Here is a 72,089-nt window from a genome sequence, read left to right as displayed (position 1 = left end):
CAGCCCAGGAGAATTGCAAATGAAAATAGAAACAAAGACATCGTCTCACACATTTGAGTTTTTCCCCCTATTTCATTGGGGGAGTAGGAGTTTTTGAGGTTCACAGGAGTGCTAAAATGCCTCAGGTGAGGGACTGATGATAATCTGCAATTATCCAAAGCGAAGTCCAAGGTAGTTCCTAAAGATGGAAACAATAAGCCTGTCAGAAGTGAAAATCAGCTACTATGGGGGAGGGGATGCTAGTTCCAAACGTAATGTCAGCTTGTCTTCACCTCAGAGAGTTTCCAGCCGCTTGTGATCTTCTGCTGGGCTTTGTCAGAGATGAAATGCAAAAAAAAAAAAAAAAAGCCCTTCTTTCCAGCCAGCTGGAGGAAAGGCTTGGAGGCAGATTCTCTTTCAAGAAATGCTGAGAACTCATGAAGTCTGCGGAGAAATGGTGGAAGGTGTCCTTTTTCTTGTCAGTTCCAATTAAGGTCTTTCCCTGGCAAACCCCAGAGAGCATCGTAGTTTCCCAAGTGAGCTAGTAAAGAGCAGGTCAGGCATCTGTGGGTTGAAGGGGCTTTGTTCTAATGCTGTGGGCTTTAAACTTGTCACTTTAAGGTCAGTGGTTCAAATCCATGCCTCACTAGAGGTTAAGGTAATAAAGGAACACACGCTTATGGACAGCCCAGGGAGCGTGTATTGAGACTTGGTTGTGGGAAGGGAGTGGACCAAAGGAAATGAGCTCATGTTCACATGAGTATGTGCAAACACACACACACACACACACACACACACACACACACACACACACACACACACGTGCGCACACATGACCTGCACTGAAGCATCACAAGGCAATCAGTGTTAATAGCAGTTATTTCACCAGCTCACGATCAGATTGAGAGAGGAGCCTAAGGCTTTGGGAACTCTAGATCCTGCTCAGATTAATGAATCACTGCATTCATGGATGTCAAGTTGAATCTGAGGAGGCATTTCCAGTCACAGTGTTCTGCCTGAGTTTCCTGTAAGCAGCCTAGCACCTTCCTTCCCTCTCCCTGTGGCTGCACCCCTGCCGTTCTTACTCCACCAGCAACACCTTCCCCTTCCCCACAAGTGTTCTTTTCAAGTGTAAGAGACATTAAATGTTAGTCTTTGCCGTGGAACACTGTAAAATTTTTGTAACAAAGCATTCAAATCTTTTTATCTCCCCCACCTTGAAGACTTTTGTGAAACGTTTAATCCCCCACCCAGTAAAACTTTTGTTGACATAAAATGACTCCCTTCGTTTCCTTTGCACTGATTCTTTTCAAATGAACCAATAGAGAAAGACGTCAAGGTCGGATCCCAGCCAGTAGAGGAAGACAGTCTCCGCTGCCTTAGACCAAAAGCCAAGGGAACTTGCTGCCCAGCTCTGCCTGCTAGCCTGGAACATGTTCTGGTGTACTCTTCCTGCCCAGCTCTGCCTGCTAGCCTGGAACATGTTCTGGTGTACTCTTTTTGCAGAGAGAATTGCCCTGTTGAACGACTTTTGCTTTGTGTGTTCCTTTCTGCGACACTGAAACCAGTTTGTGCTTCTAACAATTGCATGTTAAAAAAAAAAAAAAATTCCATGTTGTCCAACCCAGTCTTTTGAAAATAATTTTCTTTTTATGAAAAATGTATGAGGGAATGAACAGTCAGCTGAACACTGGCTTCTATTCCCATGGACCAGAGTTCAGTTCCAAGAACCCCCATGGAGGCTCACAACCGGCTGTTAACTCCAGTTCCAAAGGTTTTAACCCCCTCTTCTGGCCTCTGCAGGCACTACACACCACAAGTTGCACAGACATACATGCAAGCAAAACACCCATCTGTGTAAAATAAAAACAAAAATCTCAAAAAGAGTATTTTAATTTATGAGTAGGAATGTGTGTGTCAGGTGCAAATGGGGGTAAAAAATGTTTGTGGAAATCAGAAGAGATCTGAATTTGAATCCAAATTCTCTTCCTTTAAAGTTTTTTTTTCCCCCAGCAAGTTGTATCACTTCTTTTGTACCTTAGTTTTCTCCGTACAGAATTTTCTGTGCTGGGGACTGAACCTAGGGGCTCACACACTAGGCTAGCACTAGACCACTGAGTTATACAGTGTCTGCCCTTCCGGTGTGTAGCTGTTTCTTCCGAAATGAAAACCTTCCATTTTAGAGGCAACTTCTTAAGACATAGGATGTAAAGGGAAGTGAAACAGAGTATTTTAGGACACAATGTTTACAAGAAGGTATGACAAACCGGGCAGTGGTAGCGTTTGCCTTTAATCCCAGCACTCAGGAGGCAGAGGCAGGGGGATCTCTGTGAGTTCGAGGCCAGCCTGGGCTACAGGGCAAGTTCCAGGACAGCCAGGGCTATACAGAGAAACCCTGACTCAAAGGAAAAAAAGGAGGGGCTACAACCAAGGGATGTCCTAAGGGGAGGTGAAACATCCCATCCTACAGAGAAGCTCATTGAGACAGGAAATAACAACTCCAAACAGTTTCAGGAAGTCCCTGAAACTGGCCAGATTCACTAGGCCCCTCCCTAAGAGTATATAAGTAGTAAAGACTGCTGAGAGAGACTCTCAGATAGACCAAGCTCCAGATAGACTGTCAGCCAAGCCCAGCCACCTAGAAGAAGCAGAGACCTGCAGAATTGCCTCAAAGAAACAAAGACCAGCCATGCTGTCTAGAAGAGGCTGGCACCAACTGAGCCTCCTGGAAAGGACACACTCCAACCTGTGGAACCGCCTGCAGGCTGTGCGTTGCAGGCCATGTTTCCAGTTTTGTGAACTGTCACCCGTGCTGGAGGGGACGGTTGGTAATACAGCCACCTTGAGTCACTTCTGTTTCTGTAAGTAACCCCAATGAAACTCCTTGGGTCTCGAAGCTGGGCTTTGGTGGTATCCTCACTTTCGTGTGTCATCCACTCTTGATCTGAGGTAGGTAGACATTTGTTCATGTCTCCTCAGGAATAGTGTCACACAATACCTCCATGTGGGACTTTTTTTTTTTAAAGACATCCTGTGATAAACCATGTAAAGCGCCTCGCTCAGTGATTGGGATATGTCAGCTGTCAGCAGGTAATGTTAGCTCTGTCCACTGCTTTATGAAACCCAGCTTAGTGCTTGGTTAGTGTTAGTCCCCCCCACCTGTCCATTCTTCATGCCTGTTATTATCTCCTCTCCGTTCCAAAGCTCTATCTGCTTTAATGACCTCATCTTGCATGCCATATTGCCTGTGTCTCCTCCCCCCTTAGAACTGTAACTGTGTGTGCCTCTGCTTATAGAGGATAGAAATTAACACCATTGGTCTTCCCATATCACCCCCACCTTAATTGAGACAGGATCTGTCACTGAGCCTGACGCCCACCAATTTGGGTGGACTGACTTGACTAGTCAGCAAGTCCCAAAGATCCCCCTGTCTCTGTCTCCCTAGTGCCATCATGACTGGCATTTTAATGTGCATGCTAGGGACAGAACTGAGTTATCCCCAGACCCTCCCAGGACTTCTCAGGGGCTGGCTGGCTGGTCCTGGAACTCATCCCCTTATGTAAGCTGAACATGTCTCAAGGGATGACCTTGAACAACAGCAAAGGAATTGTTTTAGGAACAGCATCTCCTGAATGATTGTCTAATTGAAATAACACTTAATCCTGCTTTCCAGGAGACAAATGAACATGTCTATCTTCTCCCAACAAGTGCTGAATGGTACAAGCAGCAAGGAAGAAATTTCCCTACAATTAAGTGGTTCACAGTTGATTGCTGTCCATCCAGCCCAAATACTCAGAGCCTCTATTTCCAGATGTCTTTGTTTCTTCCACTTCCAGCCTAGCCAGACCAGAGAACATTCCCATAATTCCCATGAGAACATTCTTATTCCCGAAAGGGTAACCTGATATATCTTTTTCTGCTGATCTGATTACAGAATGAAATACATTCCTTGGAAAAAATGCACAAGAGTGAAGTTTTTTCTCTCTCTCTTTTTCCCTGCCTCCCCAGTATAGAAGGCTCTTGAAAGTGAGAAAAACTGAAGCCAGAAGAAAAAAAAAAATCTGTTGTACTGCAAGCAATGAAGAACACATGTAGGCAACGTAACAGATGCCCTGGGTTAAAACCTCGGAGCCTCAGCCGTAAAGGACTCTATCTATACCCTTGAATCGATCTTAGGAAAAGAAACGGAACCAAGAAACAGATAAGGGACTGGGGAGATGGCTCAGTGGATAACTTTGCTGTATGAAGACCTGAGTTCAAATTCCCAGAATCCACATAAAAGCAGGACGAAGTTGCATGCACATCTGTAATCCCAACACCCCTACAGCAAGATTAAAGAGAGGAGAATCCTCCAAAGATGGGACAGCTAGTCTGCCACACGCAGCAGCAAGTAACAGAGAGACCCTGCCTCAAACGAAGTAGGAGAGGATTGACACCAGAGATTGTCCTCTGACTTACACATATGCTGTGACACACACACACACACACACACACACACACACACACACACACACATGTTTAAAAAGAAAATAATATAAACATAAATAAATAAATAAATCCCAGAAGTCCTTTGTAACAGTGAAGAACCGGAGGTAATCAACAACCTCAATCCAATTCAACCAGCATTTTGTGAAATTCTAAATTCAGGGCACTGGAGTTAAAGAGATACCGGTGAAGCCAGACTTTTAATCTTAGTGTATTGTTCTGTGCACTAAATCATTTTCCTCATTGGGAAAATCATAGTGTTCAACTATGGGATAGAACAACTATGAGCTAAGATGTATGGGGCTTACTTTAAGAATTCAGACTTCGGGGCTGGAGAGATGGTTTAGCAGATAAAAGCATGTTGTGCTCTTATAGAGGGCCCAAGGTTGGTCCCCAGCACCCACGCTGGATGGCTCACAACCATCTTAACTCTAGCTCTAGGGGATCTCCAAGGGCACCTGCACTCACATGAACAAACCCATATATAGATAAACACATTTATTTAAAAATAAATAAAAATCTCATCAACAACAAAGAATTCAGATGTCTCCAGTTGTAGACTGAGGAAACCCTGCTCCAAAGGTAGAGAGAAGCAGGCATCAGTGGAGTTCCCAGCCAGTCCGACCAGCAGAATTCGAGCACCCAGATTCCACAGAAGGGGTTCCAAGAGACAAACTGGTGGAGATGGCTATAGAAATCTGTAGATTGACAGCTAAATGTCCAACAGCTGGCTGGAAGCCACTGATGATTAGGAGAATCCCCCCAATAGTCCTGCTGTTTTTATTTGTTGAGACTAGGTCTCGATAATGTAGGCCAGGCTAGCCTCGGACTCAGGTTTCTCCTGTCCCAGCCTCCTGAGAGCTGGAAGTACAGGGGTGGGGCACCCCTAAGCCGAGCAAGGGCTAGGTTCTAACCCAGGTTCTGCTCCCAGCTGTATGACCACATGGAAGTTGCCTCTTCTGGGCCTTGGTGAGTCAGGGGGAGCACTTCTTTCACAGGCCCGTGCCTCTCTAGTGTAGCATTTCTCATGTCTTTCACAGATCTGAAACTTGTGGTTTCCTTCCCATTCACCAACCTGAGATGCCCTGAGAGGAACGGCTTTCGTAGAGTCTGACCTGAAAACTTAGGTAGGGAACGTGCCAACAAAGCGAAAATCATTTAATTGGAGGGGAAAACGGAAATGCAAACAAGACAGAGCTGGAGCTTGAGTGTTTGAAGCAGCAGGACTGAGAGCAGCTAGTGAATTACCAGCAGAAGCGAGCGCCAGAGCCAGGATGGTTCGAACGGGCTCAAATAGCGCACTGTGAGTGCTTCTTCATGACAGAAGCTAAGGATGAGCCCAGGGTGTTCTGACTAAAGCAGATCCAGAGTAATGTGTGAGCAGAGAAGGCGTGAAGAACATCTCGGGCCTTGCAGAGGGCAGAGCACGCAGCATAAGGAAGTGTACGGCCTGGGTCCGAGAGACTGCAGAAGGGTCCCAGGCAGAGAGGGGTTCTACTGCAGATAGAGACCAGCAATGCTGAGGGTAAAGAAGGGAGCAGACAGAGTCTAGGGGGCTGCAGGCAGGTTGGTGAAGTGGAAAGCGCTTGACAAGATGGGGAAGTAAGCAAGGGAAAAGACCTGAGGTCAGAATGTAAAAGCCTCCAGCTCCAAGCTAAGAGCTTAGATTCACCCAGCAGAACAGAGGCTGTAAATCACCTTCATGGTTTCTCCTATGCACTCTGTTTGCCCCCAAATACAGGTTTGAAATGCTTTGTTCTGCTGCTCTTTCAAATCCAGGTCTGGCCAGCCTAGGCTGTCCTTCTGGTTGTCCGGAGGGTTGTTTGTCCTAAGTGCTAGGCGCAAGTGTTTCATAACTCTGCAAGCTCGCCACACCCTTTTGTCACATGCTTGTGTTCTTGGTTTTTGTTAAGAAGAAAAAATATTTCCTAGTATCAGTGTCTTGATAAAAAATTGGGACACATAGTCAAACCACCACAGCAGGCATTTCGGGAAACGGGGAAGAGCAGGCCTCTGGTCCTCGGGGAGACAGCACCTTCGTCCTCAGCCTGTTCCCTCCAATTGGTCATCTGCAGGGTCTGCTGTGTAGAGTGACGACTTCACAGGCCCACCTCACTTCCATGAATTCTCGCAGTGCTCACAGACCATCAGGAAGAAATGTGCAGGGTGGGCTGGTCTTAAAGGTGTAGGAGACATGTCTGGCCAGGGCCTGTGGAAGAGAGGCCAGCACTGACTCTTGGAGCCTCAAGTAAGGAATGAATCAAGTACAAAGAAATTGAAAGCACACAGAGAAAGGACTTGCCCAGGCCCCAAAGGCTGCCAACGGCCGAAGTTCTCTGCGGCCAGTAATACCTCAGGGGAGATGTCAGCGCAGATCCGTCCACACCCCTATCCAGGGCCAAAAGACTGAGACGCACTTTACATGCAGGGACTTGAGAACTAGTTGGCCTAGCTATACAGCAAGAAGGTCGCTAGATCCGGCCACTCACCTGCTAGCCGTCTCTCCTCACACCCTAGCACGGCCCTTCACTTCTAAGTATCTGCACCCTGCAGCTCTCCTAGAGTCTGGGACGTGCTTTTACACTCTGAACAGCTGGTCGGAGGAGGCTGCCTTAGTCTCCGTGGGGACCTCCCGTCTTCAGCGATGATTCTCTGCAGCTCAGCTCTGGCAGTCTGGCCTCCTCTCCCTGTGTAACTGATCCCAGTGCTCTGGTTCTGTCAGCACCTCTTCTGTGTACACTATGACATGTGTGAGCCCCCAGCTGGGCGTCAACCCTCAATGAAGTGTGAGTTTCCGCCCAGCTCACACAGGCTGCCTTTCTGCAGTAAGCCAGACGCCTGGGACCCATTGGTCTTAGAAACAGTGCTTTCACTGGGGGATCAGGGAAAAGAGATTCCCCTAAGCCTTCAGATTGACATCCCTGCTCTCCATCTTCCTCTACAGCCATTCTGCTTATGCCTGCAGAAACGACGTACATTACAGCACAATGCTATGTATCACGTTTCACAATCCTTCAGTGGCTTCCCCTTTTCTACCACATTCAAAGCAAGTTATCTGCGTTGGCATGTGGTACCTTCCCCAAAAGACCCCAAAATACTTTTTACTGGCTTCCCTCCTTCTCACTATCAACAACAAATGCTCCAGCTAGAATGGTTCCTTGCTATGGTTTTCAGGCAAGGATCGCGGTCCCCCCACCTCTTTTCCCGCCTCTCCCTTGCCAGGTATAGCCCATGCGAGCCTGTAATCCCAGGATTAGAGAGGCAGAGACAGGTGGATTTCCGGGGCTAGCTGGTGAGCCAGTCTAGCTGAATCCATGAGCTCCAGGTTAGGTTCAGTAAGAGATTCTGCTGCAACAAATACTGTGGAGATTGAGAGAGATAACCATACACATATATGAGCATGAATGCACACACACACACACACACACACACACACACACACACACACACCTGGGTATCATTTATATATTTATTTATTTATTTGGTTGGTTGGTTGGTTTTTCAAGACAGGGTTTCTCTGTGTAGCCCTGGCTGTCCTAGAACTCTGTCTGTAGACCAGGCTGGACTCGAACTCAGACATCTGGCTGCCTTTGCCTCCCAAGTGCTGGGATTACAGGTGTGCTCCACCACCACCCGACTTCATCTATTTATTTTAATTATTTGGCCATGTGCTTTAGAGCCTAGACCACAGAGGTCAGACATTATTTGTCTAGAACATCAGAGCCTGGTAAATGCAAGGTATTCAGAAATATTTCTTTTTTTTTTTTTTTTTTTTTTTTTTTTTTTTTTTTTTTTTGGTTTTTCGAGACAGGGTTTCTCTGTGTAGCTTTGCGCCTTTCCTGGAACTCGCTTTGGAGACCAGGCTGGCCTCGAACTCACAGAGATCCGCCTGGCTCTGCCTCCCGAGTGCTGGGATTAAAGGCGTGCGCCACCACCGCCCGGCCAGAAATATTTCTATGAATGGATTGTGCCCTCCATCCTGCTGTGGGAGACTTAGAAAAGGCTACCTGATATCTCTCATGCCATCTTAAGTCTCCTCAGCGTAGGGATGGCATTTAAGCATCGTTTCGTCCATTCTTGTGTTTGAGGACAAGAATCTCTTTAGAACATCCCCACTGAGGACACGGTGCCGAGGCATTGCCCACTAGACAGATAGAAAAGTAGCTAGGCCCACGCAGGTGGAACCAAATGCCTGTACCAAGAGAGGGATTGCCTGCGCCCAGACACCACAGTTACTTTTTATGGAGTAGATTTTTCCTTTTTGCCAGGTGTTCTGAAGCCCAAATGGCAAAGGCCCAGCTTGCTGGTAATGAGGGACCAAAGCCAAGCCAGCCGGTGGTGTCACTTGTTGCCATAGCTACACTGTATTCTGTAGCTGTACCTTTTCATTTGCAAAGGGGAGGAATGTCCTAGTTTAAGTGCCGCACATCCAAGATGCAGGAATCTGAAGGTTTTCCTCAGAAATTGGGAGACAACGAAATGTAAACAAAAGATCACGGTCTTTGAAGCCAGCCAAGTGGGTGGGGCTCAGTTTTCACTGTCCAGCTGATAAGGTGTGGCTAAGGAATGGTTCACAATAGTGGTCTGCGATTTCCTGTCTTTGTTACTTTGGATAAATCATCCAACTTCTCTGAGACTTCATTTTATAGTATGTAAAAGAGGCAATGCCACTGGGAGGTGGTGGCACATGCCTTTAATACCAGCACTCGGGAGGCAGATGCAGGTAGAGCTCTGTGAGTTCGAGGCCAGCCTGGTCTACAGAGCGAGTTCCGAGGACAGCCAGGACTACACAGAGAAACCTTGCCCTGGGGAAAAAAATAAAAAGAGGGAATACCACTGTTCTCACTGGTTTATGACAAGTAAGAAAATGTGTGTGCATCAGATAGGATGTCTTCAGCTTCTAGGCATAAACAAGGACCCAAAAGGGCTATAACCATGAAGGAAATTTTATAATCTCACATAACAAGAAGTAGGGGAGTTTCAGGACTAGTGGGTTCACCAAGGACCCAGGTTATTTGCATGTTATGCTCGCTAACCTCAGCATGAAGCTTGCTTAGGACAGTCAGGACTACGTAGAGAAACCCTGTCTCAAAAAAAATCATTTTTAAAAAGGTGAGAAAATCTTCCCTAGATGCCCCTCCCTGACTCTTGCCCCCATGTCTTTGGCTAGAGCTGACCAACATCTCACGCTTTAACCAACCACTGACAAGGGAAATCAGGACTGCCACAATAGCTTGGCTAGTCAGACCGGAGACTAAGTCCATCGCCCAAGAGAGGGATGTCTGAACAACCGGGATTCGGTTAGCAAAGAAGGGCTAGAACAGATGTTAGAATAGACCCCAACAGTGTCTGTTACATGTGTAGCTTTGTGATAAATACATTACTATTTGTTAGCTATATATTATGAACTCTTACTATTCGAACTTATTGATGATAAATCTTCCAAGGCCTGATTTCTTCACCTGAAAGATGGAGACTGAGTTCAAGGCCAGTCTGGACTACATGAGATCCTGTCTCAAAATACAAAAGGAAAAACAAAAACAAGGACCAAAGAGATGGCTCAGCAGTTAAGAGTGTGCACTCCTCTTGCAGAGGACTGAAGTTTGGTTCCCAGCACCCATGCTGAATGGCTCAGAACTGCCTATAAATCCTGTGGATTGGAGGCCAGAGGAGGGCCTCCTCCATGCATGTACATAGACATACACATACACATAAATATATTAAAAAATTTTTTTTTGTTTTTTGAGACAGGGTTTCTCTGTGTAGCCTTAGCTGTCTTGGAACTCACTCTGTAGTCCAGGCTGGCCTCAAGCTCACAGAGATCCACCTACCTCTGCCTCCAGAGAACTGGGATTAAAAGTGTGTGCCATCACCACCTGACCTAAAAAAAAAAAAAAAAAAAAAAAAAAAGACTGGTTTTGGGGGAGGTTACAAGACTAAATTAGATAACATTTAAAATTGTTGGTACTTAATAAGTAGCTACTTAACATAGTTGTATCTAATTGTTGCCTGAGTACTTGAGCTGCAGGCTCCTACAAACGTTTCCTAGGGTTGGCCACTGCCTGTGGATCTCAAAAGAATGATCACGAGAAACAGTTCATACTTAACCTTCTCTAATTGCAATTCTGCTGTTCTTTTGCCAGCCTGTAATCCTGCAGTTGTGTATACCCCATAGTTTTTCCACTGTAGAGGAGGCTCAGTGAGAAGGTGACCTCTATAAGGTGGTCCACTGTCATGATGCCCTTGCCACTAGAGGGCATAAGGGGCAATCCTGCTTTCCCTATGGAAGCCTGTGATAGCCCAAGACTAGTAACTCCAACCATCTTAGCAGGAGTTCTCATTCCTTGGTAGGTGGGCAGGAAGCATCTTTTGTTTCCTCTGCTCCTTTGCAGCAGCCACCACTATGTCCGGGTCAAGATCCTGGGCTGTCCCATCTCCACCACTATGAGCAGCATGACACCAGGCAAAGCACTTTGCCTGTCTCTGAATAGCTTTTGCCACAGCTGCAAGCCTTATCTTTGCTCACTTTCCCGTCATACTTCAGCTTTCGGTGACTTGGAATGACCTGAGGAGTTCTCCCCTTTGCCATTCTCCTTCTGCAGCATCAGTGGCAACCCCACTGCCATCCTCTCCTGGATGACCCTCTAGCCCTTCAGGATTTGTGCCCTCCCCACAGCACAAGGACCCTAAAATACCATTCACCTGGTTCTAACTTTGCAATGAACTCCGGGGATTGTAACTCCCTTTAACACTTTTGCCTTCACTTCTAGATAGAGAGACCTCGAAGTAAGAACAAGGTCACCCTCCAACATATGGTCACTGCTTCGCTCTCAGAGGACTCAGGAGTCACCAAGTGCTATCACAGCACTGAGCTCTTACCAGTGAAGGGAGGCTCAGCAGTCGCTAGTGAAGTTGCTGTGTGTCTTGTGTGGGGCCCCCAGAGTCACCCCTGGAATCCCAACCATAGCAAAATAGCGTGATGGCTTACTTCCTGGAGAGACTATCCCAGCCAGTGGAGCGTTTCAATAAACAAATAATAAAAGCGTGGAATGAATGAGGGGGTGGAAATGTGGGGTCCCAGGAGGAGCACTGGAATCAGACTTGGCAAGAAGCTGAGAAGACATTCAAAGCCAGAGATTTATGACTGGGAATTGTGTGTTTCCACATGGACCCGCCTGCTCCAGAATAGTTAGCAGACAGGACAGGACACAGTGCCAGAATGATTTGGAGGAGGTAGGACACCTAGATTCATTTCACTTGGAAAGAATTCTGAGTTTGTACATTCCAAGAGTCTTTCGGGATTGCAGTTACTAGAATGTACACATGTCCCCTGCCTCCCACTTATGTATGCCCGCTGCCCCCCACCTGTGCCCCACCCCAATACGCAGAGATTCATCTTCTGATGATCTCTGGAAAGGGGGCTTGTTTGCAAGTGTGAGACTTGAGTTACATCCCTAGAACCCAGGGTAAAGCCCAGCATAGTGGTGTGTGCCTGTATCCTAGCAATGGTGAGGTGGGAGCTGGAGACAGGGGAGACCGCGACTCTGGCTTCCATGGCGAAGTTCCAGGTCAGAGAGAATGCTTCAAACAAAAGGTTTCAGTAGGTACCCGAGGACCAATACCTGAGATTGTCCTCTGATTGCACACATCCTCTACACACATGCATACCCTTATGAATGCCTGCATCATACTTCATGCTTCCCTCAAAGGTATTTATGGTCATTTTTTTTTTCAGGATTTAGGCTTTCGAGATTCTTGTGTTTTGCTTAGTTGTACTAAATGCCTTCATTTCATAATTTTAGGTCCCATTCTTTCTCACTCCCTGTCCTTTCACATGAGGCACATGAGGCATCTGTGGCTCTGCTAGCCTTAATAATGCTGTGCCAGCAGGATCAAAGTTAGGATCTGAGTTTCAATTGTATTAATCCTAAAGACGTCATATGTTTTTAAAAATACATTAGTTGGGGCTAGGTTTGTGGCTCTGTGGTAGAGAGCTCATCTGCTATGTGCAAGGCCCTGGACTCAACCACAGCACCACAAAAGAGCAAAGAAATGAGTTCTCAGAACTGCTAACAAAGCTCCAGCTCTCTGAATACACCTAAAAGTGGGATTTTAGAACTCTAAGCTTGTAGTTTTATTTTGGTGAGACTTTCAACAGTCAAAGTCAATCCACCTTAAAACCCTATCTTTGAAGTCCCTTCCAGGTGGGAGGTGGTGGCCTTTAATCCCAGCACTTGGGAGGCAGAGGCAGGGGGATCTTTGAGTTTGAGGCCAGCCTGGTCTACAGAGTGAGTTCCAAGACAGCTAAGGTTACACAAATTAATTAATTAATTAAATTAAATAAAGTCACTTCCAGCCATCACTCGGTCTCCCAAAAATTTGTCTTCAACAGGCATCTTGTCCCAGGTATTCATAAGCAGTAGTTTAAGCAAGTCTTTCCCCTTGCATGCCAAAGACCATTAGCTGTTGAGATTTGCCATCCGACAGAGCTCCAAGTTTGCTGTATGTCCTTGGCAGGTGTGCCAAACGGGTAAGACTTAACTATACTCTATGGCTGAGTCATTGCTATAATTAGTCACAAAGGAATTAGGTAGGTGAAAGGGACTATAGTATGACTTCCATGCCAACAGTTCATTCCCCTAGAGGAAGGAAACAGGATGATTGATGGCTTGTCATTAAAGCGTCTAAGCTCATGGCCTGAGGTTCCTCTGCCCAGCACTCCCACACTACATGGAAAACTGCCATCGAAGCCATTGCATTGGCCTCTAGGACTTGCAGGCATTGAGACTGCTCTACCAGGCAGTGGTCCTGCTGACCACTGTGCTGCAGAGAAAATATTCTCTATCTGCTGAGTTGGGTCAAGCTTCTGGTGTGCTGGGGCTCCCTGATATCTTCATGAGGTGGAGGCTCCTCCCCAACACAGCATCCCATCTTACATTGGCAGTGAAGTCATCACTGAAGGCAAACCCAGTCAGATACTCTCTCAGAGTCCTGTCTTTGTGGGTCGGATCATCATACCTGCTTAACCTACCCAGTGTCTGTCTCAACAAATCATTGTAGGACTGTGTTGTCTCAGCCATTGTGGCTGTTCACATTTAAATTACTAAAGGAAACTGAAATGTCAGTTCCTTGCACTAACCACTTAATCCAAGAGCTCACTGTCCACATCTGGCTGGGATGCACTGTACCGGTCAGTAGTTAGGCCGTTTCTGTCACCACAGAGCATCCTACTGGATAGTGCTGCTGTAGATTAATTAATTCAGGAGCCTGTTTTCAAAGATGCTGGGTGTGTGGGAGGAGCCCAAAAAAGACTTAGCTGGGCTAGAAAAGAGTGACATGGGGTGGATGATGCCACCGTGCATCCACCCACTCATCCATCTACCTATCCAGCCAGCCAGCCTCCAGTTAAACTGGTTCATTGGGCCCCATTGCTAAGAACACGCTACTTTAGGAGGAACTGGGGCTCTACTGGTGCTGCTATTTCCAGAGGTACCACCAAAAAGCAAGACAAAACAAGAACCTCTTCTGTCCATGTGTTTCTTAGTCTCCTGTCAACACTGCCATCTAACAAGGAAATATGGGGGAAAAATTCTAATTTGCAAGTTCTCTACATTGCCTGTAATACGGAGGAGAACAAAGAAAATGGGAATGAAATTTTTCTTTTAAGTATGTTTACTTATTCTTTGATAGCTTCATGCATGTATGTAATGTATTTTGATCATATTCTCTCCATTACTCTTTCTGATTCCTCTCCCACTTCCAGTGAACCCTTTCTTCCCAACCTCTCTCCCTCTCTCTCTGGCCCCTGAGTTTACTTAGGGTTACTTGCATGAACATAAACTACTTACCAGTAGTTATACCACTAAAGAAAATGACTCCCACCCCCAGAAATCAATAAACTGCCAATAGCTCTTCTGGGAGGCGTGGGGCCTCATGAGCTGTCAGGGATGGATCTTACAATAAATAGACAAGTAGCCTACAGAGGAGGGGTGTTATCAGTGACACTGTTAGGACAGGCAACCTAGAGCTTACATCCTTTTCCTCAGCGCTAGAAACTGCTCTGGGCCAATTATGTTCTTACCTTTTCACTGTGTCCTACCACCCGAGGATCTTGCATTCCTGGTCCCTCTCTCATCATGTGACTAGCTGGTTTCATGTTTTAGATACCATGTTCAGCATTTCCTCTGCAGAAAGACATTCCATGACATGACCTTGCCAACATGCCTAAAGGAGCCCTGTCCCCACTCGCCGCTCAGCCATTCCCCATCACACCACTGCTAATCTTACTGGTTTTGTTTCTGTTGAAAACCATCCTCTGTGTTTATTTTCCCTCTCCCTTTACTAGAATGCGAGCTCCAGGAAGGCAGGCCGCTTGCTGTCTTGTGTCAAGTGCTGTGTTCTCAGTGGTAGAGTGGCACTCCATAACTGCATTGCCCGAATAAATTGTTTCCATCTACTCTTCAATTATGCACTCTTTCCTGTCTCCCCGGGTGAGGTGTTGCTGCTATGCGTCCCCAGAGGACCCACACGTTCTCTCATTATAGCACTTAATTATAACTACAGTTGGCCCTTTGACAGAACAACACAATGACCGAAGCGGTTGGGCAATTTATCATCTCCAGTCATACGCAAGGCTGGCACTGGGAATTCAGCTATGAGCAAGACAGACATGGTCTCTGTTTTTTCTCACGTTATAGGTTTATGAGTTCCACCCCTACAGGTTCAGCCAATCAAGGACTGAAAACAGACAGAGAACAAAGCTACATCCGCACTGAAAATGTACAGACATTGTTTTCTTGTCATTGGTTCCTAAGCAACACAGTCTAACTGTTTACACAGTCCTTCCATTGTGGTAGGCATTGTAAGCACTCTAGATAGGATTTGAAGTACGTGGGAGGATGTGTGTGTGTGAATTATATGTAAATATTATTCCATATTAAGTAAATGATCTTAGCATCTGTGGGCTTAAGTGTCTGCTGAGGTCTGGGGTCGGGTTCTAGTACCAATCCCTCATGGCTACCAAGGGATGCTATACTTTTTACTTTACCCCTCGCTGTGCCATAAACTCAGTGAAAGTAGGGACCATGTGTGCCTTGCTCCCAGGCAAATCCCCAGAGCCAGCACAGCATAGTACTTGCAATATAACTGAACATAATAAATTACCTGACAGATTCAGTCAGCACATTGTTCTGTCAAAGGGTCTAGGGAAAGATTAAGTGATGGGCACATAGAAACTACACAAAAGAAAACAAGATATTATTACCTCCAGGAAAAACTAAAATCTGAATGAGAATGGAACTGAAGTCACAGAGCCCTACACAGCTCAACTAAGAAGTACATTTATATAGACACGAGCAATGCTCACAGGACTGCTAGTCACATCAGACCGTATTAGTTAAACAGTTCAAATAGCTCTCCAGTCAGTCAGTAGTGGCTCCCAAAGCTCTCTCAGTATCCCTGATGCTATCTTAGAATTTCCAGGAGTCAGCAACTAAAGAACCTGACACACATTTTTAATCCCAGCACTCAGGATGCGCAGGCAGATGGATCTCTGTGAGTCTGAGGCCAGCCTGGTCTATATAGCAAGTTTCCTGCCAGCCAGGGCTACATAACGACACTCTGTCTCAAAACAACTGACTCCCCGACCCCCACAGCATCATGTCACATGCTTCTGTGCCTCTTTCCTTTCTGTAGTACGAATCCCCTACTGTTCCCCCCCCCCCCCCCCCGACACCTTGGAGCTCAGCTCTGTGGAACTGAGAACATTTGTACTTTCTCCAAGACTTGGTTCAACCACTCTCCCTCCATGAACTCCTTCCACTTCTCCCAAGGAGGGTTAGTCACTCTTACAGTGTGTGGTGCCTGGAGGGACTCTTGGTATCCAAATGCTCACTAAGGGGCAATCATCCCCTAACCCCAGCTATGTGCTGTAGTCTATGTGGTTCTCTTTCTCTTCGTCCTCCATCACACCTTTGTACCAGCAATCACCTGGTTATATCAATTAATCTCCATGATGGTTCTTGATGGGATTTAGAATCACCATGGAAATAAGTCTCTGAGCATGCCCGGGAGGGATTATTTCAATTAGGTTAATTGACACAGGAAGATCCACCTTCAATGTAGGCAGTACCGGTTCATGCACTGGATTCTGGTCCTAAATAAAAAGGAGAAAATGAGCGGAGCGCAGGCACTCGCTGCCTCCCACTTCCTGACTGCGGCTGAGACGAGACTAGCTGCCTACTGTCAAGCCTCCCCTCAGCCATTCTGTGGAACTATAAGCTGACATAAATCACGCCATTCTTTCCTCCATTTTGTCAGGGTATTTAGTCACAGCCATGAGAAAAGTAACTGATACAATCTCTTAAATATTTTCAGGTCTGAATATTTCAGGCTCATTAGCATTGCCATAGGCCATCATTGCTCACCAGGGTTCCTGCACCAGTCTCTTAAAACAAAATAATAATAGTGAAGGAGAGTAATATGCATGTGTTCCAAAGGTCAAAATTCTAAGACTTGCTGGGTGGTGGTGGCACATGCCTTTAGTCTCAACACTGAGGAGGCAGAGGCAGGTGGATCTCTGTGAGTTCAAGTCCAGCTTGGTATACAGAGCGAGATCCAGGACAGGCTCCAAAGCTACATAGAGAAACCCTGTCTTGAAAAACAACAACAACAACAACAAAATAATAATAATAATAAAATATAAAAAATGCTAAGACTTATAAAAGAACAATAATAATAAATATAAATAATAAATAAGAGCAACAATACTAACGAAAATAAATAAGAACAATACTAACAAAAATAATAAATAAATAAATAACAATAATAAAAATAATAAAAAGAACAAATAAATTCCTGTCCAATTCCTCCCCATGCTAAGCTTTGCTCCTCAGACACAACGAACTACTAACTTTTTTAGCTCTGTCTTTTGGAATGTATTTTTATTTTTCAAATGAGATATATACACTATTTCTTGATTTTTTTTTTTAAAGATTTATTTATTTATTATGAATACAGTGTTCTGCCTGCATGTATGCCTGCAGGCCAGAAGAGGGAACCAGATCTCATTGTAGATGGTTGTGAGCCACCATGTGGTTGCTGGGAATTGAACTCATGACCTCTGGAAGAGGAGCCAGTATTCTTAACCTCTGAGCCATCTCTCCAGCCCTATTTCTTTTTTTTTTTTTTTTTTTGGTTTTTCGAGACAGGGTTTCTCTGTGTAGCTTTGCGCCTTTTCCTGGAACTCACTTGGTAGCCCGGGCTGGCCTCGAACTCACAGAGATCCACCTGGCTCTGCCTCCCGAGTGCTGGGATTAAAGGCGTGCGCCACCACCGCCCGGCCAGCCCTATTTCTTGATTTTTAAGTTCAAACATTATCTACTGACTTTGAACAATGAAAGATTTCTCTGATACCACCTTCTCCTCCATCTTCCAATATACTTGGATCGATATTATATCATGTTTCGGTTAAATCATTACATAGTATTTATATGTTCTAATAAGGATAGCCACTGAAATGGTTCGCCCTCTGAGACACCAGGATCCTTTCTAGAGCTATCTCCTGATGAGGTCTCGTAATTGAGCCTGCTGTGGGCAGCAGGAGCAGTCAAGGAGAGCTTGATACTTGAGAAGGGAGATGGCTGGCTACCGGCTAGTGGGCCTAGAAGAGCCCTGGCTGGTTTCCACACAGGCTTCCCAACAGGGGGCCCAGCAAGCAAAGCTAACACAAAGCCTTCTGCAGGAGCCAAAGGCAAGAGTCCCAAAGAGACTAGAGGCTGAGGACCACAGAGGCTGACGTCTAAGCAGATGCCGGCCTCATGGGCAGAGTTCTGGAGTCCCTGGCAATGACCGGGCTTAAGATACTCCTTTTTAAAAGGAATATTTAAAATATTTAAACATTTTAAATTCTGTGTATAGTGTTGGCGGGTGGCACGTCCATGTGAGTGCCCGTGGAGTCTGGAAGAGAACATCAGATCTAGAACTAGTTACAGGAAGTTGTGAGCTGCCCAGCAGGGGTGCTGGGAACCAAAAAAAATGATGTCCTGTACAAGAACAGTAAACACTCTTAACTGCTGGACCAGGTTACCAGCCACACAAGGGCATTTATTACTTGTATCATTATTAGAAACACTAAAAAACTGAGAAACAACAAAATCTCCATCAAAGAACACTCCAGTGATAGACCCAATGTTAAGCCAGGCGGGACTTAGGCAGACTCATCAGATCTGCTGAACCTAGCGGTGAGAAGAAAGTCAAAGCCAGGCAAGAGGAAAAACTGGGAGGTCTCTCACTCATTCCCACCCAGGGGAGGACTCTCACTCAGACCCACTAAGGGGAGGACTCTCACTCAGTCCCACCAAGGAGAGTTCCCACTTACTGAACATTTCCATTTCAAGCTTTTGGTTTGTTTTCTTTCAGTTCAAACTCATTTTCCTTTTATTAAAGTCCAAGTTGCTATTACATGGTTGATTCTTAAAGGCAACTTTGTTGAAATAAAACATTTCCAAGTGATTGCTTCCATCTGGTAGCAACAGCAGTGAATGTTTAGGAAGCCCACCAAGGGGCGTTTCACGGTGTGGAGGCCCGTTCCACACAGTGGTAGATTTCCTTGTGAGTTCCTGTTTGTCCATAACAAACCCCAGGATGCAAACAGCACTATCAAAATCATTATATTGTCAGAATGCCTGCGGAGTATCATCAATGATCATTATTTTGGACTTGGGAACCAGATCATAGCTAACAAGTACATTCAGTCCTTATTCAATCCCCAGGCTTATCTAGGTGTCACCCAGCTGGCATCAAATTCATCTGTTTTATGTGACCCATGAGAATAGCAGCAAGCTGACTGGAGAGCAGAGGCAGAGCTTGAGGTAGAGGTGGCATTCAGGAACCTCAGAAGCCTGCGGCTGTGATGCAGTAAGGGAGGCCAGCAGCCAGCATGACCACAATGGGCTCCAGGCACGGCACTGGATGAGACTGGAGAGAAGACAGTGAGTTTGCCAGTTGCTCAAGGAGCACCTGGGCAGAGGGGGAGACGTTTTTTTTAAATTATGTGTATGTGTGAATGTGAGTGCAGTGCCGATGGAGGCCAAGAGAGGGCGTTGGATTCTCTGGAGATGGACTTAGAGACCACAGTGAGCTGCCAGATGTGGGAACTGGGTTGAGGAACTGAAATGGGGTCCTCTCTGAGAGTAGTAATTGCTCTGAACCACTGAGCCACCGCTCCTGCCCCAGCACTTCCCTTCTAATGTCACAATTGTCCCAGTAATGCCACGATGGTGATACTAATGCCATTCTCATGTTACAAAAAGGGGCCAGAGGCTCAAAGAGATGGCATGATCTGCCTAGAAACAGCTGGCTTCAGAGAGGAGCTGAGATGCCCCCTGGAGCTAGTGTGGAGGCAGAGCAGTGTTTTGCCTCTGTGACATGATGCTGTTATCACCGTGTCAGTGAGCTTCCCATGACTGTTACCAAAATACCTCAGAGAACAGTGTCAAGACAGAAATCAGCTGTTTTCAGTCTGTGGTCAACTGGCTCCCTTAGGAACTGAGGTGAGGCTAAACATCATGACCATGGGAACATATGAGGGAGGAAACTGTTCACTTCCCGATGGACAGGAAGCGGAGATAAGAGATCATGGTCAAGATCCCCCAAGGACCCTTGCATATTGACCTTTTTCTTTTATCTAGGTCACCTTCCTAAAGTTTCCAGCGCCTGTCAAAATAGGACTACCAGCTAGACCAGCTAGACCCATCATTCAATTAATTAGCTTTTTAGGGGGGGTGTATGACCACATCACATCCAAACCACAACATGCATCTATGGTAAGTCTCCTTAATTTAAAAGTTTAATTTTGTTCATTCTTGGAGAATTTCACACATGTAATATGTTTTTATAACTACCCCCAGATGCTTCCAGGCCACTCCTCCATATCCCTCTTCTAGGTTCATATCCTCTTGTTTCATTTTATGTTTTGAGACAGGGCCCCACTATGTATCCCAGGCTGGCCTCAATCTAGCCACGCTCCTGCTTCAGTCTCTCAAACGGTAGGATTATAAAAATGTACCACCGTACCCGGTCCTGACATTTTAGTTCAGTCTCAGGAGAATGATCCTGTGTGGACAGCAGTGGGTAGGAAAGCAGGAAAAGCCACGTTTATGCGGCCCTGAGCAGTAAGAATAGGATGTATGGTTGTATCAGTGCCACAACCGAAAAGCAAAGGCTGTTCCCGCCAGTGGAGGGGAGGGAACGAGGACACGACGTGCAAACAGCTGTTCTTTCCTCTTTCTCTTAGTGTTTGAGTTTCTTTTCCTATCACTGTGCTATTTGTACAATTAGATCAATTCACGAGGAAGGGTGGAAAGACAGGGAAGACAGGAGTCCCTAGTGCTTCGTGGCATGTCTGAAGTGCAGCTCTAGCCCTGGGTCTTCCAGAGCCGCCCTGGCAGCAGCACTTCTAAAGAAGCTAGCTCTTTCCAGACAAAAGAGAGGAGACAACTTACCACGTGGCCCAGGCTGAGGTCTTGGCTGTCTGCTGCCATGCTCTAATGTTGGAGTGGCTGCCCCAGCCCGTGTGAAGTTCTTCCCCGGGCCGGGAGGTATGGCAGTGACCTGGCGCCTCCTCGACCTAGGAGCTTTTGATTCTGATGGTGATTGCTGTTCCCTGGTCATTTGTCGTTGGCTCTTCCTGGCTAGAGTACCAGGCTGGCCCTGCTGGAGGAAGGGCCTGTGTAAGCTTCAGACTGAAGGATACAGGCCAAGGTGACCTCAGCCAGGAGACACTGAAATGGCACCAACCACTGAAGTTAAGCTGGTGTCGTGAGTATCTTGATTTTTATTCTCTCCTTTTAGTTATGAACACTTTCCAGAATCTGCCCATCTGCACACTTTTTCCTCTGCCTGGGATGTGGTTCCTGACGCAGCTAACCTCTGCCTGTACTATAATGCCACATCCTTTGACTTATTTATTTATTTATTTATTAGACAAAGGGTCTCATGCTAGCCAGTTATTTATTTGTTTGTTTGTTTGTTTGTTTTTGACAAAGGGTCTTATGCTACCCGGCCTTGAACTCCCAATTTCCTGCTTCTGTTCAAGAGTACTTGGGCTACAGGTGTACACCACCATAACCAGCTTATGCAGCACTTTGGGTAGAAACCAGGGTTCCATGAGTGCTAGGTGAGCATTACCATTAGGGCTCCACCCTTAGCCTCTGTGCCACACAGTCCACACTTCTTTCTCCAGCCTCCTTTTGGGGAATGAATCACCCCCTCTTCTGTCTCTGAAAGCCCTTGATTTGTATTTTTCCTATGGTAATTGTATTTTTTCTGCCATACATTATAATGATTTATGTCCATGTCTGGTTCCTCCACTAAATGGTGAGCTTCTCAAGGTGGCCATGGAACATGTTTTATCTGACTCTGATCCCCCCCACACACAGCTTGGCCAGTGTCTGGCATATGGTATGTGCTCAGTCACTGTGTGGAATGACAGTGAGTGTGTTCTTCCTCTTTATATGTCATGGGCTTTCTGGGAAAGCTGTTGAGATTATAGGTGACCAGTTGCTTTTACGTCCCTTGCATTCCTGTGCATTCTAGAAGAAGGAGGCGGAAGAAGAGAGTTAAAGATATCTGTGGACCCATACTCCAGAGCTGAGCCCGAGCTCCTAAGAGAGGGCAATAACAGGAGTAGGAACTCACACACGCACACTCTTACTCCTTCACACTCACTAACTCCAAGTCTCACAAGGCTCTAGGAAGTAGCCAAGTGGGCAGTATTTGGCTGTTCCAGTCGAGGAAACCAGAGCTTGGGAAAAATGAAGATTTGCTGAAGATTAGATTGTCTCAACCCCAGCTCTGTTGGCTTCACACCCCTTTCTCTGGAACTACAGGGGTGACAGGAGCTCTGTCTACCTTACCCTTTGACAATATTTTGCTGAGGAAAGAAGGTAGGCCAGAGTCGAAACCTTCATAAGGTGTGTTTACACTGGGCCCCAGTCATTAACATCCTATACATTTACCTGTGTCCACTCCTTTACTTCTCTCTCCAAAGCTCAGGCTCCTGCCAGTCCCTCACTTTTACTGGATCTTGGTTTTCATTTCTATAAAAAGAGGCTGAGCTAGTTTAACTGGGTCACATTTACTTCAGGGCTAGCACAGAACCTAGCACAAATTTCTCTCACCCTCCTGGTAGACAACTCCCAGCTCCAACACTAGAGGCCTCCCAGACTCCAGCTGACATGACAGAGTGTATAGCCGAACAGTGCAGCCTCTTCCCAGGTTGACTGTGGAACTCGAGCCTCCTCTAGACAGCAGGACCGCTCTGCACAGATCAAATCCGGAGCCTCATTAGTCATGTCAGATGACATAGTTAACATTTGAGGCAAGCATAGCCAGTTCATCAAAAGCCCCTATGTGCTGGCTCCGCCGCTATAGCGGAGGAACTACTGTATATGAAGCAGGCAGCACATCAGAGAAGCAGCGCCAGAGTGCTTCCACATCGGTTTTTGATTAATCACATAGACATGCCTTTACTCGGTGCCAGGGTAGCGGCCAGGGAACTTATGGGAAAGCAGGATGTTATGCTTTCGTTCCCTGCAGTCCCATAAAGCCATGAAAGATGAGGGACAGAATCACTGTTCGTTGAACATTTATCGACCATGCAGACCCAGAAAACACAAATAATTATCTGAATCCAAACCTAACCTTATTTTCCCAGCTCACTGGAAACCATGCGTGTTCCCCTCTGCCTGACCTGCCTGCCTGCCTGTCTACTGAGATGGAGGGCTAAGCAAAAGGTATGAGTTCTAAAAGTGCTGTAGCATTGAGAGTAGCCTCAGTTTCCCCAACCTTCCTGAGTAAGATGCCTGGAGGTCACTGGGAAGGTACCTACCCTCAAAAACTTCCTGCCACCAGCCTAATACCATCTTATGAACTGATGTCAGAAGTGTTCATTCTTACTGGCAGTGGTGATCAAAGGCTGGGATTAAAGGTTTGGTGGGGCACCCCTTTAATCCCAGTGCTCAGGAGGCAGAGGAAGGCAGATCTCTGTGAGTTGGAGGCCAGCCTGATCTACAGAAGAAGAAGTATTCATTCTATTCTAGTCCTTGGAGATATAAGTAAGACATGTGGAGTGAGCTGGGCATGATGGTACAAGCCTTTAATCTCAGTACCCAGAGAGACACTGTCTTAAAAAAATATGTATGTGTGTGTTGTTGTTGTTATTTTTTCTTTTCTTTTTTGTCTTTTCAAGACAGGGTGTCTCTGTGTAACAGTCCTGGCTGTCCTGGACCTCACTTTGTAGACAAGGCTGGCCTTGAACTCACTGAGATCCACTTGCCTCTGCCTCCCAAGTGCTAGGATTAAAGGCATGTGCCACCACTGCCTGGTGGTGTTATTTTTTTTAAAGATGAGATCTTACAATGTATCACTAGCTGTCCTGGAACTCACTATGTAGACCAGGCTGGCCTCTAACTCACAGAAACCTGCCTCCCTCCTGGTATTGTGGTGCATGACTTTAATCCCAGCACTCCAGAAGCAGAAGCAGGCAGACCTCAGTGAATTTAAGGCCAGCCTGGCCTACAAAGTTAGTTCCAGATCAGCCAGGGTTGTCTCAAAAAAAGATACATACCTTGTGTACTATATGACAAGCACTGTTCCATTACCATAGGAACTAGGGAATGGAATCAAATACAGAGCTTCCCCCAGGAAACAGTGATCTAGAAGGATAGAGGGTGGGTGCACAACATGAACTGACATGTGACTGGCAACATCACATCATAGAGAAGTTGAAGTATCAGGGTATGGTTTCAGGAGGATTTGGGTTCACATCTCAGCTTCCAGAGGCTGGCGAGATGGCTCCGCAGTTAAGAGTACTTGCTGGGCATGGTGGTGCATGCCTTTAATTCCAGCACTTGTGAGAAAAAGGCAGGCAGATCTCTGTGAGTTCGAGGCCAGCCTGGTCTGCAAAGCAAGTTCCAAGAAAAAGCACTTGCTACTTGCTGCTCTTTCAGAGGACCTGAGTTCCATCCCCAGAACCCACACTGGGAATCTCAAAACCACCATAGCTCCAGTTCCAGGGGATCTACTGCCCTCTTCTGTCCTCCTTGGGTGCCTGCACATATGTGTGCATATAGACAGATATGCATACACATAATTAAAATGTAAAAAAAACTGTTAAAATTGCTTACTTGCTTAAAAAAAATCTCAGGAGGCTAGAGGGATGGCATAGCATTTAAGAGCACTGCTGCTCTTCTAGAAGACCTGGGTTTGATTCCCAGCACCCACATCGCAGCTCATAACCATCTGTAACTCCAGTTCTAGGGGGTCTGATTCTCTGCAGGCACAACACATGTGTGGTGCAGACATACATGCAGGCACACACTCATAATTCATTCACATAAAATAAAAATAAAGACAAAAGAGAAAAATATCTTAGCTCTCATCTATATTTCTGGCCTTTGTTGATCTGAGTTTTAATTGTAGCATATTGCATGGCCCTGAACATGGCCATTGTGAGGCCCATGTGAGTTAGCAGGCTGGAAAGTACACAGCACAAGGCTGAGCACTGAGCAATAGATCTGCCATGTCTAAATAAGCACCCTCAGGGAGCTGGAGAGATGGCTCAGTAGTAAAAAACACCTGCTGCCCTTGCAAAGAACCTGAGTTCAGTTCCCAGCATCCACATGATGGCTCACAAACACCCATAACTCCAGTTCCAGTAGATCTGGTGCTCTCTTCTGACCTCTGTGGGTACCAGGCACACATGTGGTACACATATATGCATGAGGCAAAACACTCATGCACATAAAATCAATAAATCTAAAAAGTACCCACAGTAAAGTTCTGATAACAGTGCTGTGAGAGGAATCTTCTGTTCCTGAAACAAATGAGTACTGATCACAGGCCCTATGCTAGCCTCTGCTCGGGGTGCTAGAGATTTATATGGGAAGCTCAGGCCACCCTTGGATGAGACTGCTGACAATCGGAGAGTAATGGTGATCCAGCATGGTAAGTAGAATAAAGCAAGCTGAGCATGGTAGTAGTGCCTGTAATCCCAGCACTGAGACAGGAAGATTCAAGTTCAAGTCCAACATGAAGCAGGTTTGAGACCAGCCTAAGTGAAACACCAAGACTCTGTCTCAGAATCAATCAGTGAAAACAATGGCAAATCAGAGGTCCACTGACACAAGTCCATTGAGGGTCAACAAGGAGGAAAAGAGACAGTGGTCATTTCACCTGGGAAACCAGGGTAGACTTCCCTGAAGAGGCAATGCTTCAGCTAAGCCTGATATATGAGAATATTTTATTTCAAAGAAAGAAAGGTACCCAAGCATGACAGCACAGTTTCCTTCTGCTGTGGCTGGATGTTTTGGGTCCCCAAAGGTTCTTGTGCTAGAAGCTTAGCCCTTAGTGTGGAAATGTTTAGACATGGTACACCTTTAAGAGGTGGGTCTAGAGGCTCAAATACCAGGAGTATTTGTCTAGCATGCCCTAAGGTCCTGGGTTTGAATCCTAGCACAGAAATAAAGAAGGTCGACTATTGTCTCCTTATTGATACTTAGGAGCTGATATTTTCTTTTTTTTTTAACTTGCATTTTTCTCTCATATATTACATCCCAGCTGAAGGTTCCCCTCCCTCCACTCCTCCCAGTCTTTCCCTCCACCTTCCCTCTCCCCTAGATAAACTCCTTCTCAGTTTTTCCTCAAAAGAAAAAGAAAAAAGAGCAGGCCTCCCATGGATATCTACCAAATGTGGCCTAACAAGATACAGTAAGAGTGAGCACAAACCTTCATAACAGAGCTGGATGTGGCAACCCAGTAGGAGGAAAAGAGTCCCAAGCGCAGGCAAAAGAATCAGAGACACCCCGACTCCCACTGTTGGGAGTTCCACAAGACCACCAAGCTAATCACCATAACATAAATGCCAAGGACCTAGCTCAGATACATACACGTTTCCGGTATGTCACTTCAGATTCTGTGAGCCCCTATGAGCCCAGCTTAGTTGATTCTGTGGACTGAGTTCTCATGGTGTCCTCTACTCTCTGGCTCCTACAATCCTTCTCCTCTTCTGCGGGGCTCCCTTGGCTCCACCTAATGTTTGACTGTGGGTCTCTGTAGCTGCACTGCTCTTTTTTTCTTTTCTTTCTTTCCTTTTCTTTTTCTTTCTTTCTTTCTCTTTTTTGTTTGTTTTTTGTTTTTTTGAGACAGGGTTTCTCTGTGTAGCCCTGGCTGTCCTGGAACTTGCTCTGTAGACCAGGCTGGCCTAAAACTCACAGAGATGTGCCTGCCTCTGTCTCCCAAGTGCTGAGATTAAAGGTGTGCGCCACCATCTCCTGTCTTAAGTCAATATTTTCTTATTTTTTAATTTAATTCTATGTTTTTCATGACAAAAATAATTGATCCAGCTAGGCTTAGTGGTGCATGTCAGTAATCCCAGAACTTGGAAGGCAGAGGCAGGAATATCAAGAGATCAGTAGTTCGGGGGCTGAAGAGATGGCTCAGCAGTTAAGAGCAAGTGCTGCTCTTGCAGAGGATCTGGGTCGGTTCCATGAACCTACATGGCAGCTCACGACCATCTGTAACTCTAGTTCTGGGGGATCTGATGCCTTCTTCTGGCTTCCACAGAACCAGGCACACACATGGTGCACATATGTACATGCAGGCAAATATATACATAAATTTTTTAATGGGAAAAAATAAAGATCAGCCTCAGCTATCAGCAAATTTGAGGCCATCCTGGGCAACATGAGACTCTATTTAAAATAAATAAATAAATAAATACATAAGTAAAGCTGGGCATGTTGGTGCACACCTGCTGTGGAATGATCCTTCTGTACACTGTGAAAGTGTGTTGCTCTCATTGTTAATAAAAATCTGATTGGCTGATAGCTAGGCAGGATTTTCTGGGCAGAGAGAATGCTAGGAAGAAGAAGGGTAGAGTCAGAGGAGTCGCCAGCCAGATGGAAAGGAAGCAGGACCTCCAGGAGAGGTAAAAGCCATGAGCCTTAGGTCAGCACATGGATTAATAGAAATGGGTTAATTTAAGTTGTAAGAGCTAGTTAGTAATAAGCCTGAGTGATCAGCTGAGCATTTATAATTAATAATAAGTTTCTGTGTGGTTATTTGGGGAGTGGCTGGTGGGATGGAAAAGTCTGCCTACAAATGGCACCCAAATGTCTAGCACCTACATCCACATAAAACCTGAGAAAGCTTTTAAAAGGTTCTAAACACACAAAAATGGAGCCAAACTTGCCTTCCTAGTCTCGTGTCTCTCATGCTGGCCTCAGTACCTCTTTCAACCTCTCACTTGGGTTCCACAGTTCCCTCACCAATTTCTGTCATGGGGGTGGAAGGGACCCCCTCTATTCCACTGAAGAGGAACCTGGGGATTGCCTAGGTGGTTGGAAAACTGTCTCATTTCTGCTTATTTATCCTTCTCAGATCTGATGGCATTGGATGACCAAGTACTAATAGATTTGCCAGTTTAACAGCTCTCCCCTGACCCCAAGGCTACAAGCAAGCACCTTGGTAGTTCATTAGTTAAGTTTCCTGTTAAAGGTACAGACAGGTGTGCCTCATTCACAGGCTTCATGGGAGTGCTGACTACAGACAGTTACAGGAGTCCTTAAATTTCTGTGGATTTTACTGGTCCCAGCTTTTAGAGACAGGTTAGCATAAGAAGTTATGGAAGCCTTCTCCTCTTCCTCCTCCTTCACTCACTCAACTGCTTCCATTAAGTAAATTTCCTCTAGTTAAAGACTTAAGGGTGTGTTTCATCAGGCTGAAACCAGCCCCTAGGAAAAATGTTCATACCTTTTAACCCAAAGCCATAGCCTTTTGCTATGAGACCAAGATGTAAATGTATTCCAGTTGTTTTACAGACACCCGCAGGTTCCTGCACAGAGCCACGCCTCTCCTTGTGCCAAGGACAATCCACATATGCCAGCCCCTGTACCAGCTCCAAGGACACCAACCAGGCTAGTACTGACAGGTTGATTTCACCCACATGCAAGCTCCTGGAACATCAGTGCTGGTACCACCTCTCCAGACTCAAGGGCATATCTGCTCTTTTGTCTGGCTCATTCACCCTCGCCTCTTCTGTATAACCAGGGCACATTCCCATTTCATTCTTTTACCCACAGCTAGCCCCATTCATAGGGCCAGTGTTAATAATATGTTTTTTTTTTCTCCTAGCAACCTGCCTTCTCCTCAAGAAACAAATGCCTGAGGTCTCCAGAATGGCAGTTATGTCCGATGGATAGGTAATCTTCAAACACTTCATAGACCTAGAGAATATGGCATTTAAATGTGTTAATAACTTAGAATTCTGTTGATGTAAGACACAATTGCTCCTGGAAGCACCAATCTACTCCCAAGAGAATGATGGGCAATGAAGACACTCCATTTGGTATGGAGCTTGTCTTCTTCTTGGCAAAAGTGGCCTGTTGGGCAAAGAACTGCCCTTGTCTCAACTGCCGACAGTATGCATGCTGTCCAACCCGGATGAGCAGGACACAAGGAAAAGCAACTGCTAAACCTTGCCAAGACAGGGTAGGACAGTCTTTCAAATTTTCCTTCATTTGAAAATGGTCTGTCAGATATTCTAGCCCTGTACACAAAAGTGGTTGCCCCAATGTTGCAGAGAAACATCGGGTGACTGTCCAGGCAGCTAGCTGTCTCTGTCATTTCTTTCATTTTTCAGAAGTTGCCTGCTTGCACTTCCCATTCACTCAGATAATATTATTTTCCTTCTCTGGTCTTTGATGGGGTTGAAGACTAGACAATTACAGTTACATTCCTCTGGTATCTTAGCTATATTTAGATTCTTCAGGATAGGACAGCTATTGGAGTAATCTTTGTAATTTGCCATTTACCTATGGTCTGGACATTTAATATATGTTTCTTGCTTGATGTTGTTACTCTTTCTCCTGGATAATACTTGATAATTGTTCTTATTGTATAAAGTTTGTATTAGGTTTAGAATCTTCTTATTTAGACAAAAAGGGGAAGTGTTGTGGGTATTCGTGCCACCAATAGCTTTGGTGTACTAGCCTTAGGGCGTGGTCTCTTGGTGGGTTACATGACTGCTTAAAATATAAGGAGGCATGCATGGTTGCTCTCTCTTGGGGTGATCAGAGACCGGATGGCTGGATCCATTCACTCCTGGGCAGAATAGAAGTCAATGACTGCTGTTTACTTGGTTCTTTATCTGTGAGTGTATTTTCCCCCATTTTATATCTTTTTTTTAAGATTTATTTATTTATTTATTATGTATACAGTGTTCTGCTTGCAGGCTGGAAGATGAATCTGATGATAGATGGTTATGAGCCACCACGTGGTTGCTGGGAGTTGAACTCAGGACCTCTGGAGGAGTAGCCAGTGCTCTTAACTCCTGAGCCATCTCTCTAGCCCCCCATTTTATCTTAATAAATCCTTGATACCCTTTTAACAGACTCTCATGGATTCACTTACACAGTTAACCAAATGCTTCTAAACCCACACCTCCTGCTGGGTGTGACCCCATGAACTCCTGACTCCCTTCTCTCCACTTTGTCCCATGCCTGCAGGAAGTAGCCAGACTTGAACTGCTGCCCCTATACCCAAGGAGTCTGGGATGATTAGGTATAAGCCCTACCTCTCTCTCCCCAGATCCCACCCCTAAGAAAGCCCACCAAGAGTTAGCCCCTCCCTGGGGCTGCTCAAGACCATGCCTACAGGCTACTTAAGAACTGGTTGCCATACTTGCCCTGTGCTCTTGTGCTCTCTCCCCTGCCTTCCCAAGAGCCACCTGGGAGGTGTTTTGCTCTGCTCAGATTAAACCTGGATTTATTAATTTGGCTTGATTGGCTTATTGCATTGGCAGCAGAAGATACCCAATAACTGGGGATCCAAAACTTATCCATACCAAGATGCTTCTCCTAGCAGCTGACTTCAGGAAGAGCCAGCTGCCAGGCACCACACACTACTGCCATGCACTAAACTAAGGTACACTGCAGCGGCCAACATCGCAGTTTAAGATTCATCTCATGCAATCAAAAAACAATAAAGATGCTCAGTAAAGACAGATCCGGATGGGAAAAAAAAAACCCTCTAAATGCATTTTGATATGCCCAGATCACAGATACCTCAAAAGACCACCATGGAGACCAAATTCTGTATGTAAAAGCAAAGAGCCTTTATTCAAGCTTGAGCTTGGACCCTCCATATATCCGACAAAGTGGTACCATGGGACGGAACCAAGCCAGGGCAGGGTAGGGTTTTTATCACAGCAGAAGTTGGGGTGAGGGGATTTCCAGGGTTCAAGATCCTGATTGGCTGACATTTGTCTAGGGATATCTTGGAAAAAAGGGGAATAGGTGTGTGCTAATCTCAGGGATGTCCAATGATCTTATCTAATCTTATTTAACAGTTGGAATGTTTGGAGTGTCAGGTACTTCTCCTTAGATGCTGGCCTGTTCCTGGGTGGTGCCAGGGTGGTGTCAGTTTACGGCTTTTCCTGGATCTGGGTGTTGCCTGCCAGTAAGCCTGTCATGGTATCTGTGTCTGAGCCCCTAAAGCTGTCATGGCAGCTGTGTGGCCAAGCTGTTTTGGAACCCCCACAGGTTACAGTATGTTTAAAAATATACATAGGCTTAGGAGAGAAAAAGAGAAAGGGTAGAGACAGTTATAGATTAATAAATAGTTTAAAAATATTAAAGCCCTTAAAAAAGGAAGAGTAAAAAATATATATAATAAGCCATGTAAAGACAGGAAATACACAGAGAGTCTGGATACTATATGTTACTGTGTTGTCTTTAGATTTTCAGATTGCTAATAAAGAAATGACAGCTGCTAAGACATATTGGATTATGAAAACGGCTAGATTAAATCAACCTGTATGTTTTTAAAATGTCTTGACTTCAAAATGGAAGTCAAAAGATATGTTACTTTGGGGAAGAGGTTATGCTTTTATTTCCATAGGAGATGAGAGGCTATGGAGTCATTCCAGGTTGATATGGATCAGGCTTGATCAGGGCAGACTCCCTGAAATCCTGTCTACAGACATAAAGAAATAAGCCTAGAAAAACTACAAAACATGTAATGTATATTTTACCTGCTCAAACATAAAACAACAACAAAAAAACATCTTTAACTGACTTGTACACACCACCTATTCCCTACTTGTAATGCATTTTACCTTTAAAAGTTTATGTAATTTCATAACAAAGGGACCAGACACCAATAAAAATGATGGTCCAGGTGATCCAACATCTCAGAATGCCTCTGTTACAGTTTGTGAGTTCTGCATCCAAAACAGCTTCAAGGCTGCTGGCTGAGATGATCAAGCCTCACAAAATACTCCAGCCAAGACTTAACAATTATCCCAGTTTTCTCAAGATTCCCCCAAAGATACCAGCACCCACAAATAGCAGGAAGTATTCTAGAGAATGATGCCCACATTCTCAAGAGCTGGGGTACAGGTGGGTTTTGGTCATTCAGTGGGTTATGGATATTTGCCATCATTTAGGAGGGTTGGTAATGGTGAGAAAAAAAAGCTGAACAAAGGAGATTAGATTTAGGGATCTCATACTGAAAAGAAAAAAGAGGAATACAAAAATGATAGGATAAAAGGGTAGATTATTGAATCTACTTTTTTTCTCCCCAAGACAGGGTTTCTCTGTGTAGCTTTGGTGCCTGTCCTGGATCTCGCTCTGTAGACCAGGCTGGCCTCGAACTCACAGAGATCCATCTGGCTCTGCCTCCCAAGAGCTGGGATTAAAGGTGTGCATCACTGCCGCCCGGCTGAATCTACTTTTAAAACAAAAAAGCAACTACTAGTCTTAAATATTTTACATTGGTATGGATTTTTATATATTGATAGAAATTTGAGGTTATTTTTGCTGTACTATATATATGTTTCTATTCTTGTTTGGCATATTGTGTTTATGCAGCTCACTTAAAAATGTATTGTAGCCGGGTGGTGGTGGTGCGTGCCTTTAATTCCAGCATTTGGGAGGCAGAAACAGGTGGATCTCTGTGAGTTCAAGGCCAGCCTAGTCTACAGAGCGAGATCCAGGAAAGGCACAAAGCTACCCAGAGAAACCCTGTCTCAAAAAACAAAAAAAAAATGTATAATTAAGAAATACAGATTAATAGTCATCTATAGTAGTCAAACTTATAGTCATGTTAGGTATGTTTTCAAGGTCATACACAGATATATTTAGATAGATGGTCTACAAACACTTCAAATACCTACAGAATATGGCATTTAATATGTTTAATAACCTAAGGCTTTTCATGACAGTGAGACACGTCTGTTCCTGACAGCACTAATTTGCTTCAAAAGAAGATGATAGGCATCAAAAAAACTCATTATGGAGTTTGTACTTTTTATAGCCAAAGCTAGCCATTTGAGCAAACTGCTCTTGCCTCAATTGCTGACAGTATACTGTCCAAACTGGACCAGCAGGACACAAAAAAGTGACTGCCAAACTTTGCCACGACAAGGTAGGACAGTCCTTTAAAATTTCCTACTTCTCAAAAATGTCTGTCAGATATACTAGGCCTGTAAGCCAACGTTGGGTGCCCCAACATTACAGAACTTTGGGTGACTGTCCAGGCAGCCAGATGTCCTTGTCCTTAGGTAACATTACCCTTGTGGGGTCTTTAATGGAGTTAAAGACTAAATAGTTAAACTTACAGTTTTCCTTAGTTTTGATAATGCTGGGCGGTGGTGGTGCATGCCTTTAATCCCAGCACTCTGGAGGCAGAGCCAGGCGGATCTCTGTGAGTTTGAGGCCAGCCTGGTCTACAGAGCGAGATCCAGGACAGGCACCAAAACAACACAGAGAAACCCTGTCTCTAACCTCCCCCCACCTCCCCCCCCCCCCCCCGCCAAAAAAAAAGGGAAAAAAGGATAAAAGGTAAACTAGGTATAAAACTTTAGACTCACAAAGATAAGATAGATAATAGAATATCTTCTCTAACTTTGCCAAATACAAATGGACTGGATGTTGTAACTGTAATTCTTACTTGATAACCGTTTTTGTTGTATATATATGTTAAAGTTAAAACCTTCCTTTTTTAATTAGACAAAAAGGGGGAAATGCTGTGGAATAATCCTTCTGTACACTATGAAAATGTGTTGCTCTCACTGTTAATAAAAAGCTGATTTGTTGATAGGTAGGCAGGATTATGGGGCAGAGAGAATGCTGGGAAGAAGAAGGGCAGAGTCAGAGGAGTTGCCAGCCAGATAGAAAGGAAACAGGACCTGCAGGAGAGGTAAAAGCCATGAGCGTTGGGGCAGCACATAGATTAATAGAAATGGGTTGATTTAAGTTGTAAGAGCTAGTTAATAATAAACCTGAGCTATGGGCTGAGCATTTATAATTAATGAGAAGTTTCTGTGTGGTTATTTGGGGAGCAGCTGGCAGGATAGAAAAGTCCACCTACACACATCTTTAATCTCAGTACTGGGGAGACAGAGGCAGACACATCTCTTGAGTTAGAGGCCAGCCTGGTCTACAGAGTGAGTTCCAGGATTGCCAGGGCTACATAGAGAAATCCTGTCTTGGGAAAAAGAAAGTAAATAAAATAAAATGCTCAGTCTATGGGAATCTGAAGTCTTAGCTGTCTTTTCCTCCATTGTTTTGCATCTGGAACATATTGTTGGTGTCCAGTATATGTTTGTTAAGTGAGTAAATAAATAAGAGCAGCCACAGGAGGGCACATTGTGATTAAGGGACCAATACAAGTCCTGTGCTGGCCCTGAGCAAACTTTGACTAGTTTTCCATAGAGGAACTGAAGTAAGAGGTATTAGAAGGACTCTAATCCCCACCCTGAAGGCAGAGAAGTGTGACAAAGTGATGGGGACCCCAGGGAGGGGACCAGGAGAATTAAATCAGAAAACATTATTCTAGAATAGATCATCTGTTGCCACCCATCCTGTCCCCTGGCTCAGCCCTGCTCTCTACTCTGCCCTGTCTGGAGGCAATAAGACATCTAACCCATCATTTCCTGTCATGGTAAATCAGACTGATGTGTGGTACTTAGTTCTTACCATCCCCCAGGTAGAGACATCCACATCAGTCAGGGTAGAGGCCCAAGAGAAGCTGGCCTTTCCACAGGGTGGCAATGGGGGTCGGGGGAGGCGACTGCTTCCCACTCAAACCTTCCTGGCTTGGCTCCCAGATGATTTCATGTCTCTGGTCCTGAATCTGCATCTTCTGGATGCATCTCAGTTCACTGGTTGCAGCACTGATGTGTGACTGCCTAACTGCGGCTGCTTCCTGGCCTAGGGAGCCTGGGCTTTGGAGAGCATGGGAAAGAGACAAGAAAGAAAGCTTTATATGAGGTAAGCCTTGACAGCAATAATAATGGCCAAGGACTAACTTACATTTATACAGTGCTTAACAATTTACAAAGCCCCAGAGAACTCTATTCATCTTTATGACCTTGTGCAAATGTCACCTCTTTTTACCAAAGGACAGCTCTCCCAGGCAGAGTTGATCCTTCCACCCACACTTGGTAAAATTTCCACTATCGTCCTTATTGCCTTGTAAGAAACTTATGTGTGCATGTATTTCATGTCTCCCATTAAGTCGTCAGCTCCTTGGGGGCAGATCACTTTCCAGCCATAAAATTGTGTATTTTTTTTCTTTCTTAAAAAGTAATCTTAGTGTTCATTATGCAAAAATTTATGATTATAAAAGCATATATATAAATATATATTTATATAATAAAAACAAAGAAATAGCATAATAGGGTGAGCTAGATGGCTGGCTCTGTGGGTAGAGGTGCTTATTGTCAATCTGATGACATGTGTTGGGTCTCCAGGAATCACATGGTAAAGGAAGAGAACCTACTTCTACAAGTTGTCCTCTGCCCTTCACATGCATACTGTGGCATGTACACACAATAAATGTAATTTCAAAAACAGTGTGTAAGCCAGGTATGGTGGCACACACCTTTAAGCCCAGCATTCAAAGGGGAAGAGGCAGGCAGATCTCTGAGTTTGAGGCCAGCCTGATCCACATAGTGAGTTCAAGGACAGTCAAGGCAAGTGCCAATCTCCAGGAGCCAATCAGCCACCTTCAGGTTCAGTGAGAGACCCTGTCTCAAAAAACAAGGTAGTGACGGAGGAAGCTGCCCAACACTGACCTCTGCATGCTGTGGTAAGCAGGCAGGTCACTCTACTCAGGAGACTTCTAACTAGAGAGAGTATTCACTCCCCTCACTGTGCCCCTCACAATCTACTGATTTCCACTCTCCTTTCCCTGTTCTTCCCTTTCTCTCCACTTGTAACCATCCTTCCTCCTCGGGCTTCCTGTTTTTCTGTTTGAAACACGTTACTGTGGAAACGCTGTGGCATGATATAGTGGGGCTTATAAGTGAAGTGTTAAGAATTTTTAGAACCTGCAGAAATGCAATGTTGGAGTTTAGGGGATACAAGTCCAAATTATGTGACAGAATTCATGACTTCATACACTGTGTCATAAATACAAACACGGAAATGTGAGCCAGCACCGAGGAGATAGCAAGGTACTTTATCAAGATTTATGTGCCCAGGTTTTAAATTTCTCATGGGCATTAAACATGTCCATGAGAAATTCTTAAAAACACAAAAACGCAACATATAACTTGGGAAGAACATCTGGAAAAGGCGAATGACAGAATGCCAGCATGTCCTCATAGATACATATCTGTGAGAGGACTGGGGGCCTGGGCACCTCAGGGGAATGTGGGAAACCTCTGTACCATGTTCTGTGTTTTGACCATACTCCTTAAAAACTGCCTATAAATCACTCTTATTAGACATTTGTCAAATGCAAGATACCTTAAAAACAAACATTTTGGTCAAAGAAATTATTACCAAGGATGCCACGGGGGGGGGGGGGGGGAACAAAAGCAAAAAATGCCTGACTGGCTTGGATGAGTTCAGGGTCCTTTGTTATTGTCCCAGCTCTGCAGTCAAGCAGATGTGTGACTTAAGAAGCTCTCCGACCTCACTGTACCCATTCTTCACCTAATTTGGGCTTTAATTCTGATTGGTTACTTATTAGGTTCTTTTATTTATTACATTTTTATTTACTCTGTGCGCACACATGTGCATGTGATGTGCGTGGGGGGGGGGAGGTGTAGGGACATGTTTGTGCCATGGTCCACATGTAGAGGTCAGAGGACAAGTTGTGGGAGTACCAACTTTACTTCTATCATGCAGGTCCCAGGAACTGAACTCAGGTCATCAGGCTTGGCAACAGGCCCCTTTACCTAGTAAGCCCCACTTACTAGTTCTTAAAGTGAGGGCTATGTCCAGTTTCTTCCAGGAGATAAGATTTCAAAGAAGCTCCTGTGGACAGTGCTTGAGGGCCTTTGTACTTTAGAAGGACTAGTGAAGGCATGAGCTTAACAGTAATCATTCCACTGTGTACTTTGCTCCTTCACATCCATTTGCTCATTTGTACAATTACTTTAAATGTGACAATTCCAACTTTTTGTTTTCTTTATAAAAGTTGTGTGTAGATGAACAGTCTTATAAATAAGAAACACAGAGCCAATTGCAGAGTTAAAAGCCCAAGAGGTCAGAGCAATAGCTGAGAGCTGAGACTTAAAATCGCCTTCTTACCCTTCCTGCCGCTGCTGTCCTTCCCCTCAGCTAGAGACCTACTTCCTGTGTGTCTGTCTTTTTATTGACTTTCTGTTCTGCCTTCTCATTCGTTGTAAACCCAACCACATGACCTCCTCATCACTGCCTGTCATACAGACCTCCAGGTCTTCTATGGTTGGTATTGAGATTAAAGGTGTGTGTCTCCATGCTGGCTGTATCCAGAGATCTGTCTGTCATGTGATCTAGATTAAAGGTGTGCACCACCACCGCCTGGCTTTTGCTATGGCTTGCTATTAGCTCTGACCCCCAGGCAACTTTATTTATTAACATACAAATAAAATCACATTTCAGTACAAATAAAATATCACCATATTTCCCCTTTTCTATTTTAATAAAAAGAAAAAAGGAAAAAGTTATAACTAATATAAGAAAAACTATACACAAAAGTACAATAACTATATACCGTATATATAAGCAATAAATACCTAAACAATGTCTAGTCCATTTGCATTTGACAAATTCAGAGAAAATAATTCCATTATTTATCCTGTTTTGGTAAGTTCAAAATGTACCTGATTCACTTTCTATCCTAACTTATATTACTAACGTAATATAAGTTATAACGTCTTTCAAATTTATACACTTACTCTAGTGAGTTTCTTTTCTAAAATTCTTAACAAGGAAAACAATAACTATCTAAATTTAATTATAACTATCTAATCTTCAACTCTAACTAACTAATCTTCAACTCCCTCAGAGACCCAAGAAGGAAATAATATTACCTAGCAAAAAATAAAAACAGGAAGTGCACGCAAGCAGCTTCCAAAAAAAAAAAAAAATGTTAGTTGACAGAAACAACCAGCTGCCTGGGCAGTCACCCGAGGTTTCTCCACAGTGTTGGGGCATCACCTTCAGCCTATACGCTTAGCGTATCTGACAGACACATTTGTGAAGTATGATGTACACAAGGTCAATAGTTCGACCTCACATTTGGTGAGAGCAGTCCATGTACCAGAAACACCTGAATTCCACTAGTGTCATGTCATGATTCAGGATTTTAAATTCTGGAAATTGTTGTTTTTTTTAATTCAGCTGTCCATTCTTCTTGGCTGTGTGTGTGTGTGGCTTCATCTCGACATCCCATTCTTCTCCACATCCTTCTATTAAATGCCAGTCTACCACTGAGAGGTGTGAGCTTAGTTACTCTTCAAGAATAACTGTTTCAGCTGCTGTTCCACTGCACATCAGAAGCCATCAGCCCACTGCCTGTTCAGCTGCCTTCGAAGAAAAGGGCATGGTACCTTTTCTGGATTGCAAAGGCCACTTCAGGGATGGTGCCATATTGTCCTGGCCTCAGAAGATGCCTTTTGATAAAGCCACAACCACACTTGTCTTGGCAAGAATTGGTAGTCCTTTGTTTCGTGTCCTTTCTGTCCATTTTGTCCTATTTGTCAGCAGTCGATTCGAGGATACTTTGTTGTCCAGTGGCTAACTTTTGCCACAATGAAAGTTAACTCCATATGTAGCTAGAGTTTTCCTGCCTGGCCCACAGTCAGGACAAATCTCTCTCACCTGCCAGTCCCACAGCCTCAGACCCAACCAAGTAAACACAGAGACTTATATTGGTTACAAACTGTATGGCCGTGTCAGGCTTCTTGTTAACTGTTCTTACAGCTTAAATTAATCCATTTCTATTAATCTATACCTTGCCACATGGCTCGTGGCTTACCGGCATCTTCACATGCTGTTTCTCATCGTGGCGGCTGGCAGTGTCTCTCTGACTCAGCCTTCCACTTCCCAGCTTTATTCTCCTCCTTGTCCCGCCTACACTTCCTGCCTAGCCAATGGCCAATCAGTGTTTTATTTATTGACTAATCAGCAACATATTTGCCATACAGAACATCCCACAGCATCCATATGCATTATTCTTCTAACTGTGTTCTGGGAAAGATTAGTCTTCTAAGGCAAGAGCCCAGTGGATACATTCCACATTTGGTCCTTTCCCTCCACCCCACAGAGCCAGGTAGTGGTTAAGGACAAGGACTACAGCTTCTGTCCAGCACAGGCCAGGCCCAAAGAAATTCAGTAAATGGCGCTTTGCTAGATATTTGGGGGGTGAGGAATCTGAGGAAGGGATCAGGCTGGTTAAGGCTTCCAGTGCCAGCGGTAAACTTCTGGCTGCTTTTGTAAGCATCTCTCAACTTTCTAAATTTTCCACAAGCAAAAATATCAACAAACCACGTGTTAAAGCCTCTTCCCCAGCTTTCTGCCAACACCCTTGTCTCCCATAAATAACACAGTAGCCAAGTCTTCTAACACTGTGAACACTGCTTGCTTCTCCAGTGTCTGGTGTGGACCTAGAGTACAGGTTTTCTTGAAGAGCAATCACTATTAAAATGATTGTATATGATGTGCTTAAAGGGTAAACAACACTATTTGTGGACCTAACACCTGCCATCTAGTCCCAAGCAAGAATGCCTAATAACCAGCTCCAGAAAAGGTCACCTTTAATTAATCTGTCGCTCTGGAAGTACGCTGTAAGAATCACAGGATGTATAAGAATTTGTCTTAAGCAAATCTGGCTTAGGTGTTAACTAGGCAGAGAAAGAATGCAATAGTAAATGGATCCCACTTTTTGCTGCTTCCCCACATTGTGTAGAGTATTGAGGAGTTGCCAGAAGACAATGGAGCACATCACGCCAGGTCTTCTGCCCTGCACCTCCTGTTATTCAGCATAAGAGCCATGTCTAATCACCACAGAGATGCTATATCTTGACTCATTTCCCTCGCTTAGATGTGTGCGCACACAGATTTTTTTTGTCTGTGTATTATCATATGCTCTGCCTAGAACAGTGTCAGGCATATATAAGCACTGAGTATTTGTTGAATTAGAGAAATGAACAATACCATAAGATACATGGTATTCTTTCCCTCTTACAGATGAGTAATGGAGGCACTGGGTGTAGATGAACTGCCCAGTGCCACAGCCAGCTGAAGAGACAGACTCAAAGCCTGAGCCCCATTTGTATTCTTTCTATACGCAGAGGGATAAACACTTAGGTCCTGAGGAACTCATGCAGTTCGAGGCCTCTATAACCTCTACAACTCTTAAATTGTAGCTTTTTACTTTGTCTGCTCCTTTGAAGGCTGCAAATTTTACTAAGGTGATAACGTTTTTATATTTTACTAAAGCGCATGTTTTAATTTCATCTGTTGTAGACATAGGCTACATAGTTTGTCACTTAAAATCCTACCGCATAGAGGCTGAAGAGATGGCTCCCTGGTTAAGAGTGCCTGCTGTTCTTGTAGAGTCTGAGTTCAGTTTCCAGCAACCATTGCAAGCAGTTCACAAGCACCTGTAACTCCAGCTTCAGTGCATCTGATGCCCTCTTCTGAACCCTCCCTGACGCTGGCACCCATATTCATATTGACACACTCACCTCCAAATAATTAGAATTAAATCTTTAAAAATACCAGAACACAATTATGTACAGGACACATTTGTATTATTGTATATATATCTGGAATACACATTATGTATTCCAGACAGCAATAAAGTAACATTTCTGAACCTCAAGGGTTCTTTAAGTTACAATGTTAAATGTCTCATGATTTTCATGTTGTTTTCTCATTGTAGAATAAATATTACAGCCCACAGCCATGGTGCTTGTGTGCCCTACTGTGGGTGGAGATAGACTTCTTAGCACATTGAAAGCTATTTTTAGCACTAAAGAAATTCTATGGGAGGCTCAAGGACTTTGCAGAAAGTCTTTTTCCTACCTAGGGCCACATCCTAGAAGTGTGCCCCTTGTGTCTTCATAACCACCTTGGCATTTTGTAGGGGTTCTGGTCACACTCCTTTGGGGTGGGAGTGGGGATCCTTTTTCTTTCTGTCCCACTCTGGCTGCCGACACAATACCACGAAGCCTCCATGTGACCAAGCCAGTTAATATTCCTGGATCAAATCAGTGTTGGAGCCCCAGTCTCTCCACTGCTAACTTCTGAGGCTAATTTTTAATTGTTGTACTCATTTTAAAGAAATATCTATTAAAAGTATATAAACCAAAAAATATCAAACTTCAAAAACTCAAAACTTAACAAATCCTTTCTAGTCATTTAAAATTTTTTGATGTATGCAAATAATTCCTTGTTTCTTTTAAAACATCACAAGCATTTCCACTATGCTGTTAAATACTCTTCATTAGCACGACTGCATACTAGCCTATTATAGTCAGACTACAATTTATTTAACCAATTTCTACTGTTAGACTTTCAGATTATTAAGCATAAATTTTGCCCATATTTTAGACTGTTTCCTTAGGACAGATTCCCAGAAGTGGACTTAGAGGATCGGGGGATACAAACATTTCCAAACCTCCCTACAGAAACTGCCAAATTGCCTTTCAGAAAGCTGTTGCCAATTTACACTTCCAACATTGCCAGCGTGTTTTTTTCTACCAATATGGATCTGTGTGAAGGATAATAAAATTTAAGTGGAACATACAGTCCTTGGGTTATTAATGACGTTGGAGAGGCACAGTGACTTCTGGCACAGGGGCCTATGGCAAAGGTCACCCCTATTTCCAGGTATGCAGTTAACAGTGAGTTAGTGTGAGCACACGTGACAGCGGTTTTCAGCAGTGGAGAGTGACACAACTAGATTTCGGGCGGCCAAATCCAAGGCTTGGATTGCTTTTGTCCGTTGTTGTATTCCAGCTCGCAGGACAGTTCCTGGCACACGCACCACTCAGTACACATCTGTTGAGTGAATTAACACAGACTCTTCTTTCAGATGGCTGCTGTAGGGTTGGTCACTTCTGGTTCCTGGGAAACACTGGTCAAGCACTCTTGTAAAGGTCTGCTCAATCTTGAAACTCTACCATAGCACCGGAAAAGCAGTTTCAATGAAGGCAACATAGTAAAGATCCATTTAGGATAAATAAAATCACACTCTCACACTCACCTGAAAGGACACACCCCAGCACTAGTCACAAGTATCTATACATAGTTTTTTTTAATAAGCATGCAAAAAAAAAAAAAAAACCAGTCTGGTGAAATCTGTCACCTCCACAGCACATCCCTTAGTAAGTGATGACATCAATGTACTCTGTGCTGCTCACGGCCAAGGCATTTTTGGAATGACTAAATGCACTTTCTTACTGCTCACTGCAATTTGACATCATTTTCAGCACTGCCAATAGGTTTTGAGATAAAACACAGGGGTAATGTAGATGGGAGTTTGTTTAATACCAGTTTTAGTGAAAACCAGAATACAATTCATTTTGTGAATCAGAATGTGGTCAAGCCTGGGTTCACTTTCCTGGTCTCATATTCTTTCCAATATGCCACATTTTCTAGAGACTAAGTTGTAAGATGATGCCAGACTGACTTGGCATGAACAAAATTATTAAAAATAATTAATCACCTGGCATTTTTATATTCATACTTTATGTACACTAGACTGGGTCAGGCAAACTACGGCCCACAGGCCAATGTGGCTTACCACTTGTTTTTCTCTGGTCCCTATTTAAAATTTTTATTTTTATTTATTTTATTTTTATTTTTTTCATTTAAAATGACTGGGGGAGAAAAATCAAAATATTTTATGGAAACTATGAAATTCCAGTTCCAAGATTCATTTATAGAGTTTCCCTGGAACGCAGCCGCACTCATATGTTCCCATATGAGCTACGTCTGCTTTGCACTAGGAGACTGGATGGCTCACGAAGTGTGGTATGTTTCCCGTACGGTCTGCTGTACTGGGCCCAAGTCTCCATCAAATGTTTGCAGACGCCGGGCGGTGGTGGCGCACGCCTTTAATCCCAGCACTCGGGAGGCAGAGCCAGGCGGATCTCTGTGAGTTCGAGGCCAGCCTGGACTACCAAGTGAGTTCCAGGAAAGGCGCAAAGCTACACAGAGAAACCCTGTCTCGAAAAACCAAAAAAAAAAAAAAAAAAAAAAAAAGGAAAAACAAATGTTTGCAGACAGAATTATGGGATGAAGTGTGATACAACTTGCACCATAACTACTAGGATCCAATAAGGCAGAGAGCACAGAACACCAATGCATGGCCGCCTGGCATAAGATGCAAAAGCCTAGAAAATCGAGGAGGGCTGACCACGCTGACGCATCGGCTGGAGGCGACAGAGTGAGCAGGAGGCACACAGTGCATGGCTGAGAGAGGCTTGCTAACTGAGCAACCTGGGACCTGGTAAGACAGGGCCCCCAAAGCCTGGAGCCACATGCTGGCATCCAGTGGGATGTGGACAGAGCAGGCACACTTAGCAGTGTGTGCAGGGCGGCAGCGGCAACCCCCCAATAGCACTCTACTCCTTTACTGAGTGTCTTCAAGTCATTTCCCGTCCAGATTCTTTCAGGCATCTCCACAGCAAATAAGGACTAAGAACAAGAAATGGAGCTGAAAGGAACACTCCAGAAAACAGGATGTGGGTCCACAACCTTGCTTCTTAAATGAATTTTCTTTTTTTTCTTTTTGAGACAGGGTCTGTGCTATGTTGCCCGGACTGGATTTGAACCCCCATTTTTCCTGCTTCAGGCCCCCCAGTGCTGGGATTGCAGGTGTGCACTACTATGTTCATCTTGATGCTACCATTTCACTGACTCACAGCCAGGAACAGAATTCAGGGGGCTACAGAACCATCCTGATGTGGGATGTCCTTCTGGACGCTGCGAATACATGTTGCTTTTATTGGTTGATGAATAAAGCTGCTTTGGCCTATGGCAGGGCAGAATATAGCCAGGCAGGAAATCCAAGAAGAGATACAGGGAGAAGAAGGGCGGAGTCAGGCGCAGATACCATCCTAGCTGCCCAAGGAGCAAGATGCCAGCAGAATGGTAATGCCACAGCCATATGGCCAAATGCAGATTAATAGAAGTGGGTTAATTTAAGTTGTAAGAGCTAGTTAGTAATAAGCCTGAACAAGAGGTCAAGCATGCATTTATAATTAATATAAGCCTCTGAGTGACTATTTTATAAGTGGCTGCGGACCAGGTGAGATGCAGAAAAGTCTCCAGCTACATTTGGCACCCAACCAACGTGGGGCAGGAATTTCTACATAAGACTTGAGAAAGCTTAAAAGGGGGGGGGGAGTTCTATAACACATAAATGGAGCCAAAAGCAGCTTCCTAGTTGTGTCTCTCATGCTCATGAGGACTGTGGTACAGAGACGCCACAGCATTTGGGCTTGAGCACAGTATGGTGGATTCCCGCCATGGTACACAGAGGTGTCTCCAAGCTGCTCAGTGCATGGTGGATATAGCTTTTATTCATACAGACAAAAAAGGTTTGTGGGCCGGCTGCACACCACCAGGTGACAGCATGGACCCCTTGGGGGGTAAGTGTGATTCTCCTGGGTACCTCCCATATGTCGAAAAGTTTAACAGGGTGGAGCCAGCAGCCAAAGCCGCCACTTTGGTCCTAGCCATGCCCACTTAGCAGTTTAAAGCATTGATCAGAAAAAGATTACAGATACACAATAAAGATAGATTCAGACAAAAAGAAACCTCTAAAAGGGTCACCGTGTGTTTAAAAATGTACATAGGCTTGGAAGAGAGAGGAAAAAGAATATAGGCAGTTATAGAAAGAAATAGTTTTCAAAAATAAACTCTTTAAAGAGACATTAAAAATAATATAAAAGAAACAAGCCATGTAAAGATGGAATATACACAAAGTCTGGATTATGTATATTATTATGTTTTCTTTGAATTTTTGGACTGTTAATGAGCTAACTGCAGAGAGACATTTGATTTTGGATGCTACTAATTTAAATCAACATATATATTTTAAAGGTAACGAAATTTGGGTCTAAGGATATGTTGCTTTGGAGAAGAGTTTCTGCTTTTGTTTCCACAGAAGATGAGAACCTGTGGATAGCTTCCAGGTTAATATGGTTTGATTGAGCAAGACCCCCTGAAAGGTCTCTGTTGGGAACAGTGGCCCAGATGATCCAATATCCACAACAGCTTCAAGACTACTGGCTGAGATGGACCAACCACACAAAATACTCCAATCAGGACTTGACCATAATTATAAATTTTCTCAGGATCCCCATAAGATTACCAGTGCCCTCAATCAGCAGGAAGTAGTATAGAAAACTACACCCAAATTTCCAAAATATTATTTGTGAATGTTTGTTTTCATTTAAAGGGGGTTGATTATAAATGGTTAATGGTCATAGTCAATCTCTTTCTAAAGAAGAAAGGGGGATATGATATATAAATAATGGGGAAAAGGGTAGATTAGTACGGTAATAAAAAAGAGGTAGATTATTGAATCCACTTTAATCCAAAAAACTATTATTCTTCAAAATATTTTACATTGATAGGGATTTTGGTTTGTTGATATAAATTTAAGGTCAATTTTGTCATGCTATATGTATATCTACTCTTGTTTAAGATATTATATTTATGCAACTCATTAATAATGTAATGTATAATTAAAAATACAGATTAATAGTCATCTATAATAGTCAAACTTATAGCCATGTTAGTTAGATTTTCTAGGTATACAGAGATATATTGCAGGTAGACAGGTATCTTCAAACACTTCAAAGACCTACAGAATATAGCATTTAAAATGTTTTAGTAACTTGGACTTTTTATGACAATGAGACATGTCTGCTCATGGCAGCACCAATCTACTTCAGAGAAGATGATGGGCATTGAAGAAACTCCCTATGAAGTTTGTTTTCTTTATGGCAAAAAATAGCCATGTGGGCAAGAAACTGCTCTTACCTGGACTGCTTAACAATATGCTGTATAAACTGGACATGTAGGACCCACAGAAACATGACTGCTGAACTTGCCAAAACAAGGTGGGACAGTCCTTCAGGTTCCTGCTTCATGAAAGAGTCTGGCAGACATTCTGCAGGACACAGAAGAAAGTGACTCATGAATTTTGCCAAAATAAATGGGACAGTCCTTCAAATTTCCTGCTTCACTGAGAAATCTGCCAGACACTCTAGGTCTATAGGCTGAAGATAGATGCCCCAATATTGCAGAAGAACTTTGGATGATTGTCCAGGAAGCCAGATGTCTCTTCTAGAATTTTGGAAGTTGCTTACAACGTACTTCCTGTTTACTCAGGTAATATATCCTTCTGGGGTCTTTGATGGAGTTGAAGACCAGATTAGTTATGATAAAAGATAAATTAGATATAAAACTTTAGACTCACAAAATAGAGTATTTTCTTTAATTTTGCCAAATACAAATAGATTAAATATCATAACTATAATTCTTGTTTGATACCTGTTTTGTTATATGTAATTTTACAATGTTAAAGTTAAAACCTTCCTTTTTAACTAGACAGAAAAGAGGAAATGATGTGGGATGTCCTTCTGTATGCTGCGAATATGTGTTGCTTTTATTAGTTGATGAATAAAGCTGCTTTGGCTTATGGCAGGGCAGAATATAGCCAGGCAGGAAATCCAAGCAGAGATACAGGGAGAAAAAGGGCGGAGTCTGGCACAGACACCATCCAGCCACCCAAGGAGCAAGATGCCAGCAGACCAGTAACACCACAGCCACGTGGCAAAATATTGATTAATAGATATGGGTTAATTTAAATTGTAAGAGCTAGTTAGTAATAAACCTGAACTATTAGGCCAAGCATTTATAATTAACATAAGCCTCTGAGGTGATTATTTTATAAGTGACTGCGGACCAGGTGGGATGCAGAAAAGCCTCTGGCTACACCATCCTCATGTTTTTTTTTTTTTTCAAGTCAAAGATTTGGTAAACATTTGACCAAAAATGTTGAAAAAAATTGTTTAAAAATGTTACTAAAAAAAAAAAATAATCTGGCCAGTGGTGGTACATGCCTTTAATCCCAGGAGTTGGGAGGCAGAGGCAGATGGATCTCTAGTAGTTCGGGGCCAGCCTGGTCTACAAAGAAAGTTCCAGGACAGTCAGGGCTCTTACAGGGCTCTTACACAGAGAAACCAACCAAAACTAAAAAAAAAAAAAAAAAAAAAGATAATGATTTATTTCATTACTTTGGGTGGGACAGGAAGCAAGATGGGATGATGAGAGATTTAGAAAAGTGGACAAAAATCAGTGGTGGGATGGTGCCTTCCTAGAAGGTACCTGTTCCTCTTGAACTGTAGGCAGTAACACAGAATACAGTAGCACAGAATGGACTGAATCAGAGCAGGAGTGAAGGTAAGAGGAGGGAGTAAAATCACCTGGAGATGAGACTAGTAAGCCTGAGAACAAGTCAAGGTATGCAGACGGCTCTTGACAGTCCCAAAGCCAGGCTTGACCTCCTGCCAGGGAAAAATACCGTTGCTGGGAGAATGGGACTAATTACCACTCTGAAAAGGCTTCAAGACTCTAGGGACCCGAGGTAACCAATCCTTGGGAAACTGGTAACACCAGTTGTATTGTGATTGCTAACGGTGGGAGGGCTTGGCCACTAACCCCTATATTGTCTCTCCCTATCCCACTCCTGGAGTGGAGGAAAACAATTTGGAGCCAAGGCTGAAGCAGAAACTGCCTGCTCCAATTGGACCACAGCTGAAGTCAGGAGATCAGAAAGGAGAGTAATGTGAGTGGAAAAGCATACCAAAAATTCAAGGATTGTCACACCAAAGGCCCAAAGCAGCCACACCTAGAGGCACTTAAAGAGCACTGCTAGATAGGAACTCTCCTGTTACCTAGGAGCCCATGCTCTACTGTTGGGTTCAGTGATGCTGCATAGCCATAAGAAAGTGCTCTGGACTAAAGTTATGGCAGTAATTTTACTTTCCCCAAATCTGGGAAATGGGCAAAGGAAAAATGGGCTGAAATGGCAGTTCAATCTGACTACTATATGGCACTTGACTTCAGGTAATAAATTAAGTCCCCTTTTTTGGAAACCACTTAGAACAATCTGAGTTCACACTCCTAATTACCTGCCTCTGAGTATTCTGTGTCTAAACCCTAACTGGGACCATTTTACTTCTGGCACCTTGTATTTCAATCTGGGTCTCAGTCCGGGAGCACTGCAAGGTTCATTCTAACCCTATTTACAGGATGAAATAAACCCAGAAATAACTTCTCTCAGGATCTGTGTTTAGTGAGAGCTAGGAGTGGCGGCACACACCTCTAATCCTAGCACTTGGGAAGCTAAGGTAGGTGGATCTCTGTGAGTTCCAGGGCTACACAGAGACCCTGTCTCAAAAAACCAAAATCAAGTAAAATAAAATAAGATGGAGATAAGGCCCGAAAGTGGCGGTTGTGGGATCCTGGTCTGTGCCCACAGACACACTACTCTGCAGTGATTACAGGGAAGACCAGAGCAAAGATGAATAAATTTATCAAAGATATTGCAATAGTAGGAACTTCATTCTAAGATGCATTGTCCTTGGAGGCAAGCACGGAGGAGGAACCAGAACTTCATCTCATAGGGAGACTTAATGATCTAGACGTGGGATGTCGTGGAACTACTAAGCAGGTGGAAGTCTGTAAGCTACTACTTGTTTTAAGAGTTTTTAACATATATATAATTTGTTTTTATTTCATTCAAATTGAATTGGTGTTTTGCCTGCATGTGTTTGTGTGAGGATGTTGGATTCTTTATAATTGACGCTACAGTGGTGAGCTGCCATGTGGATGATGGGAATTGAACCCCGGGTCCTCTGGAAAAACAGCCAGAGCTCTTATGTGCTGAGCCATCTGTCCAGTCCCCTTTTAAGAGTTTTGTTAGAGAATACCTTTGTAAGACAAGATCTAGCTTCTAAGGAACTTCAGAACTGAAGATCTAACTGCTTCTGCCTCCCAAGTGCCGGGACGCCCAGCCTTGAAACTTTCTGAAAGCAGGAGAGAGAGTAAAGACAAGTATGTTGAACAGTGCTGGGCACGACTATCAACTGGTATTATTTACTCCTTAGTAAGCGCAGTCACTAACGTCAGAACCCTTGGGTAAGGCAGACACTGGCCGGTGCTGTGAGATGCTGTTGTCTCCCTGTCCTCTGCTCCCTGGTAGGCATTCCGAGATGCTCTCAGTCTATATGGAGCACTTGCTATCACCCACTTGAGACGAGTTTCATTCCGTGAACTCTGGCAGGGAGGTACGAAGAGGCTGTTTAAATTTATAGAGCCTGCTTTTGGGGGGGGGGGTCCGATAAGCTATGCTAACAAGTGAGTTATTATAAACCTACCTGCAGACACTGGGGTAGGCAGCAATTTATAAACTACTAGCATAAAATTAAGCGCAGAAGAGAGGAAGCCTAACGTTTCAAATTACTCATCTGCAGCACCATTACCACCACCACCCCGACTTTAATATTTTAGCCCTAAAAGTGTCATCATTTTTCCAAGCCTCATGCTGTACCACCTCCGGGGTACCCTTCTCTCATTTCATGGCCCCTTGTCTCCCTCTTCACGGATGTAGTTACAAAAACACCTCCCCCATAAACCCCATCTACCCTCGGCAATCTCACTTCAGAGCTTCACAGCGCTGATGCTCTAAACACACCTGACTTCAGCTGTTTTGGCCTCAGTTACTAAATAGATGTGGGAGGGTGTAAATCGGCACCATATCCCAGACTCCCTTAATGTAGAACCTGAGCAATTACTTGACTTCTTCATGTGACATTATGGTCTTCACCTTGGTCTCATGGCTTAAATGTTCTTGGGCCAAACCCTTTTCTTCTAGCAGAAGAAACACCCAAAAGAATGGTGGTCCAAAGCACAGGAGAATGAAACAATCCTAGCTCTCTCTGTCAGGGGAGGGGAGCTCTGTGAGGTAAGTATTGGAGGCCAACCCTGAGTCATTTGGACTAGATCACACCACTCAATAAATCAGCATGCCACTGCTTTCTGTATTATACCTCTCGGGCCCTGACTGTGAAGCAGGCTGAAACTGCAGGACTCTGGGGGTCCCCCTCAGAAGAGTATGTCTCCCTGGGCACAGAAATAGACTCCTACCCCTGCTTCTCACTGGCGTGATTCCCTGGACAGCATGATGTGCAGGATAGCCCTAAGCCCGAGGTTAAGCTAAAGAAATGAAGAGCAAGCTAGAACTGGAAGTCAACAGTCACAAGCCCTCCAAGACGGTGGGGAACAGCAAGGAAGAGAACCCCCGTAGTTCAGTATTACCGGTGAACCCTGCCAAGTGCGAAGGAAGAGCATAAGACAGAAACCAGATGAAAAGCAGATGAGGACAGCTTCCTGGTCAGGTTCTAGCTACCTCAGGCTCATTTCACCAGGATGTGAACCAATTCCGAGCAACCCTAGTGGGAATGCTTGCTGAGGATGGCCCCTGAAGAAGCTGGCTGGCAAGGGGGTGGATTCTGGGATTTGACAGAGGCAGAGACATTTCCCCACCAGCTTTCTGCTGCAAATGACTCCACGTTTCAGAATTTGTTATCTTTTCCCTCACATACAAGCTAGGTTTCATAATTTTCTTTGAATGGTCATGTGGGAATACAAATTTCTTTAAGTTTAGGCTCATTCTTCAAAACACTCGCTATAACCTTGGCAGACTTTTTCTCATGGTCAGGTTTTCTTTCAGAATGAGTCTAGCGGTTTCTTTATCTAAATTTAATTCTTCAGCCATCATTCTCACCGTTAACTGCCTGTTTGAATAAACCAAGTCCTTGAACTTCTGGATATTTTCATCCGTCCTGTGGGTGACTGGACGACCACTTCGTGCATCATGTCGGACATCTCCCTGCCTTACTTTAAACCTTTTGTGCCCGTCAAAAACTCGAGCTCTCGACACCACTTCGTCACCGTAGACTTTCAAAAGATGGTGGGTCTTACTTGCAGACTTGTTCAATTTCACGCAAAACTTGATACTAATCTTTTGTTCTAAACAGCGATCACTCATTTTGGCACTAAGCCATACAGGGACATTATCGGCCACGACTGTGAGAAGCCCGAGGTATCAATCTCTAGGGTGCTGCTGGCCTAATCATTTCGCTATTCCTGCCCTTCTGGAAGCCACCAGGGAATTTAGTGCTTTTCTGAGTTTTCGCCCTTAGCGTCTAGTCGAGGTATGGGGCTGGCAATCTCGCACTAACCGGGTCATAGAGTAACTGAGAGGCAAAGCTAGGAAAAAAATTAAATCCTCTACAATCCATGTTTGCGTCCAACCCGTGCGTGGAGTTTGCAAAGCAGTCACCAAGGTCGTCCCGACTCTGTGGCCCTAAGAGTCTACGGCGACTCATGCAATGGACACATAAACAGTGGCAACTTAAACAAGCAGGGATGACACGGTCGTGGCGTAACGTTCGAACTCGCTCCAGACCTGTAGAAACCCGCACACGACAAACCTACTGAAGAAACCCCGGGTTCCGTCCTGGAGTTCCGGGAGGCTAGGCCGCATGCGCACTTCCTCCCTCGCGCGGGTTGGGTTGTGCGCCTGCGCACGGGGGCAGCTGCGGCGGGCTCGGCCACCTCCCCACCACACCCGGCCAGACGCGCTCGCGTGCGCATGCCCGCCCGCGGGAGAGGTCGCCGGCGAGGAGGGCGGGGGAGGAGGGCTGAGAGAAGAGAGGGCACCCTCGAGCGCCAGGGTGCATTGTGGGAAGGAGGCGGCAGCGTCCCGGGCGGGCTGGAGGTGCAGCAGCGGTGGCGGCGGCGGTAAATCCTCCCGGCCGCTCACAGCACTGTGGAGCCGCGGCCCCAGCCCGGCCTCGGCCCGCGCGCCCCTCCTGCCCCTCGCGGCTTCGCGAGTCAGCCCCTCCTCCGCGCGCGGCCTTGCGGAGCCGGCCGGCCGGCCCAGCTCCCCTCCCCGGCCCCGCGGGGCGGCCGTGCTGCCCTGACGAGGCGGGGAGGGGAGGGCTGGACCGGCCGGTGGCCGGGCGACCATGCCGAACTTCTGCGCAGCCCCCAACTGCACACGGAAGAGCACGCAGTCGGACCTGGCCTTCTTCAGGTTCCCTCGGGACCCGGCCAGGTGAGCGGGGCGCGGAGGCGGCGGGGACCTCGGCGCACGTGCGCTCTCGGGGACCTGGCTGAGAGGGTGCCACCCGGGGGCGCGAAAGCGGATGAAGTGGGCGCCGAGCGCCTTCAGTCGTCCGGCTCTATTCCTTAGCTGTCAGAGAAAGGTTAGGACTCCAGGCTTGTGTTCCTGGCGGCCCTGCCTTCCCCCGCGTCACCCGTCTCTTCTAGGGCAGTGTTTCTGTTTGGAGTCGGGCCGCTTTCTTTGATCTTCAATCAGGTCACAACTGCTGCCTCCTTCGGACTTGTCATCGCAGTGTTCAAATGCAGACCGTTACTCATTGTCTCCCTTGGTTATTGTGGGGAAACTCAGAGGATGTGTGTGAGGGCGTAGGAATAGGTACTGAAACTTCACTTCTCCCTTAGGGTAGCTCATACTTTGGGTCGTACTTTGAGAGACATAGGGACTTAGTGTGATAGGCTGCAGGTGTGTTTCACGGGGCTCTAGTGTTGGTTCATTCATTTAAAGTCGGTGCGTAACCACGTTTGGAGTACTCATGTCAGGTGCTGGGAACTGCGAGTGCTGTCACGGACCGCAGAAAGCGCCTAATCCATGGAGGGAGCAGATCGATCAACAGGCGTTGTAATGTAGCATGTTATTTATTAGTAGAACAAATATTTATTGAAAGCCTACAGTTGGTAGAAATTGGTCTGAGCGCAGGGGGTGGGTAACAGATGAACCATTGAAAGTCCCTGCTCTCAGGTTACGTTCAAGGGGTGGGAAATTGGCAAGTAAAATATTTACAGTAGTGTACCCAATAATGGAAAAATACCCTGAAGAAAAATACAGCAGAGGTTGGAAGGGTTTAAAAGTAGCCGGGGAGCAGCTGGAAAGACGGCTCAGCGCTGAAGAGAACTAGCTGAGCTTGCAGAGGACCTGGGTTCTGAACCCACATCAGGTAACTTAACCACCTGTAACTCCATTTCCAGGGGGTCATCTCGTGCACAACCTCTTCTGGCTTTTGTGTGTACCAGACAGGCTCAAAGTGTAAAACACTCATGCAAATAAGCAAATAGATTTTTAAAAAGTATAACTCGGGAGCTGAGCATGGTGACATGTTCTGTAATCCCAGCTCTGAGGAGGCAGGGAGAATTAGCTTGAGTTTTGAAGCCAGCCTGAGTTAAAGTAAGTTCCAGGCCATTTAGAGCTACGATTGTGAGATCTTGTGTCACCCATTAAAAACAAAAAAACAAATGGTAACAAGAGAGACACAATTGCTATTTTAAACAGAGGGGGAAAAAAGTCCCACCACAGTGAGTTTGATCAAGGAGTTGAATTAGGGCAGGGGACAGCCATGAAATATCTTAGGAAATCTGGAAACAGGAAGAGTGGAGTCAAGGCATGCTTGCTGATGAGGTGTGTATGGGAGTCACAAATCGTTTAGGAAGTTGTTGTCCGTGGAAAACACTCTGACGTTTATCTGAGTGAAATGGGAGATCTTAGAGCTGAGAGGGTTCTTAACGGGATTACTGGCTGCTCGTTAATTGTAGGGAACAAGAGTGAAAGCAGGAAGACCAGTGAAAGATTGTTGCAATAATCCAGGTCGGTAGAAGAGGAGGAAGAGGTACGATGCATTTTAGATAAGGTTTGGCGATAAAGCCAACATGATCTACTAGTTGGGATATGGGTTTTAAGAGAAAACAGAGTCAAGGGTAACTCCTGAGATTATGTATGTGTATGAGGATAGCATAGGTACACAGGCGTCCTACTCTGTTTCTCTCCTCCTTATTTCCTTGAGATAGGATCTCTGACTGAACCTGTAGCCAGGCTAGTGGCCAGCAAGCCCCAGCAGCCCTCCTGTCACCACTCCCTGTAGTGATGGAGTTACAGGTGCAGCCTTTTCTCAGATCCCCACGCTTGCACAGTAAGTGCTTTCGCTCATGATTGAGCCATGTCTCCTAGACTCCTGAAATTTTGAACATAAAACAGTTACTGACATAAGAAGGACTGGGAAATACAGTTTGTTGGGGGGATAGTAAAAGTTTGTTTTGTAATGTGACATCTGACAACAGGCTTGTGACTGGCTTGGTGGGCATTCCAAAGGTGTCTTCAGCCTGGGGGTGGAGTTCATTGCTAATGACCTTGATTAGCATACATGAGATCCTAGGTTCTATCCCCGTACTGGGGGGAAAATAGGTATCTTTATAGTACATACAGAAAGGAATTTTAAATGGCTGCTTTCTCTTTCTCTACATTGTTGTCAATACCTTTTTTTGCTTTTTCAAGACAGGGTTTCTCTGTGTAGCCCTGATTATCCTTGAACTTGCTCTATAGACAAGGCTGGCCTTGAACTCAGAAATCTGCCTGCTTCTGCTTCCTCAGTGCTGGGATCAAAGTCATGTGCCACCACTCTTGGCATAGATTTCTGTTTTAAGTCTATTTATAAATATGTTCATATATTTTTAACTAACCTTCGGTATGTGGTCTGTGGCCTTTTAAAAGAGATCTTTGCCCACTCCAAATATATTTATTTCATTTGTTTATTGGAGACAAGATCTCATTCTAGCTTAGAATTCACTATATAACCCAGGCAGGCCTTGAACTAGCTGTAATCCTGCTTCAGTTTCCCGAGTGCTGGGATTACAGGTATGAACCACTATGCCCAGCTTATTTTATCTTTAATATTTAGACTTACAGTCACTTGTAACTTATTTTTGTTTATGTTGTGAAACTACTGGTCAAGATTTAATTTCTTCATATGGATATCCTACTCAGCACTGTTTGTTTAAAGAAAAAAATCCATCTATTCTGCTGTTCTAAGCTACTTTGGGTTTTTTGTTTGGCTTTTTAAAAGTATTTTTGGTTTTGTTTGGGGACTGAATTGGATCAGTAAATCCATATGGGGGAATGATTTGCTTAGAATCAGATATTTCATGAACTTGTGTGGCTCCATTTGTCTTTAAGAGACAAATATGAGCTGGGCGGTGGTGGTGGTGGTGGTGGTGGTGGTGGTGGTGGTGGTGGTGCACGCCTTTAATCCCAGCACTGGGAGGCAGAGGCAGGCAGATCTCTGTGAGTTCGAAGCCAGCCTGGGCTACAGAGCCTTCCAGAAAAGGCTCCAAAGCTACACAGCGAAACCCTGTCTCAAAAAACAAAAACAAAAAAAAAACAACAAAAAAAAAAAAAAAAAGGAGAGAGAGAGAGAGAGAGAAATATGAGACCTTATGCATCTTCCACAATATTTATTCCTAGATGTTTGATATGGAAATGAATAGGGTTAACTAATTGTACTTTTCTGTCTCATACTTTCTCTGTTCTTGAATTGCTATTGGTATTAAGAAACTATTTTACCCTAAATCAGAGATAGTGTGGATAGCAGTACACTGTATGGAGGATCTCCAGAAATTAATAATTTTAAAATATAACGTAGTTTGCTAAACTTTTATAGTAAGATATTTTTGCACCTAATATTTGTATTTTGAAACAGAATGTTTATGAACATAATTTACAACTGTAAAATATTAAAATATGAATACCTAAGGAATGGTTACTGAGTGATATATTTCCTAGCTAAATGAAATGATAAAAAATTTAGGTATATGGCTTTAGTTTCAGTAGGAAAATCATAACAGTCACTGTGGTTTCACATCCTTGAGAGTGGAATTAAGTGTCAGGGCTTATATCAGGGTTAAAGTAGTAAGACCTAAGAGTAGCTGAGTGTGGTGGTGCACATCTTTAATCCCAGCACTCCTGGAGGCAGAGGCAGGCGGATTGCTGAGTTCAAGACCAGCTTGGTGTATATATCCAGTTCCAGGCCAACCAGGGATACATAATGAGACACTGTCTTAAAAAACAAACAAAAATAAAAGACCTAAGAGGATATATATGTGTGTATATTAATATGTATTATACTTGTAACCTAATAATATTAAATCCATGATATAATACAGTATAATATACAGATAGGACATGAATTTGCTTTCATACTTATGACACTTTTTCCATGGCAGAACTTTTGTTTTTATTAACTTGGAATGGGGGAAAAAAATCTAATTGTAACCTGTCAGGAAATTACTTAAACATTTTAATCCTTAATTTCTTCATCTGTGCTCACCTTTGGAAAGAGTTGGAGCAGTATCTAGCCCTTAATAAATGCTTAGTAAACATTTGTTTTTCTGAAATCTTAAGCACTAAACACATGTGTTTACCTTTATTAGCATCTTCAATACTTTATATGTAATAGACTATGCAGATGCCGTCTCTTTGTTCTTGGAGCTTGCTTTTACATTTATATGTATACCATTATGTGTACTACATCATGTATGTAATAAGGCAAATGAGTACGTCTTCATGCTTATATGAGGTACTGTAGTTGTTTGTCGAACATGTACTTGCTACCTCTTTGCAGCGCTGGTGGTGTTTGATTTGCTCGGGTGAAGGAAATGTTGGCTGTTGGCCTTGTGGGTTGAGTTCTGGGCTGGCCCTGTATACTGCTGCTGCTGGAGTTCTGATTCGTAGATGTCTTGACTGAGCAAGTTACTTCCTAACTTTGTAGTTGAAGGGTTTATTCTAAATGATTACAACTTTGATTTTATTATTAGTAAACTCCTAATTGTGTTTTAAATGAGTATATCAGGAACCCATTCTTAATGATACATACTTGCCTTAAAACTAAATTAATTTTTTGTTTGATTTTTGAGGTCTCAATTATGTGGCCTTGTCTACTTGAAACGCATTAGGATCTTCTTTTCTCTTTTCTGGGATTAAAGGCATATACACCATGCCTGGTTCAGATTAATTATGTTTTGAGACAAGTTTTCCTATGTATTTTAGGTTGGTCTCAAACTCAAGAGTCCTCCTGCCTCAACCTCCCAAGTACCGAGATTATACGTATGTGTCACTATGCCCAGCTCAAATGCTGAAATTTAAACTTTGGGTTTATATTTCATAATTATATTTTGGTTTTATTTATAGATGCCAGAAGTGGGTTGAGAATTGTAGGAGAGCAGACTTAGAAGATAAAACACCTGATCAGCTAAATAAACATTATCGACTATGTGCCAAACACTTTGAGACCTCTATGATCTGTAGAACTGTAAGTAATAGCCTGCGTGGTTTCTCTTTCTCTTATTGGTTTGCAGTGTACATTTTTATTGGAATGTCTAACTGTTCCCTACTGTTTAAGTTGAAGATGATAGATTTGGAGTTCAGTAGTAGTATCTGTTTGTTCTCAACAACTTGACTTTTTTCCCCATTCCCCCCTCACTAGAGGTAACAACTTTTAAACTTACAGAAAATATAAGTGTATATAATACTGTGGCTGTTCATTTCAAGCAGCTTTCCTAGAGTTTTTTATTTGTTGTTGTTTCTTTTAAATGTTGTTCTATGATAGAACCCAGAGCCTTCTGTATACTGTGTAAGTGCTCTACCACTGAGTTAGCCCCAGCCCCTAAGCATTCTTGTGAATGACAGTCTCACCTAGGAATGATGCTCTTTGTGTTCATGATTTGAATGTCCTCTTAATAACCAGCACTTACTTTGTTTCCACTATTAAATTTTTAAGGGCTAGCTAGAACAAGAATCCGTATCACACAAGTAACATAAAAATGTTCTCACACCCAGACCTTTCCCTTCTAGGCCCATTTCTAAAGAGATCAGACCAAAATCTTAAGATTTCTAATGTTCTAGGATTCTGTTACTGCTGTGATTCATAAAAGCCAGAAACAGGCAGATTTGATTGACATGTATGAACCACTATAGAGACTGATAAGGAAGAGTTTGGTAAATCCAGTGTTCTTCTTATGTGTAACTAATGTTTTGTATTAGGTTTGGGATAGACATAAACTTGACTTGAAGGTATACTATATATTATCATGCAGCAATTTATTTTGATATTTTTTTAAGATACATTTTACAGAGGCATCAGAAAACTAAAGAATGATTGGGTTATTTTATTTCTCAATATTAATTGAATCAGATACTTGGGAAGTCATTGGGAGGTGAGCCAATTCCGGTTCAACAATTTAATCACAAATATTTGAGGGAGTTTTTTGTTTGTTTGTTTTTTAACCTTGCTTTGTTACAAGCACTAATACTGATCAGCCAAAAGATTTTATATGTTTTAAAGGCAAATTACTTCCTGACATTCAGTTAAAATATCACAAATTATTTTAAAATACACAAGCCATGCATTTTTACTTTTTTATTTTAGTATAGTAAATATCATCTTTTAACTGTATAATTCCAGCCTGTTTAATTTGAGAAATTTAAAATATAGCTCACCAATGTAGCTGACTTTATTCAGCGTTTAGAATAGAAAGATTAGCTAGTTTTACTTTTTTTAACTCCCAAATGGTTCTTTCACCTTGAGTGAATTAACCCAAATGTGAGAAATGTTCTTTGTGTATGAGTAGTGCAAGCAGCTTGAAAGCTGGCTTACATGATAATATTGAAATATGTAAGCTTGTTGGCTTTACTAGTTTGGCATTTAAGATCTCATGAGTAGTTCTGCCAAAGCCAAAACTTTTATCTTTGATACTAGAGTAAGATCAGTGTAGTTCCTTTAAATTAGCAAAGATTAAATTGTGATATAGAGTTAGAATTGTTCATATGAATTAGATATAATCTGTTGACATGTGTATTTATAAATGAATATAGAATATCTTTTTTTCATTCATATTCTAACTTTTCTGATCTTTGCTTTGTCTGCTAGATTTGAATTTTAATTCTCTAGAATGTCTCATCCCTCCCGAAATCACCTATTTGATGTGGACTGTGCTTAATTTTGAGACTTTAGCTTAGTGAGAAAGATGAAAAACTCAGGGTATCATAGGTTTTGCTTTCCTCTGTAGCTTTGTCCATACCAATCCCAACCCAAACTTCCTGGTAGACTCAGAGTTCTTAGTCCAGCATAGAAGCCTAGTATTAAGAAATTACATTAAAGGCTCACACCTTTAATTCCAGCACTTGAGAGGCAGAGGCAGGCACATCTTTTGAGTTCGAGGCCAGCCTGGTCTACAAAGTGAGTTCCAGTACAGACTCCAAAGCTACACAGAGAAACCCTGTCTCGAAAAGAAAAGAAATTACATTTCTGCTTGGTATGGTGGCTCACACCTATAATTCTAGCAGTCAAGAGGCAGAGGTAGATAGGATCATCAGTTGAAGCCCACTTGAGCAATATGGTGAGACTATGTGTCAACATACCAAAAAATTAAATACAGTAATTAATAATAATAAGTCAGACTTACTTTTATTTTCTGTGACATGTGGGATTGAAGTAGAAAAATTAGCTAGTTTTACTTTTTTAACTCCCAAATGGTTCTTTCACCTTGAGTAAATTAACCCAAATGTGAGAAATATTCTCTCTGACTAGTAATTCAGCACCTCTTTGGATGGAATCCGAGGAGTATGTTCCACTTAGATATATTTTCCTGTCCTGTCTTCCCAACCTCCCTTACCAAGGTGAAAAAATTTAGAGAAGTCAGCTGTGAAATAATCATTACTACCAAGAAAGTTCTCTCAAAAGTGTGCTTTGTGTGTTTCTCTGTAACTGGAGGAAGAAACCAAAGTCACTGTCTCTTTGGACTAGCTAGTGGGAATAATAGTTATTTATCAGTTACTCTCCTAATTAATTTCTTGTTGTCCCAGCTTCCTCTTGGCTCACTGTAGAAGACTGTCACTATGTAGGTTTAGGTCCAGCTTCTGGCGAGACACAAAGCAGGGCAGAGAAAGGTGCTTCTTCAGTGATAAGATCATTAGGACAAGAAAGGAGTTTAGAAATGCATAATTGAAATTATGTATTTTGTTATCCTTAGTATGTATAATTTCATATTGGAAGACATTGATCTACTTGACACCTGACTCCATTTAGAACAAGAAACTGGAGTCTAAAAAGTCATTGGTCAGGTTAATGTTTTTACTGTGTCTTGATATTTCCCAGTTCCAACAACAACAGTGGAGTGAATGACAGGTAAGGAGGGAGCATTGTAATTGAACATAAAAAGGCATAGATAATTTGGGAGACCTGTGATTTCTATAGATTTGGTAGCTAATGGAAGAACAGAATATATAAGATCTCCAGAAGGGCACTGGATTTTGCAAATATGTTTTAGAGAAGTCATTAATGTACAATTTTATTTACCTTTTTATGAAGGACCATCTCTGAATTGATACATTTTCTTTTTCAGAGTCCTTATCGTACAGTTCTTCGAGATAATGCAATACCAACAATATTTGATCTCACCAGTCATTTGAACAATCCACATAGCAGACACAGAAAACGAATAAAAGAATTGGTATGTCTCTGGCTCTTCAGCTTTCCTATCTCTCCACAATCCTATTAAATCAAGTATAGAAGTATTTGTTAACAGTTCATCCGAGTTATTCTGTGTCTCCCAGCATGCTAGGAAGTGAGTGCTATGCTTATTAAGATGGTTAGTCTGTCTTAGTTCTATTTAAATTGGAAAGGCTCCTCTAGATATAGCCAGTTGATAGTTGTTGACTTGGGACAAAGAGTGCTGTTGATTACAGGCTACTAGCTCATTGCTTTCCTGGGACTGGTAGCAAGGAGAATGAAATTGGCATGTTTCCGGAATTTAGCACAAAGGGATAAAGAAAAGGAAAGTATTAGAATTTGAGATCTAGATTGTTTAGAGATGCGAATTTCACTATTATTGTTGATGGAGTCTAGAAAAAGTTTAGAATGGTGTATAATTTATTTATATGTGCTTTTATAATCCTTTGCTACCTTTTAACTCTGATAGCTGAAACCTACCTATCTTTTGTTGACCTTAGGCGAACACCATAATTTACACATTACCCCTATCAAGGCTTCTTTTATTCAGTTTTTTCAATTATGTAATTATTTATTAGGCACACATGCAATGGCAGCATGCATGTGGACACCAGAAGACAAATTTTAGGATTGGTCACTTCTACCTCAGGAGCCTGGGATCGGCTTATGAGGCACATGCAATTGCCTGTTAAGCCATCTTATTGGCTCAGCTCCCCTTATATAATTTTGAAGACAAGTTCCTGTTAGCTCTTCAGAGGCTGTTTTGTTTCAAGAAAAATTTTCATGTTGTAGACACTGCTCCTGAAAGTTAGGTGGGACTCAGTGAAGTCCTCTAGACTTGGAATGGGTGGGAGGTTTTTTTTGTCTGCCCAGTTTCTTGATTTTCTCTTCTTGAGGTTTAATTATGTTTCCTAAAGTTTGTGATCTCCATCTAGAATTTTTTAATGTTTCATTTTCTCTGTCCCTAAGTTACTTCAGTAGTGTTTTCAGAGTGAGTGGTTAGTTTATCAGCAACCACTATACTTGTGAATTGTTTTACTAGTTTCCTCTTGATTTGGGGGGTATACTTTTTTTTTTTTTAAACTTTTCCTAGCTTTCTGAATGTTTTGGCTCACATGTGTGTCCCAAGCCAGTTTAGAGGTACGATGCTTGCCTTGCTTAGCTGGCAGTATTTTGTAATCTCCTTTAGTTCTTTAAGATTATTGTTTTTGTTTTGAAAACTTCTTTGTGTTGTTTATTTCAAATGTTAGGTGGTGCACAGAGGGCACCTATAGTCCACAGGATCCTGTATGTGTGTCTCCATTGTCCATGAAGTCTGGTACTTCCTCAGGTGATGCACTGTTCTTCCTGAAAGCTTTCTGAAGTATTTTATTGTGGACATTCAAATTTTATTGAACAGGACAAGGGATATAGTCGGTGGTACAATGCTTGCCTGGCATTTGCAGGGCACTGGGTTCAGTTCCAAGTACCACCAAAACAATTAAAAACAAGAACCAAGTGCCATAGTATATTTTCATTGCCTTTATTGTCTAGTCTGGTGACAATTTTACCTCTCAGGACTTAATCTTTTGCACTTATTTTTGCTTCCTCAGTTTCCCTTTCTGCTTCTCTGGGATTTGTCATAGATGAGTGCAGCAGTCCTTTGCACCAGCTGTTGTAACCCTACTCTGCCTTTCATGGCAGGCACACTTCCACACTTGCTGTCCTTTACCTGTACTGGGGTGAGGGAGAAACGACTGTTCAACTTAACCAGCCTGCTGATGGTTCTTGTTAGCAGTGTCCATGCCCATCAGGTGCCCTGCTGTCTCTGGCTTTCATTGGCACTGTTGTTTTCCTGCCGCAGATAGTAGTGGATTGTATAAAAACACTAGAGTCTTGAGGGGACAATAAAAGACAACCTGGAAGTTCTTTCTCGGTCTACCTGTGATGGTTGGTTTGGGTACATAGAGTAGACTCTATTTCTCTCTCTTCTGAGCTGGCACTGGCACTTGCTTCCTGTGCACTTCTCATTAGCTTTCCTAAGTTCTGTGATCCAGCAGCCTCCTTGTTTTGTGGCATCTTTAGGGTTAGGTTGGGAAGAACCATTGTATTCTCTTGAGTTTGATGCTAAGTGCTGTAGTGTACCTTCATCCCATTTATCACTCAGTACACATTTGTCCAGTTAGGATACTTCGGGGAGAAAGTAGCTTAAATAACATGTGCTTTCTCTTCTAGTACTTTATTAGAAGCTTGGTATCATGAGCACATTACATAGTTTTGGTTTCCTGTCATCTGTTTGAAGAATGTATTCCACATGAAGAATTGATGCTCTTTGGAGCTAAAGATGTAGCTTAGTTGATTAGAATGCATGTGTAACATGCATGAAGTCCTGGGTTTGATTCCTAGCACTATATAAACCAGTAGTGATGGCAAGAGGATCAGAAGTTCAAGGTCACCCTCAGCTACTTAGTTCAAGACCACCTGGAATACACAAGACACTTTCTTTAAACACCAGTGACAAGACTCCTTACACTCTTAAATGAGAATTTTTTTTTTTAGCTCAAATCAGGCTTTTTAAAGTCTAAGATGATTTACTAGAGATGGTTGTCTTAAATATTTTCTTCTTTTTTAGAGTGAAGATGAAATCAGGTCACTGAAACAGAAAAAAAGTAAGTGATAGTGTTAATGACTCAGCATCTGAAGGCCTTTTTAAAAGGCCTTGACCTGGTAAGAACAAATAAATTGAGCGTGAATGTAAAAGTGTGCTTGGCTTTGTCCTGCGGCCTGGAGTTGTTGGAGACTACAGTCTTAGTAGTTCATCCTGTATCTGCAAAGGATTGTTGTGCTGTGCGCATTGCTGTGTACAGAGCACAGAAGGAGCTCCTCCCTCCAGGTGCTCTCAGTGTGGCAGGCCACAGAGTGTCCCAGGAGGGAAGGGATGCTCCAGTAAAGCCAGCCAGTCCAATTCCACCTATGCACCTTGTAGAGCATAATTATTTTTTGTCTATAAAGGCAGTTGGTACTTTGGCTGTAGTGATGACAGAGTCTTTGCAGGTGCTGATATGTAAGCTGTGCCATCAAAGGATGAGGCTAGAAGTTGTTTCTGTTCTTACCAGTTAACACCATTTCTTCTCCTTTATCTTCTCTTGCTGCTGTAGACATAAGCTTTGACTGGTGTCATTCTATCATCCTGGTGCTTTGTTTAATTCTCTCAGTAGCTACATGATAAACAATATCCCTTCTTTTTTTTTTTTTTTTTTTTTTTAATTTATTTATTATGCATACTGCACATATCTCTGAAGGCCAGAAGAGGGCACCAGATCTCATTATGGATGGTTGTGAGCCACCATGTGGTTGCTGGGAATTGAACTCAGGACCTTTGGAAGAGCAAGCAGTGCTCTTAACCTCTGAGCCATCTCTCCAGCCCCAATATCCCTTCTTTATAGATGAGGAAACAGACTCAGCAAAGAAAGACAGGAAAGGTATTCTGTATAAACATAGAGTAGAACAAAACAAGCTGCTACACTGAAGTAACCACACTCACTTAGATGTTGTCAGGGTTTCTGATAGCCTATGATGCTTAACAAATGAACCCAGAGGAGAGAGCGCAGAGTTTAGAATTTGCAGCATTGTGAGCTGCTAGCCACAGGGCCCACTGAGGAGTTTGTAATTAGATGATAACATGACCAGGCTTCCATGGAGCACTCTGGACTAGGAAAGGTAACTGTGTAGGCAGAAGAGCTAGAACTGGACGAACTTATATGTAGGAGATTCACATAAAGAATGGTGTCCAAAAGGAGAGAGACTGGGTTTTCACTTTATATTTTTTGTGCTTTAATAAGCATCTTTTTGAAATAATATAGTAGAACTAATACTTGTTGATCAGAAGTGAAAGAATAAAGGAGGCAGAGAGAAGGTAGGGGCATCAAGGAAGGCAGACACCCAGGATAACCTTTCTTTCTCAGTGGTGTATGTAATAGAGGAGGAACTGTGTTCACTGGGGAAGATTGTGAAGGAATTTCCCCTGGCCTCACTGAGCAGTGCTGAGCTCTGAGAGCCTGGGATGCCTAGAAACACAGCTTACACAGTCCAGTCACATTAGACTTTGTATCCTCTGCCACCCTAGTGCTTTGATTGGAGTGTGTATACCAACCACGTGATGTACCTTCCTTGCCCATGTCCCCTGTACTCATGTAATTATCTAATGCAACTTCCTGTTCAGGTGTTTTCTGTCCCTCCCAGTGATGCTGTACAATTTTTGGTGGCTTTTCTCTTCCGGGGCGGGGGTGGGGGTGGTGGGGGTGGTGGGGTGGGGGTGGGGTGGGGTGGTTGAGACAGGGTTTCTCCATGTAGCTTTGGAGCCTTTCCTGGAACTTACTCTGTAGCCCAGGCTAGACCTAGACTTTTAAGAACTGGATTTTAAATGATTCTTCAGATCTTAATTTTTTTCCCTGGGACCATTACTGACCTGTATGACTATAGACAGGACACTTTCCCCATACATATTTGAAAAGGCTAGGCTGAGCTTTGCTAATGCTCTAATGTTAACCCCACCCCTGTTGTGTGAATCTACATTATGTTGTTTTTTGTAGAGCTGTCTTCCAGATAGAAGTGTAGCTTAACATTTAGAGAGAGGCAGCAGCTTTGGATCTTGGATTTCTCCCTGTAATTTTATCTGTGGCCTTGGGCAAGTTATTTACTATCATTATTTGTCAAGTGGGATTAACACCATCTGCCTGAGGAAAGTCGTGTGATATGTGTAAAATGTAAAAATACCTGTGGAAACACTTGTTCTTTCATCTTCTTTTTTTCCTCACAGTATGGACTATCTGTCATTCATGTTAATAGTTTGTGAACTACCTTGTAATTTAATTAAAAATTGTTCCTGCTTCATAACAGCATTTACGTTTATAAAGATCTGCCCACAGCATCTGTCTCTCCTTTACTAACTTAGTTTGTATTCTACTCTGTTGATGGTCTATTAATGGTGAGTGAGTGAGTTTGTAGATTTTAAACATGTAGCCAATCAAAAGTGTAACCTAGTTTGTCTTTTGTGGTTCCTCATGAATCTGTTTGTAAAACTAACCCTTTGTTTTCCAGTTGAGGAAACTTCTGAACAAGAACAGGAAACTAACAGCAATGTTCAGAACCCCAGTGCAGAAGCAGGGAACCAGCAGGATGGAAACGTGTTACCTTTGACCCTTGAAGAGAAGGAGAACAAAGAGTATCTCAAGTCATTATTTGAAATTCTGATTCTCATGGGAAAGCAGAACATACCCTTGGATGGGCACGAGGCAGACGAGATCCCAAAAGGCCTCTTTGCTCCAGATAACTTTCAGGCGCTCCTGGAGTGCCGAATCAACTCTGGAGAGGAGGTCCTGCGGAAGCGCTTTGAGACCACAGCAGTGAACACGTTATTCTGCTCCAAAGCACAGCAGAGACAGATGCTGGAGATCTGTGAGAGCTGCATTCGGGAGGAGACGCTCAGGGAAGTGAGAGACTCCCACTTCTTTTCCATCATCACGGACGATGTGGTGGACATAGCAGGAGAAGAGCACTTGCCCGTGCTGGTGAGGTTTGTCGATGAAGCTCATAATCTGAGAGAAGAGTTTGTGGGCTTCCTGCCCTATGAAGCTGATGCAGAAATTTTGGCTGTGAAGTTTCACACTACAATAACTGAGAAGTGGGGATTGAATATGGAGTATTGTCGTGGTCAGGCTTACATTGTGTCCAGTGGATTTTCTTCCAAAATGAAAGTTGTTGCTTCGAGACTTTTAGAAAAATACCCCCAGGCTATCTACACACTCTGCTCTTCCTGTGCCTTAAATTCATGGTTGGCGAAGTCTGTCCCTGTGGTAGGGGTTTCTGTGGCTTTAGGAACGATTGAGGAAGTCTGTTCTTTTTTCCACCGATCACCACAGCTGCTTTTAGAACTTGACAATGTAATTTCTGTTCTTTTTCAGAACAGTGAAGAGCGGGGTAAAGAGCTGAAGGAAATTTGCCATTCCCAGTGGACAGGCAGACATGACGCCTTTGAAATCTTAGTGGATCTCCTACAAGCACTTGTTTTATGTTTAGATGGTATAAATAGCGACACAAATATTAGGTGGAATAACTGTATAGCTGGACGAGCATTCGTACTCTGTAGTGCAGTGACAGATTTTGATTTCATTGTTACCGTTGTTGTTCTTAAAAATGTGTTATCTTTTACAAGGGCCTTTGGGAAGAACCTCCAGGGACAAACTTCTGATGTCTACTTTGCAGCCGGTAGCTTGACTGCAGTACTTCATTCACTTAATGAAGTGATGGAAAATATTGAAGTTTATCATGAGTTTTGGTTTGAGGAAGCCACAAATTTAGCAACCAAACTTGACATTCAAATGAAACTCCCAGGGAAATTCCGGAGGTCCCAGCAAGGCAACCTGGAACCTCAGCTAACCTCGGAGAATTACTATAAAGACACCCTCAGTGTTCCAACAGTGGAGCACATTATTCAGGAACTTAAAGACATATTCTCTGAACAGCACCTCAAAGCTCTGAAATGCCTATCTCTGGTACCCTCAGTGATGGGGCAGCTCAAATTCAACACCTCAGAAGAGCTCCATGCTGAAATGTACAGAAGTGACCTACCCAATCCTGACACGCTCGCAGCTGAGCTTCACTGCTGGAGAATCAAGTGGAAACACAGAGGGAAAGACATCGACCTCCCATCCACCATTTATGAAGCCCTCCATCTTCCTGACATCAAGTTTTTCCCCAATGTCTATGCCTTGCTGAAGGTCCTATGTATTCTCCCTGTGATGAAAGTTGAGAAAGCGCGCTATGAAAATGGGCGAAAGCGTCTCAAGGCATATTTGCGGAACACTTTGACAGACCAGAGGTCAAGTAATTTGGCTTTGCTTAACATAAATTTTGATATAAAACATGATCTGGATTTAATGGTGGACACATACATCAAACTCTATACAAATAAACCAGAGCTTCCTACAAATAATTCAGAAACCATTGAAAATACCTAAAAGATTTTAAAAATGTCTTATGTTTGCTGTTTGGAAGAAAAGCCGTAAGGTATAGTAGGCCAATTAATCACTGTATACCTTGCAGCTAGACCTCCAGTTGAATGCATCATTAGCTTTTGGTAATCCACATAGTTAAATGGCCCCCGTTTGAACTCTCATGCTTTCAGTATCTGTCTGTTCTCGCAGAAGTTGGCATTGGGAGTGCCAGAATTTCTCCCTGCTAGTGGCACTCTGGAATTGCTTTAGTGAAAGTCATTTTAGATATAACTTTATCATTGTGGATCCAGTTGTCAGCTGTTGAGTTATCAGGTCTTTGAAAAATGAATTTTATGAGAGATACATTTTATAATGTGTTATGATGAAGTATATCATTGACTTGACTTGTAGGAGTTATGAGTGTTTAAAATTTGTGGTAGCAGCACTTGAAAGGCAGAAGCATGAGGATCACAAGCTTTAGGCCAGCCTGGGCTACATAGTGAGACTCTGTCTCAAAAAATCAAGGGCTGGGGTATAGCTTAGTGGAGCACTTGTCTAGCATGTGTAAGCTCATGCCTCAGCACTGCAAGAGCAACAAAGCAGCGAAGTCCACCTGTGATGAACAGTCAGGGAGTTACAGGAGTTTATGAGCTCAGCCAGCAGGTTTCAGTGGAGTTCTGTCAGATGGAAGGACCCCAAAGGACCCGGTGAATGGCAGAGCCAGGCCCTGTTGCTCCCCATTTGGTTGCTGCTGTTTACATTCCCGTGTTGAGCCCACACTCACAGAAGCTTTTCACAGGTAAATTCACTTCTGCTTCACGGTGAAGACAGAGACAAAGGCCATCCATACAGGCAACTACTGGCTTGTCTGTTTCCTTCTATCTTTTTACATGAGTATGTCTGTCTACTGCCTCATCTTGATTTATAAGCAAAACTTACAAAAATAAATGTTTTGTGGTTTATCTAAATAATACAGAAAATATTACTGTTATTTTTGGTGAATAAGATCAATTTTGTACAGTTTATTTCAATCTAAATAAAATGTGAATTTTGTTTAAATTTCAATTGAGGTATTTTTGGTGGGTCAGAACACATTCTTGTGTATTTTCTTAAAATGATTATTTAATAATTACCCTCATGATTTACAATTCAAGATGAAGTACTTTCTAGTTTTTCTTTTTTGGTATGTGGTTTAAAGTGTAGGAAAATAATTAAAAGTAAGAAATTATTAATTGTATTGTTGATCTAACTCATTTGTTAAATATATACTGTGGCCCCTGTTGTAGGTTGTTGGGGCTGTGTTACTGTTGCTGATTAGAGTGTCAGCAGGTGAATTTCATAATTGCTGTTGGGCTGTTTTGTGTTGAAGTGAGTACATGTTATTTGAGCCTCAGACAGCAGAATTGGATGAATTTGCTGCAGCACTGGGTCAAGCCCGGTAGATGTGTCAAATCAGAACACGTTGCGTATGCACGTTATAAAAGAGGAAACGACTTTATTTTGTTAGCACTCTGCATGATGTTTCTGTCCTTAACAGAGAGAGCTGACCAATCCAGGGAGACAGTGAAGGAGAGCAGCCCTGGCCTGTGGTTTGTGTCGGGTTCTTGGGACACTTACAAGTGTTGCGACTGGCACGGTCTGTTTCCTCCACCATAAGGCGGTGCCGTGGGGATTAGGTAATTTGTTGTTAATGCCCGGTTGCTGCCCATACTTAATGGCTTAAAGAGACAATTTCACTTTCCACAGTTTTGAGGTTGGCTAAGTGATTCTTCGAAAGGGTCATGTGCCTTTCACTGGAAAAACTGTTGAGATCAAGGTGGGATGGCTAGGTCTCTCCGTGTGCTCTTTTATGTCATTGTGGTCCTGGAATACCAAGGTGCCAAGGGTACCTTCGAAGTCTGGACTCAGGCACTTAGGGAGTATCCCTTATACCACATATTGTCAAAGCAAGTCACTTGACTAGCTAGGTGGAAGCGATGAGCAAATAAAATTCCCTTAGACAGCAGTAGGGAAAATAGGTCCTGTTTTCAGTCCATCACAACCATTTATCCAGACGCATTTGAAGGTGCCATCTTTTGGGTATGGGTATTCTCTAATTTGGGGCTTTGTGGAAAATGTGAAGGCCTCCTGCGTGCCAGGCAAGCATTCTGCCAGAGCTGCACCCTGGCAAAAGCCCTAGTTTGTTCAAAGGTTTTCATGCCAGGTGTGATATATGAGGATCTAAAGCAGAGAATTTCTGTGAGTTTCTGACCAGTCAGAGTTACAATAGTGAAAAACCTGTTTCAGTAGACAGAAAAAGGATTTTCACAGATAGATCCTTGATACTGTTTTGAGTTCATGGTAGTTGCACAGATGAGAATTTCTATTTCTTAAGATGAGGCTGGGCAGTGGTGGCACATGCCTTTAATCCTTGGAAGGCAGAGGCAGGCAGATCTCTGTGAGTTCAAGGCTAGCTTGGTCTACAGATCGAGTTCCAGGACAATCATGGCTACACGGGGAAACCTTGTCTCAAAAAACGAACATTAGGATATTAGAAAATGGTAACTGTGGTGGCTAGTTATTATCACAAATATGCCAGGCTCCGCAACTAAATATTGGCAATAACCAAGTACACTTACCTAAAGAACTTACAGCCTAGAGTTGGCCTGTGGACTACAACTGTGTTTTCTTAAAGGTTAATTTGTATTTAAAATTGTATGTATGTATGGGGGTATGTGTGTTTATGAGTACAGATGCCCTCAGGGTTAGAGGCACTGAAGCTGGAGTTAACAGATGGTTGTGAGCTGCCAGACATGGGTACTGGGAACTGCCTGGTCTTCTACAAGAGCAGTAAACTCTCTTAACCACCTAAACATTTCTCTAGCCCCTCCCCCAATTGTACCTTTAAATAACCATACACACAAAATATGCAACTTCAGTAGATTAGATTTATTAAAATTAAAGCAAAGGAAAAATATCCTCAAAAGCCTTGTGCAGTTTGAAGAAAAAGTCTGTCTAGACAGCTTGCAAAATGTGAGAAATATATTCAAGAATCAACATCTAATTACAGGAATTTTTGCTCTTGACATTTACTTTTGCTTCTGGGAGGAAAGTTACACAGTTGAATCCTACTGGTGGCCCTATAAACTAGGTGGGAACAGATCCTTCATTCAAATTTGCATGTAATTTCTATTGCATTCTTAGATGGACTCTAGAAAGGTCAGTAGTGGTCTGAGCTGGAAGGGCCCCTTCTCGAGATCAACCCCTCTCTAATAATTTAGCCGGATCTGGTTTATTTTCATTTCTTCTTATGCTGTGTAAAGTGAAGTGATTCATCAGGCACAGGAATGTTGTACTTGCAGTGTTTGTTAATATTTATATGGTATTTCAGAGCTGACAAAACACCTTCATTATCTCATTCCTTTCCCAGGGAAATTTGGGCAGGTATTAGCCCCATTTTTCAGTTGAGAAAGCCAGCACACGGAGGTAAATTAATTGTCCCAAATTAAAAAGCTAACCAGTGCCAGAACCAGGTACTTCAACCCAGGCATTTGATCTTAAAATTGATTATGAAAGCCACTTCATTCTTAAGGTTTGTAAAGGAAATATTTGCCTTGGACACGGACTTCTTTTATGTTCTTGCTTCATCCATTGCCAGCTTTCAGCACAACATCGAAAATGCACTCATTATAGTCGACATGGGTTTCTTGGAGGGGGAAAGTTGGAGCCTGCAACTTCTGAGGCTTTACAAACTGGATGTAGAAATGCTGCCGTCTTTGTTCGGCTGCCAGGACACTACCACAGAGGGCTGTGGGTCCAGGTCCATTTATTTCACGAGTGGGTGCAGCTTTCTCCTTGCCATCGTCAGAGGCTGCTCTTGCCAGTTCTCTATGGCCAGGAAAAGCAAAGTCATTTTTAGTATAGATTAGCATAAAAATATCTCCTAGGTCAGCTTCAGGAAATAATTACTGACTTAGGAACAATAAGTCTGATCTATAGGTTGGCAGTTCATTTCCAGACCTGTTTTTATGCCCCTTATTTCTCACCATGAATGCTATATAAATAGAACACACTACATGCCACTGTATTTGTGTCCATAAATTACTGGGACAGAGTGAACAACAGACTTCAAAACTAAGTAGAGGTAGTAAATCTGCCCTCTTTTTAATGAGTTTAAATTTACAGTAGTAGTTTGAACATCTGGAAGTTTAAAGCCCTAATTCGTTCCAAATGTTCGACAGGGATATACTGCAAAAGAGGATATTGTAATTGAGGGATCAAGAAAACCGTTGACTCAGTCAGGGCTTTCTATTTTCTCTATGTACATTAATCACTATGCACAGGAGGCTGACAGCAAAGAAGAGCTGGACCCAAATATCTAAGTTGACTTCCATGAGTAGCTTTCACAGGACAGTTACAGGAGGGGTGAGTTTAAATGCTGCTAATTAACATCTGGGATAGAGTGGGCAGTGCTTCCTTTCTCATCTGCTTCTTTATTCTTAAGGACATAAGAATGAGGGTTTTTTGAATTATTAAAACTGGACTTAGAAAAATCAAAACTTCTGACTTCTAAATTGTAATTTTGATTAATGGGTCTTGTAATCCAAGAATCTGGTCTGCCGCCAACACCTAGCACTAGACTAAGCATTCATTTAATGTAGTTAACGGAGTCCCTGTGGGATGCTTGTGAGGTGCCGGTTGGGTTTTCCTACAGCAGCAGGAGAGTTACTGTTCACAGTAGCAGCTTCTGCTAGCTGCTTTGGTGTATGCCAGGCCTGTGCTGAGGCGGTTTGCCTGGCCCATCTAGTTGAAACCTCTACCCCATAAAGGAAGCACTTTCCAGGTGAGCTGTGGAACCAGGGTTCCAGCATGATGTGAAGGTTTGCAAATCTAATGTGTTGACTCTT

At 43.4% G+C, this 72,089-nt stretch overlaps 2 protein-coding genes and 1 long non-coding RNA gene across 3 annotated transcripts; 1 reads left to right on the top strand and 2 right to left on the bottom strand.

Moving 5' to 3' along the window:
* Nucleotides 1-39,874: 39,874 nt before the first annotated feature.
* LOC131917163 (uncharacterized) lies at nt 39,875-51,392 on the bottom strand. Its single transcript, XR_009380631.1, has 3 exons — nt 51,330-51,392; nt 45,804-45,933; nt 39,875-41,925 (listed from the first exon to the last, which is right to left on the bottom strand). It is a non-coding gene; the product is annotated as an uncharacterized LOC131917163 (long non-coding RNA).
* On the bottom strand, nt 50,041-50,942 carry Gvqw3 (GVQW motif containing 3). Its single transcript, XM_059270805.1, is given in 3 exon segments — nt 50,041-50,490; nt 50,492-50,535; nt 50,538-50,942. Coding segments are annotated over 3 exon segments (627 nt in total). The 5' UTR covers nt 50,881-50,942; the 3' UTR covers nt 50,041-50,250.
* A 363-nt stretch (nt 51,393-51,755) lies between the features above and the next one.
* Nucleotides 51,756-68,268, top strand: Thap12 (THAP domain containing 12). Its single transcript, XM_059270793.1, has 5 exons — nt 51,756-51,951; nt 56,911-57,031; nt 60,123-60,230; nt 62,841-62,877; nt 65,309-68,268. Exons 1-5 carry the CDS (start codon nt 51,863-51,865, stop codon nt 67,225-67,227), a joined length of 2,274 nt encoding a protein of 757 aa, XP_059126776.1. The 5' UTR covers nt 51,756-51,862; the 3' UTR covers nt 67,228-68,268.
* Nucleotides 68,269-72,089: the final 3,821 nt, after the last annotated feature.

The sequence above is a fragment of the Peromyscus eremicus genome, chromosome 1, assembly GCF_949786415.1.
Source record: "Peromyscus eremicus chromosome 1, PerEre_H2_v1, whole genome shotgun sequence".
NCBI lineage: Eukaryota > Metazoa > Chordata > Mammalia > Rodentia > Cricetidae > Peromyscus > Peromyscus eremicus.
The sequence above is the reverse complement of the archived record's forward strand: the minus strand, read 5'-3'. Positions and strand labels throughout refer to the sequence as shown.

What these genes read in the sequence shown, in the direction of transcription:
- Thap12 (XM_059270793.1), top strand. Translation starts at nt 51,863, where the DNA reads ATGCCGAACTTCTGCGCAGCCCCCAACTGCACACGGAAGAGCACGCAG. An exon ending in TTCCCTCGGGACCCGGCCAG is followed by an intron (nt 51,952 to 56,910) that starts GTGAGCGGGGCG and finishes TTTTATTTATAG; the next exon opens with ATGCCAGAAGTGGGTTGAGA. An exon ending in GAAAACGAATAAAAGAATTG is followed by an intron (nt 60,231 to 62,840) that starts GTATGTCTCTGG and finishes CTTCTTTTTTAG; the next exon opens with AGTGAAGATGAAATCAGGTC.